Raw genomic sequence first — 72089 nt, 5'->3', positions numbered from 1 at the left:
CTCTCTCTCTGAACATTTCACCAGTTTGAATTATTTACTCACTTCCATGTCATCAATAACCACTCTAAAAGTGGTATCAGGTATACAGCCAAACTCTGTGGTATCAGGTATACAGCCAAACTCTGTATAGCCAAACTCAAAGGGCCTCCTTCATGCACACTCAAATTACAAAACTGAAATAATTAATAATAATTCTTTACACTTCACTTTTCCATTGGAGCTAGTTGACTAACAGCTTATGATATGTAGGAGCAAGAATTTTTCCTTATTTTCTGGGACCAAAACCATAATCAGACTTTATCTAATAACCTGAATGTGGCTGTATGCATTTCTCCTTCCTGAATTCTTTATCTCCTACACCATACAGCAAACTAGTTTGTTATCTCTCTAAAGAGCAGGACAATAACTTACCTCTTTGCCATGTTTGGGCACACAGACTGAAACATGCCATGTAAATTGTAATTCTATTGTTAGGAGAGTTAAAAGGGAAAAAAGCATCTTTTATGACTAGAGGACAATCCTAAGAGCAGTATAGCAACTATGCTTTATTTTTATATATTTAATACAACACGAGCTATACATTCTCACCTACAAAGGCATCTCTCCTCTCTCTAGAAGATTTTAGGAGAGTAGTGGTTGGCTGGTCAGCAGGTTACCAAATCACTGGTTAAAAATCACTGCTGACAGTAATGGCTATTACATGAACATTCATATACAGATGTCTAAACGTGGAGGAGCTGCCACAAATCCTTACATCCTATTTGAATATGTTTAGTGCATCATTGTGAGACTTCTTGCAAAAGACACAATCTTGGGCTGTGAAAATTTTATAAGATAAGCCACTTTTTTAAAAAAAAAAAGTCCACTTATTGAACAATAAATTGGATTTTCTGTCACTTCTATCCCTTTACTACAGCATATTATTCTACAGAATTCAATGATCCATGTTTTGGGATTAGCTTTAATTATCATAGATACAAACTCTTTTTGGGACCTCTCTTTGAGAACATGTATCCCTTTTTGGATGCCTTCTTCAGTTAGTTACAGATAGACTCTTGTGAACTGAACAGTTGAAAAGCAGAATGCTGGCAATAAAAGTATTTGAAAATCATCATACACCAAAGAGAACATTTTTCTTGTCTTTGTAATTTCTTAATATACTTGTGCAGAGAATATCTGTGTTAGTGGAGATGCAGAAATTTTGAAAAACATGTTCACAATGGAAGCTCTCATTATCTCCTGCAGGAGAATCAGGATTATTACAATTTACTATGTTTCATGAAGATAAAGTTGTGCTTCACTAGGTTTGAAAAAAGGAGATACAGAGATCATATCCTGGTACACCACATAAAGGATGATGCAGAGATGTCTAAAATGGCATCTTATTGCTGAAGTCAGCCAAAGATTTTACACCAGTATTGTTATTATCACTGAGTATCTAGTAAGGACTCGGTCTGAAGTAGAGTTATTCATTCAACAACTAAACTGAGCTCAAAATATACTCTACCTTATCTATATTCACAGAATGACGTGAAATATATGCTGTGATATAATGAATGTCTCTTTCCTTCAATTATAGTCAGAAGAACCACACTAAAACTCATTACTTAATCCCTGAGTAGGGACCACTTCTTTTGATTTGTATTTAAAAATAAACAACAACAACAACAACAACGTAAGCAGGCAAAGTTTTAAGTGTCAAAAAGTCAAAAATAAACAAGTAAGGAAATATTGTAAAAACTGCAAGGGTCAAATCACACTTCAGAAACCAATAGTTCTCTAAATTTAACTCATAATAGCCACAAGAATCAAATTACTCTATATTCTGCAACATATATCAGGAAATTGCAAGTGTTAATCAAGGACTGCCTACAATCAACAACAAAATAGTAAGTAATTAGTCTATATAGGATAAAGAAAAACAGCTCTTCAGAAAGGACCCTTTCCAACACAACAGATCACAGGAGATTAAAGGTGGTCTCAAAATGGGGAAGCAAGGTCCTAGTTACAACATGTACTCCAGGATTTTTTCTTTCACATTCACGAAGCAGGGGAAAATAAACCAAGTACAGAGCAGCACACAGGAGATCATTAGCAACATGATGAAGACAGACTTAAGTTTCTACAGTAGATCTTTTTTTGCACAAAATTAATTTGGTTGACTCTGTTGCCAAGATATGTTTGGGAGAGAGCCAGGAGACTTATGGCAATAGATCAACAGGAAATAAAATAAACGCAAATTACAGATATTGTTAGAAAGTTAGTGTCTTGGTATCTTGCTTTTCATAATACAAGTTAATTTCTCATAAATGATCAGATATTTTTACAGAGGAGTATTTCTAATCAAATAAAATAAATATATATATTTTTTAAATGTCATTGACCTTAAGGATGGCTGAGAGGACTTCAGTCACAATAAGCAGAAAGAGGCAAATAAATCTTCCCTCTGCTCAATACAGTGTTGATAACAACAGAAAACTCAAGTGAATGGTGCTGGGAAGTCGACTGCAATGTATAGTTCCTTCTATGGCCAACTGATTCTTAAATTACGCTCAGTAATTTACACAGAAAGTAAGGTGGGCTGACACTGGTCAGTTATCAGAAGACAGAAGTTCAGCAAAGTTCCAAGTACTAAAAAGCTTGATGACTAATGTTATCAGTACAATTGATAATGTTTTTGCAAAATCATGATATTAGGAGGCACAGAGACCATCAAAGCAGCTTACCAGATAAAATTTGGAAAAGGAATAGGGGACGTATTCAACAAAAAGTTAGGACATTTCTCTGTGCAATGGGTATGTATTCAGGAATGCAGGTAATTACATTCTTTCTGTCTATAATATTTCTAAATATTCTATAAATATAAATTTCTAAATATTATATAAATTTCTAAGTATTTCTATCTATAATATTTCTAAAATATTGAGAATCCATTCTCTTGTAGTATCCACTCTGTGATGTAGAAGTGCATATAATTTATATTGTATTAAATCACTGGAAAATGGGGTATTTTTAAAGGAAAGGAGTGATCCCTGTATATACCCAGCTTTTGAAAGGTATTAGTATATTATGGGATAAAATTACCATATAAACACAAGCTAAAATTAGTAATAATTTAATCAGCAACAAATATTTCCTCATTTGAGAGGATTTTCCTTCCCTAAGGTAAACAGATAGATCCAAGAATCAAACAGCCCATCCTAGCCCATCCTTCCATGTTAAGGCATGCACATAGTAGCAAATGAAATGGATAATTTAAAGTAAAAGTAATACAGAAATCTCACTTTCCCCTTCCCCTCCCTCTTCTACTCATGCATACACCACGCAAGAGAGGTGAGGTGCTTAACAGCATGATAAAATGATACTCCAATAGCAGCCACTTTAGGGAACTGACTTTCAGCTTCCAGTCAGTCTTTAGGTTGGCCTTATTGCTTAGGTTGTACAGTCAGAAAGTTATTTAGCTGTACGCATTATGTTCTGAGTGGGCTGAGTGCATGTAATTTATGACTGTTGCACTTTAATGCATATTTAATAAAGCTGCAGACATTTATACACCAAATCAACTGTGTCAATTTTGTTTGCTTTGGGAGGATGGAGATGTCCCATGGCAATGCTGACACTCCTAGTGAGAGATTTAAATTGTAAGACATTTCATTTGAGAGGAGAGCACTTTTAATATACTGCAGCTTGATACAGCAAAAAATAATCAGCAAGGGCTGACTAACAGATACCAGGAATAAGAGAAATAGGATGTCTTGTAAAGAGTCTCACCTTTTGCTTTCAGACAAAAAGAAGGAAATTAGATATCGGCTGGCTCAGAAAACCCCCAACCAACAACCAAAGCTGATGATTAAAATTCATTTTACCTCAGAGGTTTTAAGGGGAGGGGATTTAAACAGGAAAAGGAGGATAATCTTTCTAAATAAGCACTGTCTACTGGAGTTCTGAGCATCATTTCTTTTTTTTCCATGCAAGGACCACTACATAAATAAAAGTGACTTTTCTTCTATGCCACTGAGGTCCACTGCAGAAGCAGACTCTATCTTCTGATTGCTGTTCCTGTATTTAGATGCAGAGGTAAAACGTTCCATTTTTTAATGATATGAGAGGCATACCTTGCAATATTAATTGCGGTTTTAATCTGAGATATTTGTACCCATTACAAGCAAGATGCATTTGCATTTCATTGCTTCTTATGGTTTGTCTTAATCAAATCAATCCAAGTCTTAGGACAACAGTATCAGCTGACATGGTAGTATATAAGGGCTTGCCTTTTAACTAGCTATACATGGAAGATGTCCTTCATCTAGTAAAGTTGCCTGGACTGAAGCTAGCTTTTATTTGAAGGCTAGATCTGGACTGCAGTCCTTGTTCTGACAGTCACTCACATGGATCTACTTTACCTAGCCAAGCCTCAATACTGCTAATAGCCTGGAGGTCTGCAAGGCAGATTTTAAGAGACCATGCCAAGATGCATACAGCTAGCAGTAGCCAAAGCAGATAATCTGAAGATATGTGGATAAGTAAGAGCACTAATTTCAGGATAGGCATGTCCTTAAATGTCTAAGATTTGCCCACCTTTGACAGTAGGAATATTGCTGCTGTACTGTGCTGTGTATCTGAACCCTCAAGAAAGATCTGTTTAAAGAATCTTTTTTTCTTTTTTTTTTTCTTTTTTTCATTTTTTTTTTTAATTGTAGATGTGACCTGCTCTTCTAGGTAACGAGCCAAGTAGTGACATATGCACACATGCATTGCATTTGATCGAGGAGCCTAAAATGTGAACTAACCAACATAGCTGAGAGGTGTTAAAACCACAAAATCTTTTTAGACAAGAATGCATTGAGACATATGCAATATATATTCTGAAAGGATTGATGACAAAAAAGTGCTATTCTAATTGAAATGATGAGCAATAGCATTCAACAAAAATGTCAGGATATGTGCATTTTTTGGTTAAAAAAATATAAGACATCCATTTAAACTGGAATATTTTATTCTTTAACAATGCTAAGAAGAGTAGCATGGGGGACAAAAATCCAACTGCAGGAATATCAGTGGGTGCTTTGTCACTGATAACAACAGACCAGGATTTCATATGGGAAGGGTTCTTTGCCCCTACATATCTGATCGTTGTTATTCCCTGGAAGTCTAAGTAAACTCGCAATGTATACTAATGGTGAAATTTTGCAACTTTCATTTATACACAGCATGTATCATATTTATCTATCTCAAAATGTAAAGCTGAGGCTAAAAATTATTATTATTCCCCATGCTCAACATACAGTACAATTATTAAACCATCAGAGAGAGGATCTAACATCTTGCGATCAGGCAACAGGGCACCTCTGGAGTCCCATGCTTCCTAACGGGACACAGAGCTTGAAAGCAGATATCTGAGCCAACTAATCTGGGTGTACAGAGAGAAGAGTGAAATATCCTGATTTTTTGGAACTTCATTTTATATCTTCATTCTTTTTTCAACAGATTTTCCAGACTTCTTTCTTGCCCCCAATATAGGTATTTAAAATTAAAAAAAGAAAAAAAAAAATCAGTAATTTTGTTTTCTTTTTGTTGTTCTTTTCTTTAATAAATAAATAAAAATAGCTCTTTTAATCTGTTATCTACCTTCTTTCCCCTGCCAAATGCTAAGGCATCACTATACAGAAAGAAAATATTGATACTGATAGATGCAAATCTAAATAACTGCAAAAAAAATTGCCCTGCATGTATGCAGTGCTTTCCAGTCTAAGAAGCAAGAAAACATGACAAAAAAGCCACACATGGTAAGTTTTTTTGGAGATGGGATATTTTTGTTATAGCATCACAGTACAACACACTACGCTATGGGCTGCCTATTCTGATAGCATGATTTATTCCTGCTCATCTGGTGTCACTGACTCTATCCTCTGTGTGGCTGATTACAGTACAAAATCAGTTAAGGCTACAAAATCTTGCTAACTCAATGCTATTCAGTCCAGCAGCTCAAGGGTGTGAAAAATACACGGTATCAACTGTTTTCTATTCTACTGTATATATTTAAATTGGACCTTGGGATGACCATTTATTACACTGCATGTTATGGGTTCCCAAAAATAAATGACTTTTTGACACAAAATTTCAGGCTTTCTAAATCCAGCTTCCACACTGCTCGAGGCTAGAAATTTCATCTAAATATTATTGAATTCCAGCACAACATTAGCATGCAGAGATATTTACAATAACACAGCCATTACAACTCAATCAAAAGCTGATTTCAGCCAGAATTATGCAGAATTAAATCTTGCAGGATTCAAATTATTAAAAATCAGAGACTCAATAAAGTGTGGTCTAGGAGTCCCATTTATCAAGGGAGCAGAAGTGCCTCTACAGTTATAGTGACTTTTTCATATATATTCTGCAAGAATTTGCATGCATTTTAAAAGATCCAAGTTTAATTCTTATGGAATTCAAGTAACTGTACTATATTTATATGGCAATAGGAGCCAACTCAGAATCATTTCTTTATGTTTTTCTTTCTACATCTCACATTTTAAATACATTAGTTTTTATTTCAGGTTCCCACTGGGTAGAAAGATACTAAGCCAAAATACAAGAAATGTATGTATGCATGCTTGGTTCCAATAAAAACTGAATCAATGTACCATTAAAAGTAACTAGAATGAATTCAATGCAACAATTAAAAACAACATTGCTATGCAAATAATGCACTGAAAGTAATCTCTCACTTATTATCATTGACCAGAGTGATTGTTTTCAAAATTCAGTATATTCATTTTGGCTCTTTTCCAACTTGGCAAATACAAGCAAGGGGAGAGCGTCCAGTTCTCATAAGAAAAGCATCTCTCACTCCATATACTCTTCTAAACCTTCTTCTCTTACCCCTCTTCACCCAAATCCTTCAGAAAAAGCATCCTATAATTCATTTGAGGATTTCTTTTTTACCTAATCAATGTGTGACAGAAGGAGTCCTGCTACCTGTCTCACTGTTCTGCAAATCTGTGAATCCTTCTCATCACTCGTTTCTCTCAAAGCCACAGCATTAAGATTCTAATCCACACTTCCAATATTCAGGGGTGAACCCAAAGTCTGGCTTGGCCCTTTATAGTTACAAGGGTAAGAAGTAAAGGAACAGCCTTCAGCCGGGGTCTTCAACACTTGTTTTGCGTGAACAGAGCATTTACTTACAGAACAGTAATACTGAACTAAAAAGAGAAGTTATCAATTCCCTGCTTTTACACCCCTCCCCCTTCTAGAAATGTCAACTACATTTCTAAGTAGGTTCCAATTGCTTTTATATTAAACAGATGAATGAAATAATGTCGTATAGAGAGGCAAAATGCTCAGTCTCAATGCTTTTTTGATTTGAGAGACTATTAAGAATCCCCATTGTCAGTGATGAAATACCACAGTTGTATTCCCATGTCATGGTCCATTTTCACGATAGCCAAAAACTACATTATATACCAACGCCAAAACAAAATACCTATGCCTAACAGTAATTAGCCTTGATCACAGAGGTTTTTTCTAGGGAATTCAAGAACTGAATTGCCTTCTTCCTAACCCAAGCTACAAAATATGAGGCCAACAGGTAGTAAAAGCAAGGCTGAAGTAGCACAGGTAAGCAGCATCCATAGCACTCTAGGCAGAAGATCTGATCCCAAGTATTCTGTTCTCATGACTAGAGAAGGAGGATTTGGCTCCAATTTGCCATATTCTAATTTTAATTTCATCCTTATTTAAGATTAATTTTTAAATGACCAATAATTCTTTAAGTAAACAGCTCAAAATTAAAGGGAAATAAGCTTAGAATAGCTCAGTCAGCAATAAGGACAATCCATCAGATAAACCACCACTAAGAAAAGGTGTTAAAACACCATCTGTAGATATATTTAAAAAGGGATTATAGGACACAGTGAAGATTAGATGATCTAACATCCCTTCTAGATGTAATCTCTGTGATTCTATCGTTCAATTGGCTTAACAAAGCACAAACGTATGAAAAGCAGCCATATAAAGTCCAACACTGAAGGTTTCTCAAACAAAATAGCCATGACTGAACAAGGAATGGTTATAGTCACCAACTATTTGATTTATGAGTGATGACTCACTAGCCTGAAACTGTGTGTTCTTCACTCTGTTGTATTGGTACCTCCCTCTTCTTCTCCCCCGTCCTTTTTTTTTTTTTTAATTGACATTGAATTTTGGTGAACATGTAAGAGGAAAAAATTATATAATGTTGGTCAAGATTTGATTTTGATTCAGGATAGAGAACACCATTCAAGTTAATGGAAGCTACAGGGGCATATCTAAAGGCAGAATTTGCCCCTACATGATAATATAAAATTATATAGCAGAAGAAGGTGAAAAACTAAAATAAGGAATTAAGTAATTTAAAAGTAGAGATTGCGATTTCTATCAGAATTTGAATGTCTACAATTACAAATATATTATGCTTTTTGACACGTCCAAAGAAAAGTGATTATTTTCCACTTGGGGAACATATTTTAGTGTCACTTAAACTTTTATGCTATAACAAACTTCAGAAATGAGGCTTTCCTCAAAGAAATACTCAAATTACATTTTTTGTTGTTTCCCAGGAGATCTCTGAAACAAAATGTTAAAATTAATACGTGGAAAGTATGTGTGCGTGTAGGTGCATGTGTGTGTGTCAAGGAGAGGGAATTATTTTCTCAAGCAAATAAAAATGTACTTTAAAATCTTTAAATCACATTTATGAACGCTAATACTTTTAATAGCCTTTACTATGGATTGGAAGAAATTTTCATTCACAAATGGATACATGAATTAAGACATATACTCAGACATAATTAAATTTAATTGCAAGTATACAAAGAGATCTAATTCAGACATCCCTTATGCAAGTACCAAGTTAACAATTCATCATGAAATCACCTTTAATATTTTTTGGCCCATTATATTTCTTTACCACAGTGGAAATTATCAAATGAAATCCTGAGATAGATTTGAGAGATGTACGTTTTTTCCCCCCAATATCTTCAACAACCAGTGTTCTCCAAAGTGTTTTATAAACCAATATCATAGGCATATGTGGACACTGGAAATGCAAATCACCAGAATGTAGCTTTGAAAGTTATACCTTGTTTTAGCAGTAAAGGGAAAGCACTGACAAAAGGAAAGAAAATTCAACTTTCACTCTCAACACTAGCGAACAACAAGGAATAGTACTTCATTTAAATCAGCCACCACAAATGGGTTTAATGTCTGAGAGGCTGGAACCTTTCTAATAGGCACATTCCTTTAGTACAGCTTGCAACACCAAAACTGACAGGAACCTCTCTGTGCACTTCAAAAGGAAGGATGAAAATTGTATTAAATTACAGATGAGTCCAGTCTCTTTTGATGATACAGGTGACAACCCTTCCATCCAGACGTTAACCTGCTGGACCCCATACAAACTGAACTTATTTTTCAACTCATTCAGACGTTACTGAAACAACAGCACTACAAAGTACACTCTTCCCTAGGTTTTGTTTCCTCTGCTCTCAAACCGTATAAGAAATGAGTAAAACAGGGAGGGACCATGATTTTTTGTGTTTGCACAGCACCTACCACAGAAGTTTCTGAAGCGTTCTAATGCAAACTACAGGTCCGATTCTCATTTAAATTAATGGGAACAGGTATCCAGGATCAGCTATAAAAATATTATCATAGTTTATGCAGATCCATCTCGACTGAATTGCTTTCTGACAGTAAAACAATAAAAATTTGTGCTACACAATTTACCGTGAATAATTCACAACAAAAAAGATGAATGAAAAGTCTGTTAAAACAAAATGAATGAAAGATTAATGAAAATTCTGTTATAAGTACCAGTAAGATAAATAAATTTATTCTCTGGTAAAGATAGAATTTTTAGAATAACAAAATTATTTCTTAATTTTCAAATATCAAGTATGTTATTTTTTATCTTGCAGAAGCTGAAATAATCGTCTTTTCTCTCTCTCAGGATAGAAAGCCTTAGAATCAATTATCAATACTCATCCTGACTATCACTACTTTGAAAGACTGTCAATCCAGCAAGTCTGGCTTCCTTCTAGTTTATTTTCGTGGGATTTAACCCAGACCATTTCTAAATGTTACAAAAATTACTTTGTATGATATGTTACTTATTTTAATCAAATACATTTTTTTTTTCTAATTGTCACTGCTATGGAAAACTCACAGGGGATGGTCTGACTTGTGTACATTTCTGACAGTGAAATCGGTAACAACAGCTGCTTTGTGCCAGCTAGCGCATGTACCGTACCTCTCAAGCCTTGTCATTCACATCTCCCCTAATTACCAAACATCTGCTTTCCATTTCCATTAACACTGCACTACCAGCTTGTCTAGTTTAATACCAATGACTCTTGACCTCCCCCAAGGAAGACACTTTCTGTCAAAATTCCCCCAAAAGAAGTCAGCTCTGCACAATAAATTTGTATTAAAAAAAAAAAAGAAAGAAAAACAAAAGCCTTCCCAAAGGAAAAGCCTTTTGCAATCAGATAAGTAAGATTAAAAGTAATTTTGAACAAAAGCACACATCCTTTGCAAATTGTGCTTCATGTCTCCAAGAAGCTTAAGAAATATCTTTAAGCCCAGAAACACGAATATTAAGTGTAACATACGAAGCAACGGGATACATGACAGGTTACTGCAACAGCCTATAGGTTAGGGTGACTGCATATCTGGCAAATATAGAACTATTATCTGTAATGATATCTGTCTACTTAAATAGAGACCATAATGGAAGGTCCCAACTGCCTTTATTATTTTTTTAATTATAGGTTATTATAATAGTGTTAATGTTCACTGGTTAATCCAGGATTCTAAAATTCAAAAGAATTATGACTCTATAACTTACAGCAATTCTTTTTCTTTATTCCAGGTTGTGATCTCATAAAAATTTATTCCTATTTGGAAATCAGATGGTACTTAAAATATTTAATAGCTTCATTTTGTTTTCAAGTTACAGTACACTATAAAAGTACAAGAATAAAAAAAGGTTAAAAATGTGGAAATGTCTTCTTTTAAAGTGATGGTAGAATATAACCATTGCCCTCAAAATCACAGGAAAGTCTACATTTCCTTGGCCTTGATGACAGTCTTACCCTGGGCAATGAGATACAGCTTAAGACAATGTGTTCTTTAAAACGAGGTCTATGGAAAAAAAGGCAGTCATATTGTAGGAATTCTAATAATAAATGTAAAGAAAATCAAGCTGAGCCTCTCCCATTTTCACAACAATAATTTCATATTTGTTTTTCCACCCCAAAGATTTCCATGCAGTTACTTCATTAACCATGAGGCAAATAACCACAATACTAAGACATGTGTTTGCCTCTGTGACCCTGTAATGGTGAAATGCTGGCAGAAGGCTCATTGCCTTTTACATTTTCCACATGGGGAATGGACGCTCAAGAAAGCTGTGTACCACTGGAAATACAATTCTAGAACATAGTCCTCAAACTTGTCAGATATTAAATGCTCAAGTTCAGCTTTATTAATAAATGGGAAGGATAAATTGCTATGGCAAGGGAAGGAAAATCAAAATCATTAGCAGGCACTAATACAACATATCTTGCTGTTTTATACCAGTAAGTATAAGAGCATTCATAGTACTTGCTGCAGGGAATCTGCATTGGTATCAGCTTAGTGTCAGTGGATGCCGCCATGGACAATGAAACAAGAGACAATTAAAGACAGAGGTTTGTTTTGGGGGTGGGAGCTGGATGGTTTTAGTTGTTTTTAATAAGAAAAGAAGGTGACAAGATAAAATGTTGGAAAAACGATGATAAAAACTGTGGGGTTTCAATGTATAGTACCTTCCTAATTGTCAACCTCCCTGAAGAACCTATCACAGAAAAACAGTTTAACGGAAGGAGAAAAAAAATCATCTTTTAATCTCAACAATAAAAGCATTCCAGCCTTTGTATCTGCTGACTTACAAAAAAGTGCTTTCTAACAACAAAAGATGGAGCAGTAATTACATAAATCTCTTCATTCTTGATGAAGACACAATGGAGTATAAGGAAATCAATAGTGTTTCTGCTGTAATTCTTGTTTTTATTATGAGCTGAAAGCAAACTTGTTAAAATTGGATTCTGCTTCTTGTGTATGTGTTCTTGTGTATGAAAAAAAATAAATTAAGATCCAACAACACCAAAGCAAGAACATGCAGCCTTTAAAAGCTTAGAAATTATTTTCCTCCTATAATACTTACAAGACTTATGATGCTGTGAAATCTTACATTAGGAAATGGGTATTATAAGAGCAATTTAGTATTTTACATATATCTTGAAAAATTGATAGCAACATAAAAAATACAGTTTTAGTGGTTGTTCTGCAGACAGCCAAAATGCCTAAAGGTTACCAACAAAATTGAAATCCATGTATTAAGTAAACTAAATGCACCCTGAAGTCAAATGTTTCCACCTTATTTTCAATAAATTGGCTGTAATGATTTTATCCCACAACATACATTTATAATATATGCCGCTCAAGAATGAGTAATACTGTTGATTTTGCAAAGAAAAGGTGGAAATTATTGCATTTAAAAATAATTAATAGATGGGTCTGCATACCTTTGAATTAAATTAAAAGAAAAATATTTCTTTTTTGTGGAGATGATTGCATTCATATCCTGTTTGGTGTGAAAAGTAGATTCCAAAAAGCTTTTAACTAATTTGTTCAATTTGTTTCAAAGCCAACATGAATAGGCTTGGTGCAAATTCAGATTCATTAAAACTTAATTAATATGCATCATTATGCAAATGAGGTTGCAGTTAATGAGTTCTTAAAAGAAGCTTTCTTTAATTAGTTCAGTTTTAATGGCATCATCATTTATCTGACTTGTTTTTAAAGCCACATGACATACAAAAAGTGACCATCCTCTACAATGTTGCAGTTTTCTGTTTTCTAATTGTGTTTCATCTTAATTCTTTAATGCTGAAAACTTTGAAAAAGTTAAATGTTTTGATGTTCAGTTCTACTGACTGTTATTTCAATTAAAAATACACTGTTTTGTTTAGACTGGAGATATGTCTCTCCTTTTATTTTTGCCTCCTATTATCTAGTCACTGGTGTTTTTCAGTACACATACAGAAAAGGTGAGATGTAATTGTAGTAATTTTTTAACTCTGGGATGATTTAGTCTACATGTTATTAGTGGACTTTATAAGGTCTGCTACTGCCAACACGTTACTAAATATGAGTGTTCACTGAGAAGTAATACTTCAAGGAGAATCGGAGGATAAATGTTGGTGTGAAACTAAACAGGTTAAACAAGTACCTTGGGAACAGAAAAGACAAAAGCAATGCAGTTACACATTTCTATAGTTTCAAATCTGGAAGCTTCAGAAATATAATAAGTTTTAAAACATCTTTAAATCTACAAAATATTGTGCTACATAATTACAATTATGTTTTGACAAGCTTTCTTCAGAATGTAAGTTCTGTGAGGGGAAAAATTATAACTCTTTTACAAAGGTGTCACTTGCAATACAACAGAGGGAGTGATTCTTAAGAGTGTGGGATAAGCAGCATCTCTGCAACAATCTAGTCTGACCACCTGTGTATGCTGCCCATAAACAATCACAAGATTTCTGTGCTTCCTTGTTGGAACCTCAAAACCTTTACAACAGGTTTTAGGTTAAAAAAAATAATAATAGTAAGGTTCTCAGTGACAGTAAACTCTTGAACAGGTTCTTGAAACATACCTAATCCAGTGGCATGCTGGCCTACAACTAAGGATATGAGTTAGCTGTAACTGGAACATTTGAAGCTGATTCTAAAAATATACACCTACAGTTTGCATGTGTTTACAACTCAGGTCCTGACAGACAGTCAGATTGGTTGTATCAATAACAATTACCAAGTAAGAGTTTTGAATGCTGTTATGTTTTATTTATTCATGTCTAAAACAGAATGGACTTGTGTCAACACAAAGACTCAACATTTCCAGTGAGCACTGGATACAGCTGTTGGCATACTACATATTAAAGGAAAATAGTGTTCTACACGTCTGCACTTCTCTGTTCAAATCTATAGAGATATCTGCATGAGCAAAGACAGTTTACCTCACTTCATACTTGAGGGATCAGGCATTTAATGGAAAATTCTTCTTTCCATCATCATTAGTTACTGACTGCTGACTTACAGCAGTACCCGTAAGAGGACAGTTACTTTCCTAACACCCTGTCAGTGGTGGTCCTTTTTCCAGGCTGCTCTTCATCCAAAAGGAGATCACTATAGAAGTTGAAGAGATGGAACAATAGGCAATTGATACCTAGGTCATTTGGCTTCACTATATGCAGCACAGGAAAAACATAACTTTAAGAGAAGTTTTAATATGGAAGGATGAGCCTAGTGAGATCACATCATGCAGAGGAGGCCACCTGGGAAAAGACATGGAGGTGACTATGAAATGTTAGTAGAAGATGGAGTAAAAGAAAGGGGAGAATATGAGATCTGGGCAGTGAGGAAGAAAATGACTTTTCACATACTGAGTCAGATAAAACATTAACAGTATGGGGCACCTGAATATCATTAGCAAGCACTTTCAAAGTGTTTGGAATTCAAGTAACTTCAGCAACTGAAGGGAACTGAGAAAGTGTTACAGCACAGGGCAAAAATTTCAGTCCTTTGACATTTTAACGGGTTTTCCAAATACAGCCAAAGGAAATCAATATAACAGTTCCAGCTTTCTATCACGTCTGGACTTCTCTTGGAGAGCAGCAGCTATGTTTTGGCTGCAATTCTCAGACATCTGAACGGGCCCATCAGAAAAGTCCAAGAGAGATCTACTCTATCATCTATAAGAAGACTGCTACAACCTTTTCTCTGCCATCCATGCTCCAACTATATCTACCTTCACATTGTTCAAATTCTCTCTAGAAACCTCTCCACCAGTTATCGTCAGCCATTTTAAAGCCACAGAAATCTTACCTAAACATTTTGTGATCTAAACTGACACAGAACATGATTTATACATGTTCAGTATTCCTCATCTGCTTGGATGGGAAGTTTCAGCTATTCAGACCATAGCTGAGAGTGATTCACTCCACCTCCATGAGTGCTTTGCATGGAAGTAGATGAAATCCCTAGTGCAGGCATGAGAGAAGTCAACGAATTTTGTCTTGCCTACCATAATCTCTTCCATCTGATAAGAAAGTATGGGGTAAAAGCTGGGAACTTTGGCACCAGGAAAATAGAGGATTCCTAGTCTAGTGAGAGGTGTCCCTGCCAATGGCAGTGGGGATTGGAATTAGATGATCTTTAAGGTCCCTTACAACCCAAAGCATTCTGTGATTCTATAATTCAATGAAAAAAAAATGGTGGACAAAATCCAAGAATTTCCAGGTAACAACTGCTACACAAAGCACCTATACATTCCCACAACTGCAAACTTTTCTGTGTCTTTTTAATAATCAATTGCCAAACACTGATATTAAATAGCAAACATTTTGACAGGGCAAATTCCCCTTCTCTCTTTTGTTCCTTTTCTGATATAAATATTACAACTAATTAACATTATTTCTATAAGAGGAACAGAGTTCCTCCACCCACGAGTTGTTCTATCGTTTTACGCCAGGGTCAAATATCTAAAATGTCACACTATCATCATTAAATTGATGTTTTAATCCTCCTTAATACATGACAGAAATGAGCTGTCAATTACAAGAGGAATATTGACATTTTATTCCTGACATCAGTTTCAATGGAAGGAATAAAACACCAATTAAACAACAATTATACACCAAGGTATGACATGTTATATATTTGACATACAGTATAACAATAATTTAAAAAAAATCATTTCTCACTAATAGTAAGGAGAATGGGAGTTTATTAAGAACATCAGTTACCTTTTACCTCAATACTTTGTACATCTTAATACTCTAGTGGGAGTCATGGTCCAAAGACACACCAGCTTCTTAAGTTAGGAACGGAGGAAAAACAAATGGGAAATGTTAGGGGAAGCAGTGACCAATTTCTGAACTTGGTTCCAGACAGTTTCAAGAAGCGTTGAAGTCTTCCTGCATGAACAGAGACAGAAGAAAAAAAATACAAGTAGAGACTAAAATAGGAAGACTAATTTTAGGAAATTTACTTCCATTTGCCAGTGCTTCCTCTTTGATCATGACTTCTTTTAAATTTCAGGACCTCTCTATCTACATTCACACATTCAGGAAACATTTCCTCAGATGCAAGGAAAAAGCTGTACCAGCAAATCACATAATTCCAGGGGATTCATCTACAGTGGGTTCCCAGCAGAGCACTGAGAAAGGAATCTGCCATTAGTACCAGCTGTGTGTATACCACACAATCACTCTCTGGTGATTGCAGGGAAAAGACAAGTATTGGTTGAACTTAGTTGTATCTTCCATTTTAGAGACACCAAATAGCTATAATGTGTCAGGTCCTTCACAACTTCCAATGCCAGCTCTTTGTGAGAAAACTTCCTCGCATTAGTCTTGAATGACTTCTTCTTGTGGGATTGACCACAGAATGAGAAAATCTATTCTATAGGTAGCATTGCCACATCCTCTCCAGTTCTCCCAAACCAATATTAGAAGGTCGGGTTTGTTTTTGTTTTGTTTTTCTGATATTCAGATAAGAGGGATTTCAAAGGATGGCCTTCTATTTTAATAGGGCAAAAAGCTTTAGGATTCATTTTCATTTGCATTCACAATTTTACCATTAACTTTCACTAAGACCGGGACTAGGCCTGATGTTTAAGCATCATATAAAGGCATCTCCAAAAACTTGAGATTCTTTAATAACATTTTTTTCCTTTAACTACGGACAATAATAAGAAAAATTCCAGCATCAGACCCCACAGACTGAATAGAAGGTGTCAGCAGGACATTGTTATGAAATCTAAGAACACCTTGTAAACTGAATTCAGTAGCACACAGCCAATAGATTAAGTTCTGTACTCAGATAACCACACTCCACACTGGCTGAGTTATATTTATATTTAGGTGAAAGCTTCATTATCATCCTGAAGGTGGGAGAAAACTTCAATCTGAACTAGAATCAGTCACTAGACTGATTCTATTTGTAGTTTTTATCTAATTTGTAGCTATTATTTCTCTCACACCTGACTTGGCAGGCTAGTGAACAACAGCAAAAATACATTCTTATTTATGAATACACAAGAAAACTTTGTTTTTCTAGTTGTAAAACACTGTAAGGGGTAAGCAGTAAATAGGAAAGAGAACATAAAACTGATGAGCACTTACCCTCTATTCCCTACTGATGCTTCTACTTAGCCCTGCTTAGCATTTCAATCTATATAAAGTCAATGGGCCATATAACCTTCTTCTATATACACTAACCAATTAACATTATTCTTTAATAGGAAGAAGTTTAGGGGATTCTTTTTACCAGTTTGATTCAAAGTAACATTGTTACTAAACAACAATGCTGTTGGGTGCAAGATGCATGTGCTCTGTGAAGACAATTGATTACAGTATATCTAAACTACTGAAAATATCCATTTATTTTGAATAATAGAACCATTTAAGCAATGATTTCTTAATACTAAGCAAGTGGTCAAGATTACAGTTACAGTGTAATATTACACTTACAGAGCTTCTTAGGTAACCATTAATTTAAGCATTTTTAAAAAGATATAAAGAGATAAAGTAAAAGGGGGTTAGGTTAAGATTTTAAAAATTACCTTGCTTGTTTGTTTTTGTGTGTCTTTTTTAATGGGTAATGAAAATAAATTTATCAACTCCACTTTTGTTCAAGTCTTGTTTATAACTCATTTCACTTGCAGTTCAAGCACTAAAAGTAGTGCCTGTTGCTTGCAAACTCTTCAAAGGAAATTGATTAGGCAGTTCTGATCGTGAGGTTGTGATTAGGGATTGTTGTTGTTCTGGTTTTTTTGTTTGTTTGTTTGTTTTCTTCCAAGTGTCCAAGACAGTCTATGAAGGATTACTTTGGGGGAGTTTCTCTTCTTGGTAGTCCAGATTTGGTGATTTTCGTTGATACAACTTTTTCAATATTCTTTTCATCCTGCTGCTGCAATATGATAGTAAGATTATTTGAAAATGTCATCACTATCACCCAAAACCAAGTTTGATTCAAAGTAACTATCACCCAAACCAAAGTTACATCATCCTTGCTCATTCCACTATCATTTCTTCAATCGTTCTTTTTAAGATATTATCGTGGAGGCTGTTGGGTACACCATCCCAAAGAAAAAGGCCTCAACAGCATGAGAATAGTCCAGTGTCTTGCAGATCTCAAGACATGCCACATGTTTGTAAAGTGTTTCTAGAACCTCATTTCATAGCAGAGGGATGCTGACCTGAACCTGAGATTCAGAAGCAAACAGACATGCTTCTCAAGATTCTTCCCATCTGTTTTTACTTTTAAAACACTGAATAGTATATGTATCAATATAAAATACGTGAGATTTCTTCTTATATGAAGAGGATGGTGTGTGAAAAGTGCTCTGGTCATCTCACTAGTGTCTCATGTACAACATGAGCAGCAGCACTGATCATCACTCACAGGCTTAAGAAGCATCACATGTACTATGTGCTACTATGGAGTGGGAGACTACAATTATAATTTAGGCTTGATGAAAGTTGTTACACTGAAAAAGGTGGGAAAATGACAAATAAATTTTAGTAAGATATCAGTGTAGCCCAGTATATTTAATTTTGACCACTAAATCAAGAACAGAGAAACGAGACAACTTTTGAACAGTTAGTAAAGAGGAGAGCCCTGAAGGTCAACAAGGACATAATTTACCTGATTAGTAATGTTGCAGGATGTAGGCTGTCCAACATTTCCTTCGAAAGCAGCAGCAGCAAAGAATCTGGATTTAGATAGAGAAGGTAACTAAGAAGAAAGCTATTTCAGATTTAATTCTGATCAACTATGATTAAAAAATTTGAACGTGAAAAGTAATTCGAAAGTTACTGTGAGAAGACTGTAATTTGAAAAATGTGAAAAACAGTAAATACTAATATGGTAACAAAACTCACAAAGAAAAAAATCCAGCAAACTTGGAAAATTAGTGGCTAAAATTCAATGGAAATATGATCTAAATAAATTACTACAGAAAAGCAAACAAATAACTGAAAGACTACTAATTCAATACTTGGGATACTGTCCCTAAGGAGCTTTTTCCAAATCCCACAATATTCAAAAATTTCGTTAATAGCTTAGGTGATACAATAAAGCATAAATTTTTAAGGTCTGTGAAGGATGGTAAGAAGGAGCTTAAAAGTTAAAAAACCTAAATAAATTAGAAGAACAGTCTGAAAACAGAAAGAGGAAGGAACATGATGAAAATCTTCCCATATAAAAAGACTATTATAAAGACAGGAAGCAAGACCACTTCTTACCCACTGAGGACAAAAACAATCAGTAAATTTGCAGAAAATAAGGTTTTTTAGATATTAAAACTTCTCTGTGTGTAAGAGTTTAAAAGTGAAACAAGCTATCTATGCAAAGAATTGTCTTGAAGGTCAGATAAACACTTATCAAGTATGATTTTAACAGGAGTGGATCATGTTAACTAATAAGGTAACTCTCAGTTGCCCAAATTGCAACTTTCCCCGTACATTTCCTATAAACATTTTTCTTAGAAATTAGACTTCCTTCATTTTTCTTCCCATATACACACACACTTTTTTTTTCCCCCATTTGAAGGCTGTTCTAGAATCTAATTATTTTAATGGTTCAGAAACTTGTTCTCCCTTCCACTTTACATTTCCCCATTTGCTATTAAGCAAAAACTAGCTTCCCTCCTAGGCAGTTCTTTTCCTTCCACATTTCTTACTGGTAATTCACTCTAAATGCAAAAATATACAGGAAACATAACTGCATCAGAATCTTTTGCAATCAGTCCAAAAAGAAGTATAAATCTGAAACAGACCTCACTGAAAAATATCAAGACCCTAAAAGAGATAAACGTTTTGTAATTTTGACCACCAAACTATTGAGGATCAGTTTTGAAACTCCAGATGGTTTCTCAGCTTTCTCTTCATTTATGATTTATGTCAGAGCTACCTCAATCACTATTTTTCACTAATGAACTGTCGTTCAGATTTTTCTTTATAGTTTTGTGTTTGTTTTCATATAGGCAAGAGACTGTTTCCAGCTAATTATTTAATTTTTCTGGTAGCTGAAGTTACACCTCAGTAGTCTATTGAAATAAGAGAAGTCTGTTTCACTTTTCTTCACATGTTCTTAATGGACCATATCAGCAGACTTAATCATAAGAAAACTCCACAGTCATATTCAAAATAAAATCTTCCTTTGTGACTAAAACCTTGCCTGTGCTGCAGCATAAAATTATCATGACAGCATGCACCATTTTTCTGCCATAAATTCCTCTCTTTTTTTACTGATGTCCTAATATGTGATCTTGGGAACATCCCTTAACCTTTCTGAGCTATTTCCATTTCAGATTGTTGGCCTGGTCAATTAACATACTCTCAAAGCATAGAAGGACTTCACCCTATATATATATATATATATATACACACATACATATATAATCAACATCTAGCATAATAAGCCTTCAGTTTTTGTTAACACCTTTACCTTAAATTGCATCGTAAATAATAAAGTTTACTGACACTCATTACAAACTTGCCATCATCTGGTCTGATTAATAAGAGGCAACCTGACAATGTGAAAGGACCAAACTGTTTTTGTATTAAAGATTTATGATTCATTTTCAGGCCTAATAAAAGTATGTTATCATACACTTTTAATATTAAGTGTCCACTATTTACACACTGTAAAGATTTTAAACCAGTCAAACTCAAATATAATTTCTCTGAACACGGACCACTACATCTGGCAATGAATATATATATATATATATATATATATATATATGAATACAGATAATTTGGACTTGGAAGTAGGGGACCACTACTACATAGCCTTGCAGATGTGAGAATAGGAAGTCTCTTCCTTCCATTATAACCTCACAATTTCAGATCTCTGTCATAACACAAACGTAAAAGAAGATCAATGGAATTAAAAAACAACAAATTTTGAACTGGTAACTGCAACTCTATGCCAGAAAATAATAACCCTCTTTCCCCTGAAAACAGGAGTTTGGCAGGATTAAAATAAGTTAATTATAAATGTACACGGATAGAAATATACTTAATATCAGATAAAATATTCACTATCCAATTAAAACAATCAGTATACTCCATCAGACTTCTGGATATGAATCAATTGGAAGGCCTTGTTTAAAGTGTAACGCTACTATGCCTCAGTAAACGTGAGCCAATTAGCAGATTATACACGTTGGCGGAGACAAAGACATGACTAGTTTAGCATGTCCTGAAGGCAAAGTTCAACTTAGGTTTCCTGTTCTCTAAACACACAATTTGTGTTGCTGTCTACACAAGGCCTAACAAATTTCGGATTCCACTACTGTACTGGATTTCCTTACAACCTCCACTGATGCAGCAGCTGTCAGTTAGAGAGAGGATATTGAACCAGCAAGATTTAGAAATACCCAGCCTGGCATGCAGGGTAGCAAATCTACAAGAGAGCTGCTTAGATGAAGTCCAGGATTCGAGCCAGTCCCATCCAGCATGACCAATTTTTTCCAAGAGAACTAACAGTGAGTGCTCAGTCACGAACAGCAAATCACTCTCTTCTTGTTACCAGCCAAATTTGGGATGTTCTTCTGAACCTTCATGGTTCTTCTGCAAAAACATTTCTATTTCCTAAGGTGCATCAGTCTTGGGGGGCCATCACTTAATGGATCAATTTTCTCCCTGAATCATATGGAAATATGTAGTGTCAAAATCACTTTTACTCAACAGTAACCATGGTTTAAGCCACACAGTAAAAGAAATTGTATATATTTTCACTTGCAAGCTTTTTCTGTGAATAAGATTTATTTTTAAAAGAAAGAGAGCGTGTATGAGTCAAAAGGTTCATTTACAAGGCTGTCATGGAGACAGCATTTTTAAATAACCACAGCTACATCAAATGATTATCATCAGACCAAATAAACTAAATGCCAAAATACTCTGAAACCTAAAAATAAGAGCCAGGTCTAAATTACTCTAATTTCTATGGCTTTACAACATTTCAAAAGGTAAGTCACGTTCTGAGTGTATACTCTTTGTTTTTCATTCTTGAAGAGCAGTGAAGTGGTTTGTGAATCAGGCTTTTAAGACATTTGGCTGTAGCAAAATTGTAATAAAAAATGCATAATATGTACTTAAGAAGGAAAGTAACACCTCTGCCATAAATTGGCTCTTTGAAATATTTAAATTAAAAAGACTAAAGCATACTATGCTTGAATAAAACAGAATTAAACAGCATGTAACTTAGATACATGGGTTTCCTCACAGGGATAAATTTAAAATTGGGATTGCTCAAGGAAAGGAAACTTTTTTCAAGACAATATCAACATTGTTAGCAGGATTTTCTCCAATTCAGATTTGCTTTTGTCATTGTCTGGGCAATCTTCCTTTCCATTGTAATTCATGGGAATTATCATTAACAATGAAAAAATTACTCATTTACTTACATTCTCTTTTGAATAGTGGAGGAATTTCACTGAAAAAAAAATAAAACAGCCTCCTTTAACGAACAGCAAAGTATATCTCCATAGCTTAATGCCTTGTTCTACTCTTCAAACACAAAACCTTGAAGTCCTTATACTTGGTTCCCACTCAGGCATAATTCCCACTCAAGTAAACTGGCATTTTGCCTGAATAAGATGAGTAACATGATAGGAATTCAGCCATGAGACTGTATCAGTTTATTGCAATATTTCCCCACAGACCACAAGCAAAACTGTACTCTAGATGACAGAAGAAGGCTGCCCAGCACATATGCAGCTACTGGAATTCTGCCAGTCGGGCAATATCCATTGTATTTCTTTAGCATGGAGAGAGAAACATACTGAGATAGGCAACCAAAGCAGAAGCCTAGGACAGAGTCATTTCTGCAAACAAGGGCATGTTTCTTTCTAAATTCCATTTTAATGTATTTGGGGGAGGCTGCAGAGAAGAGACATACCCCAAGTTCACGCTACTGCATCTAACTTCCAGTTACCAATTAATTCCAACATTGAAATATGTTTCTGCTCTCCAAAGAGACAATATGTTCTTTTACATTTTTTTCTGCCTCATCTGGAGTTCAAATGGACTGTGGTTATGGATCAGGTTATAGTATAAATTATACATAAATGAATGCAAATTCAGAATGCCCAGAATGCACTATTCAGAAGCAGAAGGGATAATGCAAAAAATAGCTGAAAGTAAGTATAATCCCTCCCTTCTGCATGCATGTGCCTCTCTTCTCTCTTAAGGAGTTTGTCTGTTCCATTCAGTGACTTTTATGTAGAACCCCTGCATGTTTTGTTTTGAATTCTTCTGTATTTGTCTCAGTTTAGCCTCTTGGAACCTGTGGTTATTAGTACATTACCAAGGAAAGTCCGGATCTAAAATGAGAACCACCTCGATGGGCTATAAATACAAACCAATTAACTTCAACAGTGGATTTATTACAAAATGCACCAACCCTCTTGTTACTTATTGACTAATACTTCAGAGGAAAAATGTGTATCAGTAAATATATATTTATTATTGCATTCATTCTGCTTAAGTGTATATATCACATATACAAACAGAATTATTAATAGCCTTCTCTTTTCATTCTCTGTATTTTCAGTGGATAATAAAAAAACACACTATTCATCCCATACATCTTTTTGTTGTTGTTGTTGTTCAGAGTCACTTCAGCATGTGTACGACTCTGAGAATCTCTTGAAAAAAAGGGCAATATTTATTAACTATCCAATTAAATGCATGTATTATATAGTTTCTGTTCATGACATGGTAGTAAAGAGTCTGTCAGCATTTCCCTTACAAATCCTGCTTTCAGAGGTTTATAATTACAATGTAAAATTGGCCTCTTCCACAATAAAGTTTCAACTTGAGGAAATAGGTATAAAGATCTACTTTCAGCAAGAACTGGGTTTGGCTGTCCAGTACACGGTAGTTAAACAATTTTCATTAGCGGAGAATGGAATTCAGAACATATCACACTTTCTTTCCTTTACTTTTTTAAAGTGAGATGGCCAGATACTTATGCAGCTTGAATCTTCAAACCTCTGAACTCAGCACTTCTAACACCAGCTTGTACATGGATTTCATGGGAGCTGCATGACACAAGCAAAAATTATGTAGTCAAAAAACAAAATAACACCGTTCAAGCTATACAAGCTTGTTTCTCTTCCTAAACGCATCTTTAAAGAGGCTGCTAAGCAAAGGTTTTATGTTTTAAAATTGCAACTTATATAGTCACTACAAGCTCAATGATGACTAGGTAACTCTTCACAGAGCAGCAGGTACTCTCTTGGCTGAGCTGTTTGTTTTCACCTGTCTGCACTGCAAATGTATGTAGTCATTATTCCTCCACCTCAGTTTGGTCTCTTGCTACACCAAATCCTCCAGCTGAAATAGCAAGAGAAGTAAGCTGCTTGTGTAATAAGTGAAAATAAAGTCTGAATTGTCATGCTGGTCATTGGTTTCATGAGCATCCATAGCTGGGAATATCTCTAGTGTGTTTGTAGTGCCAGTTATTCAAATTATCCAGGCACAAATGTAGATCTAACTCTTGAGTCTTACTTTTTTCTTGTTGTTCAAGCAGACAATAGTCCAAGGAAAGAATTTAAACCTAGTTGTTATAAACTGCACTGTATAAGAATAAAAGAACACAGCTATACTGAGGGACCTGCACCTTGCAATAGATTTTTACATTGCAGATAAAAACTATGCAAAAGCCAGAATATATACTGACCTGCACAGGCACATATTCTTTCCAAATATTGGAAACTTATATTGACTCCTATTCCTCAAACAGCATGGTCCCAGAAAAACTTGTCTGAGCTTTCAGCTGTTAAACAATTACCTGTTAGGAAGGCTAGGAAGACTCTGGATTTTACTGGCAGCCTCAACTAAAAGTGGCCTTAGTGCATCAGAGCAGGGCAGTTTAAAAACAAAGCAAAATGTATTTGTGTGAGATGCAGTTTGGCTGCAGGACGTGACCTGAGAATGGGTTTCAGTGGACCTCTGAGAAGAATCACAATTCTACCATAAAATGTTTCTCTATCACCTTTTACTACCCCTTCCCTGCCTCTGTCCATAGTTTCTTCTTAGGAAATTTCTCAAGAAGAAAAAAAGTATCTTACTCAGGGAGGCCTGTGTCATACATCTCTCTCAGAATGTGAGCATAGCTACATATGCACATGGAAAGAGATGTTGGCCTTTAAAAACTAGAGCTGAGCAACCTCAGAACTTAGAGTATTTCAGCACAGCTGCCTTTCAGTCTCACCTCCTCTGTGTTTTTTTTTCCATTCTGCTAAAGTAGTACACACAAAAAAACCTGCTGAGCCAGCAGAGAGACTGATGAAATAAGAGCCTAGAAGTAAATCACTTCTGTACCATAGTCTAACCTAGATCACCTTAGAGGCACCACTTTAGCAACTTGAGGCTGTACTATAATCTGCTAAACTGTCATCGCACCACATACTCCAACATTTCCCTCACTGGGCTCTTTCTGTCTTTGGTACCATCTGGCTCGCAAAGACATCCTCAGAAGTCCTCATTCTATAAAGACTACTGTGGAGATACATTCCTCCCAAAGAAATGGAGATTTTAGGAGTTTATAGAGTCATTCCAGATGCTGTAACAGGACAGCGTAACCTCAGAATTTCGCCCTGAATGCCTTATCCTCTGTCTTGCACACCTGCGTGATTTAATATCAGCTCTCTAACTCTGGAGCTGCCTTTGTTTGACCCATGGCTGCTGGAATCAAATCACTAACTATTGCATCTCAGCTTATGTTAAAACAGCGCTAATTCCTAGCCTTCAGAATCCATACAAAAAGTTTAGAAATGGGAATTTCACCTTTTCCAAAAAGCAGAAGACAAATGAAAAGAGTTTCAAGAGTATAGTTTAGTCTAAGACTCTGAATTTTGAGTCAGAGTCTTGATTTTTGCCAATGCCTGGACTTGGCAACTCTATCTAGCCAGCTCTACAGGTATGGCTACACCACAACACAGCTGGAATAAACAGATGACCACTCCCTCAAATTTGCCAGCATAACCACATGTGTGGCTGTAGCTGCCCTCTAATTCATCTGATGTCAAAATGATGGGGAATAGGGCCTTTCAGGTGCAGCTGATTTTGACTAACAGGTTAGTCAGTGGACTAGAGAAGTATTAAGTTCTGTTCTTGGAGCTACAGCAAACAGATGGAGGCGAGGCAGAGGCGCTGCTCTATTCAGCCAGCTCAGCTCTGTTCAGAACGAGATGCTAAAGACCACTAACTTCTTTTAAGACAAGCCCCACTAGGAGAAGAAAAAGTGATTTCAATAATCAAACCAGGTAGCTTTGACATAGAAAACATTTTACATGACAAATTTTGTCATAACTTGAGACAAAGTTTTTAATTTTAGTAGTTATTTTTATTTTTAATTATTTATGTTATATTATAGCATCAGGAACTGCTGTTTCAATTACAAACCAACATCTTGAGAAGTATTTTTATGCTTTCAGCTATCATAAACAAAAAAGATCGTTCTAGAAGATCTAAATATCGCTCACAATTTTTTTTCCAGGCACTTATTACAGTTAATATTACTTCAACATTAAAGATAGATTCCACCATGGGATTCTATGTTGTGACTTTAAAAAGAAATTTGAATGGATGTATGTGAGCTAACCTGATCTTATAAATGTAAATATAAAGAAAAAAAATTTCATCCAAAGTTTCAAATTATTGCCCTTCAGCACAGATCCACGCAGCAAGAATGAGCATACCTAAGAGTCACTTATAAATCTGAATTTTTCAGTGTACCTGGCTCCTTCAACATTCTTATTATTGTGTGACTAACATGTCCAGCTCAGATTTCAAGCACTTGACCAATGGTCCAGAACAGCTTTTCTGTCATTTATGGAATTTCGCACCAGCATTATTATGGTCAGAATCTCAGTTTTGTACTACAAAAATAAACATCATCACTTTGGAACTTGAAGAATAGGAAGGAGAGGGGGTGGAAAAAAAAAACAGTAAACAGTAACTGCAAATTAAAAATGCATTAAAAATATTGCTTTGAAAAAGTATAACTGTGTAAGTAGAGTAAATTGATTGACTGTATTAACTTCTTTACTACTAAAAGATGTTTTCACTGTGGAGCTTTATATAGAGTAGAAGCAGGCTGGCCCACAGCTGCTCATCCAGCAGTCTGGAAAACATGTTTTCCATGGAGTTTGCCACCTTGAACCACTTTATTCCTAAAAATCCAAAAGATTTGTTATATCGGGGCTTTCAAAACATTTTTTGCCAGAAGTGTTAATGTGTGTCATTAAAGCTGCCAAGCTGCACATAGCATACAGAGACTCTCAATGGAGTTTATAGAATCTGACACAAGAATGTTAAAGAAAACAGAGCACATATACGGAGAGTGACAGCTGATTATTTATTTTTACATATTTTTGAAGTATCAATAAATCCATCTGAAACTTCATGGGCTTGAGATGTTATAAGAGCAGCAAACCACAAATTATAATTTAGTTGTATTTGCCTTCTACATACAAAGAGTTTCCTCCCAGCCCCCAAATAAATGTAAACAGAATATATGTCCGAAACGAACATTTAATAATCAAACAAATTTTACCTTCCTGGAAGGCCTAGAATGGTGTTATCAAAAGAAAATTACGAAGTAATACCCACCTCACCAAACATTCAGAACTATTTAAGCCCCATGTCTAGCTTAACAGTTCATCGGGATAATTAAAAGAATAATGTGTTTGATCCACCACAGAGTTTATGCACCTGCAATTTGTTGCTGAGCATGCAAATCCTGCCTCAGTCCTGCCTTTATGCCTGTGAAACACAAAATGTCAAGTTCAGAGAGTACCTATAGCCACAATTAGATGTGAGGCTAGTTGTAAAATCTTTCAAAATTTTAATCATTTCATTTGAACTATTCCTTATTTGTCATCTACTTCACATAGAGAAATATTCAGGGCAGGGACTTTCTTTGGTCACTGCTGCATCTTACGGTACCACTGTGGAAACTCACCTGCATTTGGTCAAGTGCTAAGCCTTTAACAGAACTGCATTTTGTACTTGCTCAGCAAGGAACTATGTAGAGTTCTGCAGCTCCCCGAACGGAATGCCTTGACCACAGAACCTCTACAGACTATTTCAGCCCTGGGGTCAAGCTAGTCTTCACAAGTGATTGCAAGCACCAGCTACAAGCCCAAAGTATACTAATGGGGATCTATGTCTGCCTATTTTGCCTTAACCAAGATCCTTGGAATCCAGGCCAATTACCTCTGAGGATGGGGTGAAAACATGCCCAAGGTCACAACCACTAGTGCAGGGGAAGAGAAAAGGCTGCTGCTGAGAGCAGCCCTTCCTCACCATTCTCTCTCCTCTAGCAGTAACAAGTGTGACTGTCCTGAGTTCTCCTCCCAGCTCTGCCTCTTACTCCACCTGACACAAGGAAAAAAAAAAAAAAAAAAAAAACAGAAAAAAACAGCTGGGTTTTATCTTTATTACTTTAAATTTTGCCTACAAAATTAAGAAGCCTTGAAGCAGCTCCAAACACAAAGCTGGCTCCAGTCTGTCCCTCCCTGCCATGTTCTCAATAGACAATGGTATGCCTTGCAGCCTGCAGAACAACTCAAAGACAGTTGAGTCAAATACAGTTTGAGCAAAAGCTGAACCTATTGCAACAGCAAGAAGAAGAATCTATGAAATAACCCAGCATTAGATAAAAACTAAGACTGGAGGCTGCAAAGGGGGGAGAAGACAATAAGGAATAGGTTCAAATAAGATGTAGGGTCTTTTCTTGAGATATTTTGAAGCCATTCCTCACCTCCATAATAACTCGTGCTTGGAATGCCAAGGGAAACAGGGAATTGATTTCTGCTAACAGGACATTATGGCATCTCAGCCCAAAACTGAAATGAAAAATCTCTCTGCTCATCTGCTGCTTAAAGTCACCAGAGACCTTTCCAATCACCTTAGCATCCCTCAGTGCAGAGAGTTCTCAGTTTTCAAATCCCAAAATTTCTCCAATCTGCGTGGCTCAATGCCCATCTTAAACTGAGATCCAGAAGTAGATGCACCCTGCAGAAATCTTCTAGTAAGCTAGAACTAGCATGTTAGCTGGGCAATGTAGGGATATATTTTGTGATAATCTTTTACCCACTGTCTAAGCAGATAATACAGGTCTCCAGGCTCCCCAACATAGTGTCATCTCAGAGCACAAAATTCCATACAAAAATAAATATATTGAAAAGAAAATCTGTATTAATTAGTGACAAGCTAGAATGAAAAGATTTCCTCTTCATTAAAAAAGTTGCTATATATTACATCTCCTTAGAGCTTGGCATTTAAATATAGTTTTCTTTGTTTCCAATAACATCTCAGCCACAATTACTTAATAAATTATAAAACACGATGTAGTTTTTATGTAAATGCATTTTTGTGTTCAAGCACAGGATTAATGTTTGTGTATGCAAATGAACAAAGGATATGTTCAAAGAGGTCGTGGTTCAAATCACTGCAAACTTTAAAATGCTTTACTGTGTTAATGGCCGAATATGACACTGTTCTCTTTCTCTTTTCCCCCCATAACAATTAATAACTTGTTTTAAATGTACCTGTTGCTAATACCTAATTTCTGTTTAGCACAGCTTCATGGAAAATATGGTCATGTGTCAGTGTATAGTTCCTGCTTGATGTTGCATATAATTCTTATAATATTCTGAATGGCATGTGCTAATTATTTAGCACAATAGCTCATCTTATGGAGCTGTAAGGCTGTAAAAGAAGGGTGGTAATTACTTAGGATGGAATGTCTTTTTTTTTTTTTGTAAAAAACAAAGTGTGGGAGGCAAAAATTAAATTAAAAAATAATAATAAAATAAAATCTAGATAAAAAGATTGACTAACAGCCTAGGAGCACCAGAAGGGTTAACATTTTGAAGTTTTTATTATCTGTAAGTCAAGATCTGAAGCTTCTAATGCAGATAGTACAGCACATAGAAATGTGCAGCGGTTACTATGTGGCCAGATTCTGTTCTTCCGTGACTTCCCACATGGCTGACAGTAAGTTCTTAACCTACCTCTCTCTTAAAACTTAATTATAAGAGCTCACCTATACACTTTATGCAGAGGAGACATGTCTCTGACATGCTTACAGCAGTTTCAAAAATCCACACAAAGAGAAAGCAGCTCAAACTGACACAGAAGTGAAGAAATCACACAAATGAAAGCAACCAAGCAGTCAGGTTCATGGTGTATATATACACTTCTATTGCATTAGACCTAGATTTAAAAACATATATATATATATATATACACTGTATATGAAGTAAATTGAAACAATCTAAAACAAAAATATATATATATCAATTCTTATGTTTTAGAATACGTCGTCTCAGGTTCCTGAGTGTCATAACTGCTGTAGGCTAAAACAAAAGAAGGAAATACTCAAAACCTCATTTAGACAAAGATGAGATCATGACTAAACTGGAGATTGAGACAAATTGGATGGAATATGTACAATTTATGGGTTCAGTTCTGCCCGTGACTATTGGTCCTACTGCTTTAGTCACAAGATCTTGTCAGAAAGGTCACAGAAAGAGGTTGGACATGCGAGCAGAATCAAGCAGATCAATGAAATATATATGGGATACAAAAATAGACACTAAACAGAACAGCACAAGGAGACTTTCTCAACCCACTGAGAGGAAAGACTCAGGTTATATTTTGAAAACTCATTAATTGTGTGGAGAAAATAATGAATAAAATCACATGAATACTCATTTAAATCTAGATGTAAACACTCTGCAGACTCTTCTCATAGTACTCCTAGAATCAAGATTTATTAGCTTGAATGTTCAGGGACAGTGAATCTTCAGTTTTTATATATTCACCTAGATACAATTTAAAAGCTTCACTTTCCAAAATCCTTGCACTGGGAAGCTGATTGAAAGGCTTCTACTTATCCTGCTAAAGTACAAACAAGGCCACGAAAATTGCGTCACCAGTCAAAACTAAGCTATATATTTTACATTTTTTTGTGTATTAGGGATTAGTTGCAAGCTTAAGGTTAAAAGAAAAGAGGTGTGGACTGCTCAGAAAAAGTTGCTTTCATGAATTTCTAAGAGCGGAATAAATGCTGAGAAAATTGCAGTTTGCTTGTGAATATTTGTGTTAAGAAACCGGTGAAACCTACTGAATAGATTATTCTCCAGGTTGTCATCTAAGCGCTGTAATTACATTTTAAATATCAATACAGTCCACAGAGAGGTCAGAAAGTCAATATTTAAATTGAAAAGGATAAACGAATATTACCTTAAACTGCTCTGTATCATCTTTGAGGTAGGATTCAAGACAGAATGTTTCAACTTAAGCTGAAATTTTACAGAACATTTGTGAATAGCTGATACAGAGTTCACGACTAACTCTGTGCTGAACATACATCTGCAGTGGGCTTCCTGCTCCCACTGATGATGTGAACAGTAAAATTGCCACTGACTTCTAACAGAACCAAATCAAATACTATAATTACATACTTTGTGCTATCTGTACTGTACTGTATTATTATCTATAATTGATTATTCAACTCAGTAACCATTGTTCTTTACAATGCTTTTGACACATTGCAGAAGAAGTGCTGTATAAAACAAAGTTGATGAGCACAGACGTTTCGGACATTGCACCACACATAAGGATGAAGGTGGTGCAAACCAGCCTAATTCCTCTTACACAAAGCACATCCAGCAGAAGTGCAGAGCAGCAAGTTACCCGACCAGGAGGCGCAGCTCGGGGTTCTGAGATCCCCCCTCCGGCTGCAGTTACAGTCATTTCTTCTGTCAGGCACAAGCCCACGGAGACCAGGACTGCCTGGCTGCAGCTGTGTGCCTCCTCCTGCCTCCCCTCTTGGTGCAACGCCCCCTGCTCACATAGCGGACTGGACCAGCTAACAGATCTGTGTCAAAAGCAAGGCTTTTCTTTTCCCGGGCTAGTTTTCAGTTTGGGCCCTCAGCTCTTAAAACATACAAGCAGGAGATTTTCAGGCTCTCCTCTAAAAAGGCATCTTTAAATAACCGCTTGGAAAACACTCGGATTGTATTCTCAAGAGAAGAAACCACTGTGGCCTATCCCCTCAGATTCCTATATATCAACCTGTTTTGTTAAGTACAGAAAATTGTTTTTGTATTTCCCTTTTTTATATGCCAGTAAGATAAATAAGGGTTGGGTTTTTAAGCCATCTAAAGTAGTAGGCTTAGTTGCAAGTAGCCTTAGTATTTCCAAGAATGCCAAAGTAATGTCTACATTATTTTCAGATTAAGAAAAGAACACTGAGAAAAAAATTATTGTTGGAGTGTAACAAGTTTCCTAATCACAAAAATATTTATTTTTGTGTCTTCAGAACACATACTACTGCTTCCCATAATTAACAAATGAGATTAAATGTTAACCAGTTTAAATCTGTCAAAATATTTTAATAAGGGGGGCAGATGTTCTGTTTTGTTAAGTATCACTATTTACTTTATGAGGTAATAATAACCTTACCTTTCCTCTGCAATAGTTAATAGTAAATGGTTAGAGCTTGCCAAAGAGCAAATAAATCATTACACTAAATACAGGTTGTCAGGCTAGTTTGGTACCTTGTACACTCCATTTTGCTTAGATAAATGGCTTAGAATGGGACTTACTGTCTGTGCTATTTTCTGGAAAGATTCTGGCTTTCCTATTGTGTGTAGTTTCCTATGAGATGTTTAAAAAGGTACTATATCAACATGTAGATTTTACACTGACAGGCTTACTTGTTTGGGTTGACTTCATAAATATAAAAATGTGAAACAAGCTGCAGACCTCCCAGGAATGTCATTTCAGAGAGTACTATTTGTAGAAAGACCATGACTTTTGTAAATAAATAAATACACCAGTGCAAAACTTGAGCAAGTTGAGTAGTATAAAATCAAGGCTCTGAAACATTCCGTAGAGCTCTCTTTGATTTAACCATATTAATACCCCTCACATTCACTCTTCATCAAATTTGCAAGTGTTCAATTCCAATAAAATAAGTAGCCAGATTTTAAAGCTATTGCTGAGCACAGTAAATGCACATTAAATGTCAAGCTTTTCTGAAGAGCTGAGATGTTTTCAGTGCTAAGCACAAGTGGATCCAGCCAAAATGAGACCCTCACTCCTGAGAAGGCTCCTCTCAGGCTATTACACAACTCAAGCCCAGTAAAATCCACCTTGCAAACCTGTCAACTAACAGCGTATTTGTTCTTATGATGACATAGATAATGGCCGCTTTTTGCACAGATATACTTGAAATTTTGTACAAAAATGTATTTGCACAGAAGTCTATTTATTTATTCATGGTTCACTATTTCATCTTTCCCTGCTTTCAAAGTCCTGCCATCAAATCACAGAAAGTGAATAATTTGTAAAGTTATTAACAGCTAATAATGGTTGAAGGAAAGAGAACACAAGTTCCATAGGCTGGTATTTGTATAACACTTGAGAACAGCAACTCTGGTCATGGAAAGAAGGATGAGGTTGTGAGTGATCTGTGAACAAGGAAAAGGTCCAATAAATTGGCTCACTTATTCACACTGAATAATTCAAGCAGCTTGACTCAACACTCGACATACTCCTTACTCCCTTTAAAGGATTAAAATATTCATGGTTTCTTCTGTCAAATGCCATTATCTCGCTGTAACATCAGGAGCAATGGTTATCTTCTGAAGGGCTGTAGGAGACTTGGATGTGGGTCATCAGCTCCAGCTGAGGAAGCCGCCTAGCAAACCTGCTTCTACCAGCAATCGCAGACTCGTATCTGCGTATCCCACATCGTACTAGTCCTAGGGAAGGCAAGTTGAAATGCTATTGCCATCTTTATTGCTCCTGTTCGAGTGCCATGTAAGCACTTTTGTGCTGCCTGAGAGTACTGTGTAGTAAAAGCTCAGAAAGAAGGATGTCTCCTCTCTGTCAGAGTTGTAACAAGGTCACCTTAGACATTATCTTCACCTCGATAAAACAAGAAATTCCTTTCACCAGAACAGAGAGAATGAAACTCCCTTTGCCCTTTCCGCAGCCAGACACACAAAGCCAAATGGGAGCAAATGAAAACAAGGAAGGTGGATGCTGGGACTTAAGTATTTTATGTCAGAGAAAAGCACTACAATGTGTTATACAGAAGCCACCAACTTCCTTAAAGCAGTCATTAGCATCTCTCCTCAAAATAAAAATGCAGGGGACAAAAAGCTACTATTCAGCACATTCCCGGGCATCAGCCCCCAAAGATACTTTTATTTAACTATTTCAACATTCCAGTCTGTTTCAATTCACTGTTTGCAAGATACATTGACTTTACAAATTCTTAAAGAATTCTCTGTGTATTTGGTAAATTCCTCTTTAAGACAATCCAACCTGTTCAGTTTTTCAGATTTTTTTTCCGCTTTCTTTTAAAGACATCTTAATTAGTCTAATCCTGACTGGTCTCTTTCCAATGTTCCTGTTGGCACAGTAGGATTTCAATTAACATTCTGCTTTAGCACTGCAAATGCCCTTGCTCAGATTTTTTTTTAAAATGTGCTATTTTGGATGCCATCTCTCTTCTCTTTTCTTCCTCAAAAATTGTTCAGCTTCTAAAAGGTTTTGGAAGCAGAGGTTCTGCCAATTTGTGCTTTCTGAGCTTATCAAGAGATAGCGCATCATTATTTTTTTTTTCCATTTGTGGGTTACATTCCTTGCCTGCTCTGACCACATCACTCATCCCCCTTTCAATCCCTTATGGTTTCACAACAGCAAGTTCATGCTTCTTGTCCTCAGCTTCAAGGCTCTTCAAAACTCCACCCTTCCTTATTTGTCTGTTCTTGTCTCTAATTGCATTTCTCCTTTTCACACACATACATACACATGCATACGCACTTTCTTCTAATCCACCAACAATAACAATCTTCTCTGCTGTTTGTCAGCAGCTCCACCCTGCCCCTCACACATGGAGTGCTCTCCCTGAACTGAGCTGTCAGGCGATTGTCCTTGTACTTTGAAATCTATCCGTAAAAATCCACCTCTGCGGCAACATCTAAAAGAAATCAGCTAATTAATGACGGTTATGTTGAGGGGCAGATGGAATAGCTGACATTTACTTCACAACAATAAAAAAACTTTTGTGTATCTTAATCTACACTAGACTGCGCTTCCAAAAGGACAGCAATATGGATGGAGCAGTGACTAGATCCTGCAGGCTGTGCACATCATCCCCTACTCTTCACCTGGTTTGCATGTTTAAACTATGAACTCCACAGGATAGCATCTGTGAATATGTCTACCCTTCATACCATGTAGTAACTGATAACCTTTAAGTGAAATAGGAGAGAATAGTCAGAGCAGCATGGAGCTCCTAGCATGCAGCTAATTTATTCAGAACGTATCCTGTATCATGCACTACATGCCCACAGTAATTAACACGCTGACAAAATTATCTTACTTAAATTATCTTGGAAGTGCGTAGCATAAACATAAATAACAATACTGAGTTGAGTATCTTGCTACTACGACAATATCAAATACTGAAAACACAACATAACCGGACTTACACTTAACCTGCAAAAAGCCAACTGTTCAAACACATGTGGGCTTGACTTCAGAGACACTGCCACCCAAAAGCATCCACTTGTGTCTACTCTATTTGTAGTTGCTCACAGGAAAAAAAATCTTACTGTGAATTGAAATCTCTAAGTTTAGGATCCAGTTCTGACATCTGTAAAATTCTGCTACTTTGATAGCCCACCTATTAGGCTAGAAAGCAGAGCCACATCTGTTGCTAACCTCTCCTTTGCATTGCTCTTGGCTACAGAAATTGGCACACCTTAACCACATGAACCCAATAAACAAATCAAACCTTTCTGTGCTTACTCATCCTCTGTGGAAAACTAGTTTTAAGTTCTTGGTACATCAGTTTTCAATAGCTAATAAGTGTAAAATATCTACTAGTCGACAAATTTGTTGCAAAGCTTAAATGATTAGAGAAAGGCAAATGAAGAACAGTGGTAGAACAGGACTGCTGCCACAATAAACTGCTTCAAACTGGAACAGTTAATCCAGATAGTAATCTGCAGCAGGTGAATGAAAGTTTTCATCTATTCCAAAAGATGTGGCTAAATAGAAAGTGACTCCGAAGAAAAGATTTGTTTTCACTCCTTTTATAGTGACAGAAAAACACTTATGTTATATTACACTTATATTTATAAAACATTGCTCACTTTATAGACATTCTCCTGCTTCCAAAACCCACAGGGAAACTTAAAAACACACACACAAAAAAAGAAGAAAAAAAAAGTTCTACTCCTTACAACATTCTTATCTGAAAACAACCCAGATCATCCCCACCCCACCAGCACTGACCCACTACTATGAACTTTTGAATTTCTGAGATATCAGGAGAGACCAGGTGCAACTATGCAAAGACATAATAACATCACCTTAGGAGCCCAAATGATCTTTCTAATTCATTTCCACACAATGTGACCCTATCATAACCATTCATAGGTGAACAGTTCATGGCTGTACCTGGAGTTTCCATTCCCAAGTAGGCTCAGTGAGAACCAACACACAGCCCAGCAGTCACCTACTGTGTAACACCTTCTCACAGGTCCTAATACTAAGGAGCCTCACCCAATGGGTTCTGGGACGAAAGGGAGCACTGCAAAGAAGACACCCAAGCAAGCCTGCTGGGGTGGAGGAGGAAGCTAATTGAAAAAGAGCATGTTCAGATCAAGTGAATGTAATTCGGACTAAAAAGCTTAGATTATGCAATATGTCAAAGTCACTATCAATTTAGTACCAGGATCCTGTAATATTGTCTTATTAGTTCTACCTATCAGGGAAATGTAAATGTCTTATTATTTCAGCTTCAGAAAACAACATATGAAATGAGGTGTTTACCCACTTTATATAATAAGCAGGCAAACCTATACATGCTTTTTTCTTCATTTCTTTTTTTTTTTTTTTTCTTAATTAAAGTGATGGTTCTAGCACGTAGTGGAGGAACATGTAGCTGGTAACGGTAAGGAAAAGAAGTGTGTGGGATCTTCTTTTGAGTACAATTCTTCAGTACATTAAATGAGATGAACAAAAGAGAAATTAAACATAATACTGTGCCATGGTACTGTGACATAAGTGTCAACTTAGAATTTCAAATACAATTATAAGAGTCTTCTAATAATTATATAGGTGGCAAACGAGGCTTTAGGGCAAACATATGTGGCAAAAAATGACTAATGGCATTCTACAGAAAATCAGCTAAGCCTGACCCCTCCTATGCATCATATTGTGGTAAGGTCAACCTGGTGGAAAGGTTAAGAGCAGTTAATGTTAAACACTGACCCATCCCTCCCCAGTCTTTTCCATATTCATAAGAAATTATCATCCATATTCATGCAACAAGATAAGTACCTTCAACATACAGAGATTTAAAAAAAAAAAAAATTTTACTTCTTTACAATCTTATTCAGTGCCATGACACTAATTCCCAGAGCATGGATCAGACATAAATTAGGGCATCTGTAAACCTGGGCAGGATGGGTGAGCAGAAACCACTGAGCAGCCTCTGGATGATCTTAAATATTGAAAATATGTGTTCTGTAATCCTGAAATTGCAACAACTCACAGAAAACAATTTTGGTACATGGGTAGAGCACTTATATATGATGCATGATGCATATATATAAATATGATGCATGCAAGTGTCTGCCTTACAGATCCAGCTGCATGCCTGTAAATACATGGGTACCTAGAACCTGAACTTCTAGGCCTCACAGGTAAGCTGCATGAGAGGCCCAAGGCTGATATATGAAATCTTAGGCCAGTACCCTCCAAACACAATATAAACAAAAGGTACATACACCCCCTTGCCAATATAAGACTGGAACTACTGATTCTTTTTTAGGAGAAAACTATCTAATAAATTCATAGTGTAGTATGTTCCTCCTCCTTTTGTGTTTTCAGTACTTTTGGGGCACAGCACTGAATGCACTTGGAAAGGAACCCAACTCAGACCAGGGAAACACCTGGCCCTTTTGCAGAATTGTATTGGGTTTACATGGCAAGGTTTTGGTATCAGGGGGACTGCAGGGGTGGCCTCTGTGAGAAAAGCCCAGAAGCTGCCCCATGTCAGATGACAGCCAGCTCCAGCAGGCTCCAAAAGGGACCTGCTGCTGGCCAGAGCTGAGCCAATAAGCAGCACTGGTTGGACCTCTGTTAGAGCAGATGTAAGAAAGGAAAAAAACCCTGCTGCGCAACAGCAGCTGTGAGAGTGAAGAGTGAGAAGCAGCTCTGCAGACCCCAAGGTCAGTGCAGAAGGAGGGCAGGAGGTGCTCCAGACACAGAGCACAAGTTCCCCTGCGGCCTGCTGGTGGAGCAGGCTGTCCCCCTGCAGCCCATGGGTCCCACATGGAGCAGATCTCCATGCTGCAGCCCGTGGAGGAGCCCCTGGGGGAGCAGGTGGATGTGGCCTGGAGGAGGCTGCGGGCCATGGAGAGCCCCCGCAGGAGCTGCAGCCTGTGGAGAGGAGCCCACGCAGCAGCAGGGGGCCTGGGGGGAGCTGCCGCCCGTGGGGGACCCGTGCTGGAGCAGTTTGCTCCTGGGGGATGGACCCCGTGGTACGGAGCCATGTGGGAGCAGTCCTTGAAGAGTTGCTTCCTGTGGGCAGCCCCCGCAGGATCAGTTCGGGAAGGACGGCATCCCATGGGAGGGACCCCACGTGGAGCAGGGGCAGAGAGTGACCATGATGGAGTGGTGGAGATGAAGCGTTAGGGACTGACTGCAGCCCTCATTCCCTGTTCCCCTGTGCCACTCAAGGGGAGGAGATGGGGTGGGGGGTTAGTTTGTTTTGAGTTTCTCACTGCTCTAGCTTGTTAGTAATAGGTAATAAATTACATTAATCTCCATATGCTGAGTCTGTTTTGCCTGTGACTATAATTGTTGAGTGATCTTCCTGTCCTTATCTCAACCCTTGAGCCCTTTCCATCATATTTTCTCCTCCTTTCCCTTTGGAGAGAGGGAGTAAGAGAGTTGTTGTGGTGGAACTCAGCTGCCCACTATACGAATTTACTTTGTTTTGCCTTTCCTATCAAATAAATTTCCAAATATGAGCTCCCCCTCAGTTTCTCCTTTCTGCCTACATTTCTCTCTTAAAAATAAAATAATAAATAAAATAAAATAATTAAAATAATAAAATAAATAAAATTAAATATAAAATTAAATAAAATAAATTTTAAAAATTAAATTAAATTAAATTAAATTAAATAAATAAAAATGCATTTCAGTAAGAAAAATGTCTCCAGTTTTCTTGCCACCCCAACTCATCATTACTAGCATAATGGTGCCCACCATTATGGGCACAAATATCCAAATATGGGAGGCTAGGTGGCTAAACTAACAGCTTTCTCCTGACATTTTTGGGTATAGACTATTACAGCACTTTGCAAGGATCAATATACTCTATGGCATTTTAAAATGCAAATTGTGTCTTCCAGAGTTTACTCAGAGATAGGTGACTGCGGTGGGACTTTGCTGAGGTGAAGCTCGCACATAGCACACGGGGGACTACCTCAACTTCAAGTGATAAAAAAATAAAAAGCTACCAATAAAGCAAAGCAAGGCAGCCATGCCACAAATCCCTTCTGCAAACAGACCACCAGAAAATGATCTGTCAAAAAACATAGCGTCAGGCCTCATGTCTACCACTGTGAAGAGGGAATAGGTGACAGAAGGCAGGATCCTGGCAGGAAAAGGTCATGGAGGCCTGACAGGCTGCCCACACCATGACATGGTGGCCAGGAACACCCAGGCCATGAGGGAGAAACCACAGGCAGTGGCAGAGGCCCACTCCACAACATGTGGCTGGCACCAGCCAGCCCGTTCCCACCAGATTGCCATCACCCTGAGGAGGGGCCCAGCCTCTTGCCCAGGCAACTTCTCTGGACAGCAACAAGATACTGCCAAAAAAAAAGTTTACTCTTACTCTTTTTTTTTTTCTTTTTTTTTTTTTTTTTGAGTGCGGGGGAAGGAGGCTGGTTTGGTTTAGTTTGTTTGTTTGTTTGTTTTGTAGAGTGGGAGGAATTTTTCCCCTCAAACCCTTGACGAGCCCTGTGGGGTTTCCAAGCAGTTTGTGGGCGTTGGGGCCATGCCACCCACCTCACACCGTAATGCAGCAGACACCGAGCCAGGGTGCACGTTCTGACTTCCCTCCTGCACAGGAGCCAGCCCCAGGCTCGCAGGCAGCAGGAAGGTGCAGGCTGATGGCAATGCTGATAGGGGCAGAGGGCCCGCTGCCTTCGCAGCGCAGCCCTGGCACTGCCGCCCACACCCGGTACCTTGTGGCTTTGAGGAGGCAGCCGTGGCCATGGCGAGGTCTCATGGGAGATTATGGGGAGAGGATGGCTGGGTGCTCTGTACCTGGCAGTGAGAAGCCTGTAAATTGTCTCTGGAGATTAAAAGGTTTCTTTGAAATCTCCTCTCTTGTTTGTAATATACGACTAGGCTGTAGGGTGTCCTCTAATTCCCACACTGGTGTTACAATAATACTGTGCTAGCCTTCACCACAGTCATAGCCTTTCCTTTTCTTACCTTACACTCCTTTCTCTTTTGAAGGATAGGGCATTTTTTCCCCTTTTACATTTACTTCAAAGAAAGTGAAACTGTGTCTGTATTAATCGACTTCTCTTCCTAAGGTGCTTAAACGATCCCATGGTCTCCCTCCAAAACTGTAATGTGTGAGCATCTTGCTGTCTTTAATGCATTTCGTCCTTACAACAGCCCTCTGAAGCAAGGAAGTTGTCTCATTTCTCTGGACACGAACAGAGAGTGAGGGAGGAAGAGGAGGAGGTCTCTGAGGCCAAGGGGCAGCAGAGCCCAGGTCTCCCAGGCCCAAGGCACACACTCATACTGGGCAGCCCCTCATCCTGGCTGTACATGCTCTGTGAAGGTAACACAGGTCATCAGCCCCTCACAGCAAAAGAATTTCTTCCCAGATTCACACTAGGGTGCTTTGCTGAAGTGAACATAACTCCCAGTACACTGCAGAGACCAGGCTGCATGTGAATAAGGCAATGGCAGCCAAAACTCAACAAACAAACAAGGTCCAAAAGAGTTCTGAAGCTCCTAAATTCACATTATGACTTTTACGCTTTTCTGATCTAAATTCCTTAAAAGGTGAAACAGAGAAAGATCTATTATAGTACAGTGCATCTTCTAAACCAGCACTTTATTTTGCATGAGCTCCTGAGGAGTTTCAGAAAAAGCATTAAGAAAGTTTACAAATATGTAAGTAAACTTTATTTCCTTCCCTTGAGAAACTTTTTTGTCACTAACTGCTGCAAAGGGAGTATATTACTGATGAAATCAACTGTCCCGGTTGTTCTGATTTAGCAGCCATGAAAAAAAATCCTATTTCAAAATTGCTATATGAAGGAAATTATCGGTCTTTTAAAACTTCATAGATTTTTTTGGATGGGGAAGAAGGCAGAAGTTAAATGTTGGTAAAAAATGATTTCTAAATAATTTGATTTCACCGTTGATTCTATACCAAGATTTTTCAGCATGTTTATTAGCACTAAAGCTGAACTGTAACTGCAGAACTGGAACACTGCAGAATTAGCTGATGATACTGCAACTAATAAAAACTCTAGAAGAAAATAACTTGAAAATAAATGTAGCTTTTGAAGTTTAGTGACCATTCTTAATCAAATACTTATTTGATAAAATACTACCCAGAGTTTAGACAGCAAAAATAAAGTAAGAACAGTTTTGAAGGCACACCATAATGAAAACAGATTGCCCAGAATGATAATTTATAGCATTTTCTATATGGCAGTGTGGTGATATCTAAGACAGTTTGGGCAATGGTATATAATGTTATACCATAGAACCCTATGGAGACTACCTATGGAGATTAATTTACACCACCAACACCTCCTTTTGTTTTAGCAGGACTTAATCAGCCTAGGCAAAGCACCATGCTGTCCCAGTTTGCTCCTGCTTAGCTCCAATGTGGATGTATCCTCAATATCAGATTTGTGATTGCTTCTAAAGGTCACTACATATTGATAAAACAGAAATATACTTTACATGCACAGTTTTTATCCCTTTCTCATCTGAATAGAGTGTTTGACCCTTACTTTCCTGATTCTATGCACCTTGTGGCCTCCTCTTTAGAGTGATTTCATATAACATAGACGTCATTGAACAGTCGGTTTGCTTGTGTAGTTGTGGTGGTTTTACCTGGCAGGGCAGCTGAGCTCCACCAGAACTGCTCCCTCTCACTCCCCCTCCTCAAAGGGAAAAAGAGAGAAAATAGGATGGAAAGGGCTCGAGGGTCGACATACGGGCAGGAGATCACTCAACAATTATCATCACAGGCAAAACAGACTCAACATAGGGAGATTAATATAATTTATTACCTATCTAGTGGACTAGAATAGTGAGAAACTAAAAGCAAACTAGAAGCACCTTGCCCTCCTCCCCCATCCACCCTCTTATACATCCTCCCCAAGTGGCACAGGGGAACAGGGAATAGGGGCTGCGGTCAGTCCCTAACACTTCATCTCTGCCACTCCTTCACGGTCGCTCTCTGCCCCTGCTCCACGTGGGGTCCCTCCCACGGGATGCCGTCCTTCCCGAACTGAGCCTGCGGGGGCTTCCCACAGGAAGCAGCTCTTCAAGAACTGCTCCCACACGGCTCGTACCACGGGGTCTATCCCCCAGGAGCAAACTGCTCCAGCACGGGTCCCCCATGGGCGGCAGCTCCCCCCAGACCCCTGCTCCTGCGTGGGCTCCTCTCCACAGGCTGCAGCTCCGGCCCGGGGCCTGCTCCTGCGGGGGCTCTCCATGGGCCGCAGCCTCCTCCAGGCCACATCCACCTGCTCCACCGGGGGCTCCTCCACGGGCTGCAGCGTGGAGATCTGCTCCGTGTGGGACCCATGGGCTGCAGGGGGACAGCCTGCTCCACCAGGGGCCTCTCCACAGGCCGCAGGGGAACTGCTGCTGCGTGCCTGGAGCACCTCCTGCCCTCCTTCTGCTCTGACCTTGGGGTCTGCAGAGCTGCTTCTCACTCTTCACTCTCGCAGCTGCTGTTGCGCAGCAGGGTTTTTTTCCTTTCTTACATCTGCTCTAACAGAGGTCCAACCAGTGCTGCTTATTGGCTCAGCTCTGGCCAGCAGCAGGTCCCTTTTGGAGCCTGCTGGAGCTGGCTGTCATCTGACATGGGGCAGCTTCTGGGCTTTTCTCACAGAGGCCACCCCTGCAGTCCCCCCGCTACCAAAACCTTGCCACATAAATCCAACAGTAGGGAGGAAAATATACCTGTGTAGAAACGTCACTAACAATAATGGGAGTTTTACATGCAGACAAGGAGATCAGCAGGTCCCCTGACAGGGTCGTGGAACATCTGCCCATTTTAGAAATCTGAATTTGTTCATCAGAAATTTTTCAGCAAATACCATATAGTTTAAATGCCTTTGAGGGTATCTCTCTGCAGAATTCCACAGTTCTTTAAGAAAGTTATGCAAAGAAACAATCTAGCACATTTTGTGCTTTCTTGGCAAATAAATGGGGAAAGTCCTGTCAGCAGTCTGGGCTATGCAGTGTGGAAAAGCTCAGTAGACATGCTGAGAGTACAGCAGTGGTTTGGGTTAAAATATATATTACTGCCTTGGATTACACACTTTTCTGTGTTTATGTTTCCATTTGTCAACGTATCTACACTGAATTCTTTGTGGCTTTAGCACATTCCAAGGGAGCAGTTCTTCATCCCACTAATCTACAGAATTACTTTAGTTCTTCGACAATGAGAATTACAGAGCCTTTTACGCAAGTAAATCAGGCACATCAGGATTCATGTAGATGTAGTGCTTCTTAAAGAAGCTGGACTACATAGGCTCAACTTCTTGCCATGGGATTCTGATGGCCATTAGTAGAGCCTCTCTTGGCTAATATCATGTAAAACAGTCTTTCATTCTGTTTGTCCCTAAAATCCCCAGTTTTCCACTTCACTCCCAAAATTTCGTTCAATGTGCAAGGTTACAAACTTGGTACTTTTTCTCCTCACTTGTCAGTGAGCAGGAGGGCTCTTTTTGTTCTTGCTTTACCATTCAGTATGGCTGAAGAGAAAAGAAGCTTCAGCAACACGCCCCTTTGCTCACAATAAGCAATTTACCAGCAAATGTAGATCCTGCCCTTGCTGGATATCCCAGCTTCCACTGATAGTGCAGTCTACAGACACAGCAGTCCTGCCAGGAACGGAGAGGGCTTTTGTCTGCTTAGTCTCTGAGGCCTGATATCAGCTCTGGACTCCATGCATGCCCAGATCTCCTTCTACTTCGCCTTTTATCCAGCAACTCTTTAGTCCTTTAAATAACAAAGCTCACCTAATTTCACCTAATTCTGCTTTGTGCCTTTTTTAGACTTACATTTTAAAAAGTCTCTCCACCCCCATCTCTTGTAATCAATAGAATGGAATCAATATTTAAGGGTCAAGCCCTTTTCTTTTTCCTGTGGTTAAGCTTTTTCTAGCCTTGCATCTTAAATAAAACCTGTTTTCCCAACCATCTGTAAAAAGGATAGGAGGAAAAAAGCCAGCTGATTAGTGTCTCTCTTTTAGGTCTTAGGGTAATGGCTGCTTTTACCTTTCTAGTTTAATTCAGCACATTTACAAAGCATTAAATCTGTCAGTACGGCATTAACTTCTATCATGTGCATATTAATAGGAATAATAATCAAAACATCAAGTGAGTTTGGGTGTTAAAACTGGTAATATTTTCTTTAAGTGCTAGTACACATTTGGCTTGGAAGGTGCTCAATAGTGCAAAGAATTTTAAAACTAAGATTTATCTGCTATCTATATAGAAGTGCTTTGTGGTAAACCTGATCATTTGTACCCCAGAGGGCATGATTTTGTCATCATGCTGATGTTTTCATGGAACACATTTTTAAAACACAATTTCTAACTTTTGTCACTTCCATTAAGAAGAATGTTGATTAAGTGGAATCAGCATGTAAGAAAATATTTAGCAGCTGTTCTCTTATTGCAAAATCATAAATATATGGAAAAATAATCACACAGATATTTTATGCCAATTAGCAAATACTTTTAATTAAAGCATGTTAAACATTACAGCCTCATCTTAACATTACTGAAATTCAAATAAAATGTAAGGATGGTGGAATTAGAGGGGAAAATCTTCACTGATATATTAGAAAGGTTTTGTTAACAAACCAGCTGAATTGGTTCAGAAAGATTCCCATTTTGTATGATTTTTAACATCTTCCATCTATACATTTTATATCATTACAGTGCTTTCATATATATATATATATGTATATATATATATAAAGCTGCTTTCCCTTTAAACAGCGCAGGCGATAGGAAAACTACTGCATTACTAGAAATTATTTGCAGCTTTGGTGTTGCCAACATAGAACAGTTGTAAATCAAGAATATATTTTGAAATATCCTAAATCAGTTTTTACAAATTGGCTCTCGTAGTAACAGCTTTCAAAGAATAAAAGAATGCAGCCATGGGAATTCGTATTTATGGCTGAGGGTAAGTAGGAATTAAATGTATCTATTTCACTTATGTTGCAAAGTACTATTATTCAATGGTCCAAAATATTATCAATTTATTTGTATTCACTTTTTATTAGGAAAGAGGTGCATAACCATGCAGGTTTCAATGATGTAGATAATAATAATCAGGAAAAGAAATACTCCCTGGTGAGGATGAAAGGAATGCATGCTACCTTCTCAGAGACTCAATACTATATCTTCAGGAAAAGCAGTGTACATACAAGAACACTGTCCTGGAACATACTAAAGGAGTTGACTGGCTTTGTCGACTTCAAAGTAAAAGCCTTTGCTATACCCTCTGCTCATATCTAATCATTTTTGCCTTGCACACACCACCTACACACCTAACACTTCACTGACAATGCTTGCCTTTCCCCACTACCCCCCAAACACAATGGAAAGTTAATTGAATGTTTTATGCTTTAGCAATATCAAAGAAATGAAAAGAACGTAGGTTTCAACTGTATTTCAATAATAAGTGCATTAATTTTTACCTTTTAACTGACACTTGTACTAATTTCCTTAAATGCTCTTTTTTACTCTTTTTTGATCTGTCTGGCTTTGTCGGGTCTGATGATGAGGGCTTGCTTCAAATGCAAAAAGATTAGCTCTCTTTCCTTTAATAGCACAATTATAGCTTGTGTGATGTCTAAATCATGAAAGATATCAGGGACAGACTTCTAAAGTCGCATCAGTTTATTGCAAAAGTGGTAGTAATCATTTTAATATCAAAATTACTCTAATTTCCTAGTGGCATTTAGGAACCGTTGGGCATGCATACGCATACACACAAAGATTAGTAGCCATTTACTTCTAATTTGACTTAGATAATTGTTATAAATAACACAATGAAATTAAAAGGCTCTGTGTTATATTTTCACCTCTACCCAAGATGTTGTTCAGGCACTAGAAGAATATTGCCACATCAAAGCAAGAACCAAGAGATCCAGCTCAACGTTTTTAGATATGCCAGAATCTACATTTCATTTTTGGATTTAGTTCAACATGGGACTTAATACTAAACTTTAAAGAATGAATGTGCCTTCCTTAAAGATATGTAGTATGTTTAATCCCATCAATGCTTAGTCTACTTTTTTAATCCTGGATTTAATATACTTTACCACAAGAGGGCAAGGTGAAGATACCCCTCCTCATACTGGATCACACCTAACTCCTCAAGTATTACTATTAGTTATATTATGACATCAAGAAGAGTCCCTGTTCAAGATGAGGGCCTGCAAACGATGAAGTGGAATACAAATCTAAGGGAGAAGGAAGAATTAGTTTATACTCCAAACTTACTTTGATTCACAGCATTCATGGAATGGTCATGGCTGACCAAGATAAAGAGGAATGTCAGAGCTCAGACAAGAAAGCAGCTACCTTTTTCAAGAATATCCAGTGAAAAAACTACACCACTTCTACATTAGAGATAAAGTTTTACAAACAATAATAACACCGCAAAACATCTACATAACATGTTGTATGCAAGAGGTGAAAATGGAAGACTCGCAGTCATCTTTTTCAGATATTTTAGGATATTATGTCTGCTACACAGTAGTTTCAAAGGAAAATTTGATAGTTAAATCCAGGAGCAAAAATACAAATTGCTCTGGGAAGAGTGAGTACTAGCTTTGATAAATTTTAAGTTCATAACAGATAAAGTGGAACAGTTTGACCCATTGTCAGTCTATTTTAAGATGAACATTTGTTAAATTCTAATGAAAAAATGTAGTACTTAAACTTTGGCAGAAGGACAATTAGTGTTTTTTTTTTTTTTCCCTGAATTGAATAAAATCGCATGGCACTGATTTTTACTTTAACTACAAGCAATAAATATGAGCTGCAACAGAAACTAACAGCTATTGGCCATATCTACATGGATATGTCATACAAGCAAAGTTCACTTCAATTTCAAGCACACAAAATTTATGTCTACACCATATAGCTTATCATGCATTAAGCCTGCTCACACAAGAGCTGATTTTCTAGTGTTAAGAACAACTTGCACCTTTTTGACGTGTAGGGCTATAATCAGCCCAGCCAATCAATGCTGTCTGCACCAAGAAGCAAGAAAAAAACGACTGAGCAGCTATTATACACCATCAGCTAACTCCTAACCACTTCAGGCAATTCAGCCTGAGAACTTTTAAGTCAATTTACATTAAAACATATCCTTCCTGCCTGTAACGTGCTATGCACATTAGGATTATTTGTTTGTTTTGCATTCTCAGAAATTGCTGGTGAAGCACAGTGATTGGGGAAACACACTGTGCCTCCAGCAGGCACTTGAGAAAGTTTATAGGGCAAACAAGCTCCCAGTTTCCCTAGTCACAGTCAGTAGATTTACATGTTACTATAATGAGAAAGAACAATAAGCTGTCATTCATCGGCAGATACTATACGAGTCTGTCCATGAAGAGAAGATACTGGAAGTGGATAATCTTCGCATTCTTAGGCTCTGCTTTGAGTATGTCGACTTAGAGAAAAATAGCAGACAAAGACAGGCAGACCAAAAAGAAACAGCAGAGGTCTGGAAAACCTCTGGAAGCAAAGCTGATAGTTAGTGTCATTTATGAGATTGAGCAAAGCAAGTGAGGAAGGGGTTGTCTGCACAAGTTTCACTTCTGGGACTGACTTTTGCACGAACCCAGAATAATTAGAGGATGCACCAGCTCAGGACTTTTTGCTCTGACACATCACATTGTGGAATGCATAATGTGGATTCATGTCTTGAACACTAGCCCATTATCCTATAAACACAAGCAATGAGATCCTGTATTCAAGTTTTAAGCAAGCTGGACATCCAAAACAAAATGTGGCATTTTGTTTCAAACTCTTCCTGTGGTTAGCATCAATATTCCCATCCCAGCACAACAGGACAAAGGTAGGCAAAGGATGGTCACAAAAATATTAATAAAAATGTTCTCTTTTAAACAACTGAGATGTGCATGCTTGAGAATAACATATGAGATGAATGTTGTGTGCTGTTGTTTATTTGAATTTCATTTTATCTTCTAAATACATTAAGTTCTGTGTTTCTTACCATTTAAATATGATGAATGGGGGGAAAGTTTTGCTTTTATCATCTTAGTATAAAATAATAAAATTTAACAAAATATTTTCCTTTCATTTCACAAATTCATTATTATAGATGGAAAATAAAATTTTATTTTATCCAGCTATAAGATCATCAAACTTATTGTCTTATTTAATGAAGTTAAGAGGAAATGAAGATAAACTTTGTTACAGAATTTCCAGAAAAGAAATTTTAAGGAAGAGACCAGAGCATAAATAAGACCCGAGATGAGAACTTTTTACTACAGCACACTCAGCTCTTTCTAGAGTCTCCTGCACTGATTTATGGTAATTACAATGAAGTATATGGCAAGAAGTCTCTTTTACCTTTAGCATGTCTATGTTTCGTCCTATATACCTCTGCCATTATGATCCAGTCTTCCTCTCCCTCTCTTGCCAAGCTTATTGAATTTCTATCTGTCTACATCATCTACAAATTCCTGCTGAATTAATTTCTTGTAGCCTACTCCTTGAACCTATTCAGTCAGATCTTTAGTCTTTACTGCACTGAAACTTCACTTAAAGGGTTTTCTATTTTTCTCCTAGTCAAATTTCAGGGTCTGAATCTTCTTACATCTCCCTGGGACATCTCAACAACTTTTCATATAACTAGCCATCTTTTCTCTATCAAATCTTGTCCTCAACACTTTGTGTTAGTCTAACTTCTTGTGTTCTTCTTGCTCTCTAAATAACACCTTTTGATGTCTCACTGAGTGAGACATTCCTAATCTCTATTCACTACTGTCTGGGGTGACCTCCCAACCCCATCTAAAGCTGCCTTTTCTTACTAACATGTCTTTTCCACAATGTGGTATGTGTGAATAAGTATGTATTTATTGTATAGTAGCTATGAAGATAAGAAGAAATCAAAGCTATTGTAGATAAAGATGTTACAACTGCCTTAAAAAAAAAAAAAAATGACCAAGTGAAAAAAAGGTATGCATAAGGCTAAATTAGCCTCCTTCTAAGCTTCATAAATTCACATGTGCTCCAGGGAGGAAGATAATGCAACCCTAATAAAGTCTTGTTGAACTTGGCCATTTAGATGGCTAACCCTTTTCTAACATGGTCTTTTTCTATATTAATAACTGTTCCAACTGATGTCTTTTCCTATTAGAGTGATATTCTGTCAGCAGTTTGGGCCTGATGAAAAAGACCATGAGGCAGTGAGGCAAAGCAGTCTTGGCAAAATGGAGAGCATGATATTTGGCAGGATCTAATGTTAATTCCTTACAAACATCTTCAAAGAGTGTTTTTAATTTAAGTCAAAGGCTAGAAGTAAACTGTTTCTTTCAGGCCTTATTTGGTAAAGGGGCAAAAGAGTTGTCTACTGTAAAATGACATTGTTTTTCCAAAAAAGAGGCATCAGACCATTTGGTCAGTATGATCTGGCTTTCTAGATAGTTCTCATAGCTTTTCAAAAGTATTGCTTGTATTTTGTATGACCTGTACTCTCTTCCTATGCAGAGTTCTCTAAAGCTTGCCATGAATGAGGGGCCATTTTTTTTCTTTTTTTTTTTTTTTTTTTAAGCAAGCATAGAGTGTGTGGAATTAATGTAGTTCACACAACGGGTCAAGTCTTGGTCTTATCATCTATACACATGACTTACCTTTTCTTTTTTTTCTCATGTTTCTAAGGTGGTTTTGCCCACTTTGGATCAAACAGCTCCTGCAGCAGATAAAAATAGATGAGATCCAATCACGCAGCGATGGCACTGACTTTAGTCAGATTAAATGCAAGAAGAGGAGGTCAATTTTTTTTTTAATTGCAAGTGGCTAATTCACTGATTGCTAAAAACTATTCATGAATAATTTATATCTCAAATATTAAACTACATATGGGATGAGTTACTGGGGAGAGTAAGGAACCATAAACCTGCAACTCTTCTCTATAAAGTCTATGCTGAGCTTTAACCTGTGTATTATCTACTTCTAAGTTTTTTCAATGATTGATCTTAATGTGTGTAAGTAGCTAAGTGATTTATAAAAAGTTATTAAATTATTTATCAATTGTAAGAAGAAATGGTGATGTACAGAATAAATACAAAGAAAATAAAAAACTTGTAGGCCAAAATTGGAGCCTGTCATTTGTCACTGCTTCACTTATGGATGCACTATATATGTGTGTGTGTACGTGTATATGTATATATACACACACACAAAGTGTCCAGGAGGTAGTCTTCATAATGAGCTTCTTCATCATAAAAAGAAGTATAAACACAATGCTCAATTCAATTTTTATTTTTTTTTTAATCAAGACCATCACAACCATTTACATATTGTGGCTTACAGGCATATAGTAAGACGTGAAAACCTTTGCCATTCCATTTTACAGACAAAACATTAAGGCACAGAGAAATGAAGACTAGCACTTCATAAACAAAGGTGCCCAGCTTGAGACATTTGGAACCTGTCTGCTGAAGCTCTGTGAACTACAAAAGTACTTTAAATGGAACTGCAAATTGTCACCTTCTGAAGGCCTAGCAAACAAGCTCCTCTCAAATTTACCAAGGAAGATCAGTAAGCTTTCTTTTGAAAGCATCAGCTTAAAAAACATGCTGGACATCAGAGTTGTGTCTTACTGACCTTTCGGCTTTGTTTCCATACCCCTATATCTTTATTTTCTGTCTTTGAGTAGAACTGTAGCCTGAAGGTCAGTGTTGCCCAGATGAAGAGGACAGTCCACACTTCCAACCGCTGCATGAGGCAGGTATGCAGTATCCTGCTATGGCAGCCAAGGATGCTACACAAACCACACAAACTGCATCCAGTGGAGGACACAATCCAATCTGGGCAATGGCAAATGTTAATCCCTGACACCCCAGCAGTGTGAGTTGTGGGTCTGTAGTCTAGCTTCCTGCAGGCCTACTGCTTCATGTACCGTGTAACACCTGGGACACCGGCTTGGACTGATCTAAGGGGAAGAGTGCCACCTACTGAACCACCAACATGAGCTATCAGTGCCTGCAATTCAGGAGAACGCTATTCCATTGAGAGCCTGGACACAGTCTGAAGCAAATTGTTTGCCACAAATTTGAGCAGGAAAACAAACATACACAATCAGATTGGAATGAAGTGAAAAAAATGTGCTGGATCATAGAGCAGATGTTGCTATGTGTTACTAGGCAGTGCCAGTACACGCCTGTGACTGTCATGCGTATGTCAGCGTGCAAGAAAATAAAGTGTGTACTAAAGATACTGAATGATCATATTCACTCAACTAGAGAAAGACTGGACTAAGCTTTTCTCTCAACCATTTACCAGTAGGGTTGCTGAAGCCCACCAGAGAAGAGGATGCAGTGCTGGATCATGTAAAAGCAAAACATAGAGCTTAAACAACTCCTGCTTTAAAAATATTTTACTTCCAGTATCCTTATGGATGCTTTTATTTTAATCTTGAGATCCATCAGTCTGTCTACACAATTTCATAACTATTATGCACCTGCTTAGCTTGCACTGCTGAAATACTTCCACAGCTCATTCAGTAAGTCCTGTTTTATTTACAGCTACCATCAAAATCACCTGAAACTGACATTTTTCATGTAGAATCCATTATGTGGCAAAGTTCCATATTTATATCAACATCTAAAAATACATGACTTACTTGGAAAACACAGCTAGCTTACTTTTCAGTCATGCTCATCTTCTGAAGTAATGTGGAATTTAGATCTTCAGCAATATTCCAAACTCAAACATCAAAAAAAAAAAAAAAAAACCACAGAAGTGAAATAGTTAAACATTTTATTATTCATGTTGCATTCATAGTAAATTGTGTAATAGTTTTCATGTCTTAATTACTTAAATTTTATATTGAGCTATAGTGATATTATCTCTCTTTTTGTCTCCACACAATTGTATTTTATAATAGCTTTTATTAGGGCCTACATGAATGGAATTTAAAATGAACACATCATTTCTGTTACTTCTACAGTTGAGAAAAGAGAGCACTTTTCTGATATTTGGCGTGAAAAGTGCTTTCCTTTGTGTTTTATGACATATAGCAAATTGTATTAGTTAGGGACATATTTTGAGCAGGAAGGTAACCAAGAGGAGTACAGAACAGATCTTCCACTTTTAGTAACTTCATCTCAGTCTGTGAGGGGGTGCAATACCCAGCGTATAGTGGAGGAATATTTCCCTACCCACCACCACCACCACCACCACCACCACCACCCCCGAAGGTTTGCTCTTGTTCTTATCGAAATAAAAGGCAAAACTTCCACGAGAGAAACACTGGAGTAGCAGATACACAGGCTAGTGCATGTTTATACAATCTGTCTACCTACCTCTGAAACTGAGGTCAGCTCCTCTGCCTCACAAACTCCACCTGCTCTGCCAGCAGCGCCTACCTCGATACCATCGCAAATGCCTCCGCAGTCTCATGTTGCTCCTTGCATTTGGGGAGTCTCCTTGAAACCTGGCTGCTAAGCCATTTCCTTCACCTTTATGAAATCCTTCCTAAAGTCTCACTTCTGCCAGCACACCTACACTCAATCTGTGTGTGGGATGTGTAAATAAATTTAAATAAACATTTGTTTTCAATTGTTAACAGAACTAGCAAGGCATGCACATCCGTGGCTTAGACACACAAACAAGATACCACAAGATATCAAGTTTCTGCTGAGCTGCAGGAACTGCCTGCATGCTCAATATCCCCCCACAGCAAACACAAGGTGAGGCAATCTCGCCTCAATCACCTGTGCTGGGGGCTGAGCCCACTCTGATTGCCGCCTGCTTGTTGGATGCCAAGAGGACGCACACGGGCAGCCACCACGCATCAGCTGCTATTTGGTAACCTTTTTCTGCACAAATTGCTCAATCAAACTTATTGATACCCTGCCATTTCTCACAGGTACTTTTGGAACTGTAGAATAATAAATTGAAATGTGTCAATAAATACATATTATAATATCAAGGAATTTTTTATTTTATTTATTTTCTTGGAAGCGGGTAGGGTAGGGCTAACTTGAATATTAGTTCTATTAAAAAGCAAATAGGCACACAGACTTTCATTCATTCTTTTGTTATAATTCAATAAATGATACTTAAAAGCCTTTTGGCAAAAAATCTGGCAACGCCAAAGTACAATAACAACCTATGTACGGTTCTTAGGCCAATAGATGTCAGTGAGAAAGGAAAGCAGACAAAGAGCATCATTCCAAAACGCTGATGATTTTTTTTTTTTAAATCTGAATTTCACTCAGTCCTCTGCAAATCTCTGCTAGTGAGCATCAGTCTCCTTGTTCAAACTATGGGACAGATTCTGCCTCCAGCTATCATGACAGTAACAAAAGGAACAATTTAGCTTTTAATTTCTTCCCCTCCCTCCCCCCAAAAGTTGTGAAATGTCACCCTATTCTTTCCATATTACACACCTCAGCTCTTTGTACAAATGCCAGAATTTTCCTAACAGTCCCATTCGGTGTTTCTGTTTGCTGCCTTCTTTGCAGATATCTAAGAACAGTTCCTTATTCTGAGCATTTTTTTATTCTCAAGATTGGTTCCTTTGCTTTTTTTTTTTTCCTCTCTCTCTTTTTTTTTTTTATTAACATGTCCACACTGTTACTAAACATAAAGGGTTTCTCAAGGAACCAATTTTACCACATTTGTTTGGGTGTTATATGGATGTTCGGAATAGAAATCAAGAGTACAAAAATAGATTTTCTTGATTTATGAGACATTCCTGTTTTCAATTCACCATCAGTATGTGCAGACACGATGCAGTCAAGAAATGAAGCATCTGGTTCTCCCACGTTTCATTTATGAACTTTAGCACCAGATGTAAATCATTCATAAAATCCCAAAGTGTTGGAAGAATCTCTTCCTTCATTTCAACAAACATATACTCCAAGTACTGTACCTAACACTTCACATCATTTGTTACAAATGATGGGATCTGAATTTTAATGACTTCCAGAAATAAATTTCAAGAAGGAAGAAAAGACGAAGGAAAACAGGTGAGCGTGGCATTCCTTGTTTCTGACCATGAATTCTCTTTGAAACCAAAAGATGTCACTTTAAGTTATTACAAACAAAGTCTATACATGTTATTACCTGCATGCAGAATGTTTTGAAGAGAACAAATCTATTAGCTTATAACTGTTCTTCTCTCAAATCCTTTCCATTAGTGTCACATTCATGTCAGCAAATGCTGATTCAACATCAGATCTGAATTGCCTTCCTATTCTTATCCGCCAATCGCCCTTCCTCTCCTCCTTCAATCCCTCTTTCAGTCCCATTTGTTCAGCAAGCTCCTCTTGCCTTTCTCTCAACATCTGTAATCCCTTCCTCCTCCCTTCCCACTCCTTTGTCTCACTGTGTGCATTGAATTTCATAGGATAACTCACACTTTGGGAATTAAGCACCTGCCAAAATAATTATGGGATCGAGGCCTATTCTTTATGTCAAGGAAACCTGTCTTCTTCTCTGTGTAGAAGAGTCTTTTCAATGATTATGCATTAAACAACACTTTCAACAACAAATCAGTCTTTTCTGGCCCTTTTTTAATACTACGTTTCTTACATATTAATTTAAGTGCAGGATTGTCAGGCATGCATTGCCTTACACCACAGAGAGCTAAGGAACTGCAAAGTGCAAGGAAAAATATAGCAAGAAGGCTCCGCTAAGGGCCTCTTGCTGGAAAAACCTGTCCACGAGGGACCAGAGAGGTTAAAAGTATTCACAGAGTCACAGACCCTCCTCAGCTCTGTGCTCCTCCCTATATATACGCCACCCGGCTGCTTTGCAGGCTGCCTTTAAGGGCAGCTCTCCTTGCTGTCCTTTCTCCCAGCCCATAAAGGAATAGGCGTAATTGGCCCCAGAGTACAGATACCAGCAGTAGAAATCTTACGGTACCATTCATATGTATCCAGTAATAAGTCCCTATATAAAATTTCTGACACCCCGAAATTTTCCTTATACTTCAGTGGTAATATCTGGCATTTATTTAGCTCTTTATTGGCAACTTTTTCACTGAGCTCTAGTCACTGCAGTAGCTGAGCACCTAGAGCCACATACAACACAACATTTACCTCCAGAAATGGACCTGAGACAAGGAAGTTTCTCTCCACCAGCAGCCAGGCCGTGGACAGTCCACACAAATGGATAGAGCCACGGAGCAGCCCCCAGATAGCCTCCAGCCTGACTGATGTGCAATGCTTTTTACAGGGACATGCTGGGAACATAGTGGGTTGCTTTACGCAGGCTGGGAACACAGCAGGGGCAGATCCATTGGCTGCAAATCTCCTGCAGAAATCACAGCTGCAACTACAGCCCACAGTTTATAGTACAAGCTGTGGATCCGTTCCTTGGGTGCCCAAAGCCCTTGGGCAGAGAAGGATTCTTCCCAGTCTCTTGCAGCCTTGTTCTCCAGCACAAGCACCAATTGTTCTGCACCTGCCCAGGGAGACTTACAGCTCCACTTGAGTCCTTACCACTGGGAAAAAAATAGAAATAAAAATAAAATATCTCTTGTCTCACAAGCCAAACTCAGTGATTTTTGAGGTGAAGCGGAGCAGGTGTTCAGCAGTGCAGGCAGCAGCATTGCACAGTACAGTTTAAGGCACCAAATGAACAGCACTGTATCAAATCAAAACTTCAGGGGAGATTTATGTAGGCACAGGATAAATGCTGAAACTGAAACCTGGCCTGAATATGGGGAGTTAACATCTCCATTCCTGAGAAATGTGATACAGGCACTTTAATGATGGCATGTGCTCAGCATCCCAGCCTCCCACATCACCCCAAAGACCATCGGCAGGGACACAGCCAACACCCTGCAGAGACATGGGTTATGGAAGGCAGAGCATCTACAAAACACCAGCATCACCCCTCTGTGGTCACAGGTTCCCCGACTGGTGTTAAAAGGTGAGCTTGTCACGAGGAATGGTTTCCTCTTTCCATAAGCAGTTCCCACTGATTTCAGTGGACAAGTTATGATACAAGATTCTGCTCAATGTCAATGAGACGATCAGACTTTGACTTCTCAAAGTCACTAGTGGCAAACAGTGAAAAAAATACATAATATATTATTTATATATATATATATTTTTTTTGGAATTGCATCTAAATATCAATGTGTTTCCCAAATGGCATCACTATTACAACTTTGTATTTTATTTTCTTTTCTTTTTGTCTTTTTATCTACACTGGCAACCTTGTCAAAGCCAAAAAAAAAAAAAAAAAAGTATTAGCAACAAAGCCAGTTCAGATAATTGACTAGTCATGCCTGCTATTTGAGAAATATTAGTTTTCTTTTATTTTATTCCCCACCCTCCCACCATGTCAAAGGCTGCAGCCTGAGCCTTTCAGAACTCTACAGGCACAACTTACAGTCTCATCGTAGTCCCACAGTGCTTGGGTGGTCTCCCTCAAACTAACCAAGGCAGAAATACCACCTCCTTGATCCATAATGCGCTCATCCATTTCCCTTGTCTGTTCAGACATCCTAGGACAATGATTTATTTGCAGAGGTGAAGCTAGGAAAACCTCCCCCCTCCCAAACACATGCACACATACTTTTATAAACTGGCTGAAATATTCAGTAACTTCCCAGAGGGGAGCGGGTTTCCCCCCTCCCTCTCCTATATGTTTTATACGGTTTCCACTATTATTTGATAAATGTGTTATGACACACTATTTACCTCGGTCAGCAGCTCTGGGGAGCTTTGTACAGCTTTGCTCCCCACCTCTGCCACCCACGAGATATTTCACATATAAATCACATTTCCAGATTAAGACAATGCAGTTTGGTACTGAGAAGGGAGAAGAGAGTTAGGATGAGATATGCTGGAGGAGGCTTTGGTTTCATGTCTCTCTTTCACTTCTGAGCCGTGAAGAACTGATTCTCAGCCTGTAACAGTGGCTCTGTCAACTCATTTTTTTCTTTTAAGTACAGGAAGACATTCTCTGTTCACTGCTATAACTCTCTGAGTTTGAGGTTCCCAGAGAAGTACTCAGACCACAGTCTTCAGCCCAAGCAGGAGCAAGTGTAAGGAGGTTTATCACATTGCACATATCCACAGTTACTGAAGTAATCTTTTCCAACCGGGGGCAGTAACTGTGCTAGGATGTACAGTAAGAAAGACATGGTGCAGACTTGTTCTGCTGAAAATAAGAGTTATATTTAAAGTGGATGGACAGAGTTTTGTGTGGAATTGCTCAATACTAGAAGACAGTCAAAAATTTGTTGGGAGGAGGAGTTTTCCTCCAAAGCACTTACTAAATGACATTACTGCAGCACATCAGAGGACGAGTTGTAACAGAGAAGTATTTGGAGTAACTATCATTTATTTTTATAGAAATTGGATACAAAAATTCACAGGGAGCACCATTTCTAGGGTTTGCAGACACAGCAAGCAGTTTGGGAAGCATTCTGAAGTCAGTGCTGCAGATGTGTACTCACATATGTATGTGTCAGAATGGGGCAATACCAAACCTGATTAAGCCTGCTCTCTTGAAAATTACTGAAAATCAGAGTCTTCCTGGAATCACAGGCTGACTTTCCAAAACCAGAGACAACCAAAACCTCAAACGAAATTAGACCCAGGAGAAAAAACAGCCAGCTGTACCAACTGAAAGTGTTTCAGAGAACATCACTGTTCCAAAGACTGCATTGCTAATCCCACTGACATACATCAGTATCTAAAGAAAAGGCAAGAGAACCCAGTCACAGTACCGACAACTCTGGATATTTAAAAAGCATGAGTTAATAGTCCCTTCTTCTTCCCCATAAATGGATAAATAAATAAAAAATGAGAGGCTGAGAGTCACAGAGATCTTGTATATTTTCTTCTGTGTGTTTTTAGGTTAATTTAAAAAAAAAATAGATGAATTATGGCAGAAGCATACTAGCATAAGATAAAGGATGTTTCCTCTCCCATGAATTCGGGGTACCTGACACCCCCAGTTAGGCTACTGGAAAAGCACCTTTGGACTATGTCATGGATACCAGCACTCTCTTCTTACCACTTTCACACTCAGATAACCAGGGTCCTCCCAACCTGTGAGCTCACTCACAAAACAAACATGGGTACAACCTTTCTTCAGGGAGCGTATGAGTGCTCATTACTTTTTCCCCTCCTCACATGCTTCTACAGAATCTTTAAGCCATTTGTACTCAAAATTATTCCTTATAGCCATCAGAGGAGTTGTGAGCTATCCTTTCTCCTCGAGGCTCCCACATTTCAGGTAAGACGAATCAGCCTGTAAAGAAAAATAGAGCATAAGAGAACAGCACTGTGATAACGTTTGTCATAGTTTTTATCCTTCACAAATTTTAAAATATTCATGAAAAAATATTGTTAAAGATTTTTAAAAAGGTTGTTTCATCAGAAGAACCCCCAATGTCTTATAAGCGTTTATCCTATTTCCTTTATTTCCCGTCGCAATAACCCCAGTTCACCTATCAGCCCTATTCTCCCCCCACCCTGCGTAACCCCCAACAAGCAGTTATTGCTGTAGCGAGTCTGGAACTGTAAGCAAGCTGTTTGGCTAGCCGGTACATGTCTGCTAATTGGTTACTGAGGGATAATTAGCATACACTGTTTTTTCATGCTCATTTTCAGTAAATTTACAGGAATTTAAATAGGGACTTTGACTCTTCAGTCAAGTTTTTTGTCAAGATTGGGCCTTGTTTTCAATTGACTTTGGGGACGACAGACAGATAGTACGGTTGCATCAACCTTCATTCCTAAGGGAACTGAAGTAAAAATTGAAGTATCTCTAGTACTGCAAATTCAGTACTACATATTGGGCTACAGCTTGGTACATCCTCATTAGATAAAGAGGAGGGAAGCATGACCTGAGCATGCAGAAATTAGGTTGTAAGTTAAACTACAGTAATTTATTGAAACCAGGGGGAACTGAAAGAGTTTTACTAGGAATAAAGCTGGCAAAAAAATAACTAGCACAGAGTCCTGTCATACGTACAAGTTACTCTGTGCACAGCAGCAAAAGCGAATCCTGTTTTATAGTGATATAAATGTATATATTACAATTCCCTATATTGTAATATATATATATATATGTAGTAATCCTCTATATCCACAACCCTTTCTGCCAGCATGTGTCATCACAGGGTCTTTTACGTCACACTGCAGAAGGTCTTTATTGCCACCTCATTCTTCCACAACCCCTCCCACATCCTTTAGGATCACCCAGCCTTGTGGCAGCCCCAGCTCCATCTGGAACAGGGGAGCAAGCAGGGTGCCCTGTGCTGGGCTGGGCCACACAGCCACTGCTGGGGCAGCCAGTGAGGGAGCAGAAGACAGAGGCCTGCCTGATAAAAGAAACAACCCCTACAAAATGCATAAGAACTTCATATTTTTAAGACCCCCTAGCACTTTGACAAATTTGATGGAGAGCGGCCAGCGGCTTACAAAGTTAGTGGGGAACAGAAGCTGACAGGTAAACATCATGATAGCACGTGTCTCACTTCCTTGAAAAACAGGCTGAAAAGATGAGAAGGCTCACATTCACCTGATTGTAAACGATTTCCTGTCACTGGGCTGTGTTTCTGTGACCCTGGTCATTTAATATGCTTGCTTTTCCCTATGTTGTCTGATAGTGGCTTGGCAGCCACTCTCCCTATGACAATGACTCAATGTGCTGCTTTTCCTGTCTTATTCTATGAAACACATCATTTGATGTGACTAACACAACTCATTTTGATGAGTCACAGAGCCAGGAAGTGTAAAGAAGATGTGGTTTTCTGAAGTGTGCAGTTCAAGCAAATGTTAGAAAAACAAAGTTTAGAAATTAATTCTTCATCTTAAAACTGTGCATATGGTATAGCTCCTGTCTTCCTACCTACATGGTACAAAGTCCCATTTGTACTGCTTGAAGTTATTAGTGTTAACATTCCTGGTAGCATGTCTGGTTAAGCTGGGAGATGGATGGAGAGAATACATGAAGGGACATTGTCTTTTTCCACGTTACAAATTTGACACAGTTTCCATCACTCTTAAGGAATCCTCAAAAAATTGAGCCTTGCTTTCTAATTTCTAATGTACAGTCTGTAACTGTTGCCTCTATTTCAGTCCACAGTTTAAGAAACTGATTTTCTAATATGATGGGTCCAGTGAAAGAAAAAAAAATAGTAACAATAATCTTTTTTTGCCTGTGCTCACCAGAAAAAAAAAAAAAGATAAAAAAAGTAAAAAAGAGACACTGAGTCTCTGAATCCAGTTCTTCCCATTTGCAGTCTAGACTATAGTCTAATCTATAACTACAAAACTATCCTTCCCTACAAGTAGTTATAAATGTTTTGCCTACCTACATAGGAAGGAAAACCAGTATGGATTTTCACATTTTTTCTTTAAGTATTCTTTATAATTGGGAAAGAAAATGGCCAAGAAAAGGAGATTGCCACAACCTTCCTTCCCTCTCTGACCTCAGGCTACTGGAAACTCCTCCAAGAAGGAAAGGGAGGGGAAGGGAGAGGAGGAGAACCAGAACAATAATGTTGCTCTTATACACAGTTTTTAAGTATTGTTTTACCGGAGTAAAGAAACACCCCTCTGCTACAGCTATTGCTTCAATGAGGATGTGAGAGATGCTTTCTTTCCCTTTAGGATACAGGAACGTTTGTCATCTCCCTTGACAGAGCCACCAGCTCGAAGGGCAGGAATGAAAGATGAGCTTTTCCCTTACCTCCCATTCTGTCTCCCGAGAAGTTTGCTGTTCTCATCGCCACAGGAGATACCTAGCATTAATGATTCTGAGGTTTCTCCTCATTCCTCCTTGCAGCAGCTAATGGCAAAGTAGACAACACTGGTCAGGCAGCCCCTCGCCACTGACTGCAGAAAGGGAATAGGAGCTCTGTCTAGCCAAGCAGAGAACATTTGGTCTGGACCTTGGCAAGAGGCAGGCTGACTTGGCTGGCAATTCTTTCCAGACTACAGGATGTCACAGTTGCAAACAGCCAGACCACAGCCCAGCAATGGAGAAATACAGAGCACTGTCATTTCAGCCTTTTTCTTTCTAAAGGCAGAGACACAGCTGAACCAAGAAGCCATCACCTCCTCTCAAATTATGACCAAATGAATGCATTATAGAATATTTTTCTGAATAAAAATAATGTACTTATTTGAAAATAAAGCATGATTTTTTTTAAGGAAATGGCAGAGAACAAAGTGCACAAGGCCAAACTTTCTAATAAATGAGATTTATTATGGGAAAAAAGTCCAATAATTGCATTTTCAGGGGAAAGGTCATTATTACTTAGAAGGAGGTTAATAGAACAATATTAATAGCTTTTTACAGGGCAAGAGAGATAGATGCAGTATTAATATGAATGAAAACAAGAATGAGGATGCTCCCTGTTACCAAAGTTTAGACTAAAAATTCAGAAGGTCAAATTCATCTTTCGTATTCCCCAAAATAAAGAACTAGACATTATAAAATGTTATCAAGCCTTTTCATTCAGTGAGTTTGACAGAAAGTAGCAGAAATAAAGTGATCAAAAGTTTTAGCCTGAAGCCAACAATTAGAAGCAGAGCTCAAGTTCTGTGTCTCTGGGAGACTCTAAGGGAAGATTGTTGAAGATAAAAGTCAACATGACTCCATCACTGAACTTTTACTAAAGGAATTGCAGCAATTCTGTCTATTTGGCCAATATTTTAGATTAGACTAATTTTCTAAAGTAATGGAAAATTGCCAGAGATAAAAATAATCTGCAATATACATTAATAATAATGCCATATTACACATCCATAATGCTTTTCATGCAAAAGTCCTAAAGTACTTTATAAACACTTAATTAAGCCTCCGAACACCCTGGGAGTAGATGATTTTTCTGAATCACTTACCAACTGGGGAAACTAAGGCACAGGCAATTTAAAGCAAACAATTTGCCTCAAGTTATGCAACAACTAAAATCAGTTACAAAGCAAGCATCTAGGAATGAAGAGGGCATGTGCAAAAAATACTACCAAAACTAAATGTTTTTTCAAACAAAAAATGTCTGCCATACTTTTCCAGTTTCGAGCACTCAGCAATCTCTTACAGACTTCTAAGAATCTTTTCCTTCACAAATATTTCTAGAGACATCAAGCAAAATATATTTTCTACCAATAAATAAATAGGCAAACAAACAAATAAACAAAGAGTATTTATTTAAGCAATTCTTGAATATGGTGCAAAAATATCTGTGCATCCTCATTGGCAAAACTAGCTAGAGATAAAAATAAAAATCAGGAATGTTGATTTTTAATTCCCAGCCTTGACCACTAACATCATTTTTCTGTTTTAGATAATGTTGAGCGAGAAAGAAAAGAGAAATCCAACGGTGATTATAAAGACAGTTATTAACAACTGTCATGCACACATGTAAACTACTAGCATGTTTTAACTAGAAGGCTAAGCAGGATCTGTCTAACTAGTAATTCCAGCCTGAATGCACTCAGCAGTACCACACCAGGACTCACAGTTATGTAAGTCTGCTATTAAAATGCAAGTTGGAATCAACTGTTAAGTCTCCATAGTGACGAATACACTGAAAAGCTGTCCTACTTTGGAAGATTAAATTGACTTTATTTTTGGTTATTGTATCTAAACACTGTAACTTGCTGTATTGTACTCTCACTAATTTAGTTTTCCTTTACCAAGCACCCAGACAAGAGAATTTGCTTGAAGTCTCAGTCAAGCTGGGAATCATATATATTTAGGACATCTTTTCAGAATACTGTAATTATGTGAGTATAAGTATTTGAAGTCAAAACTCATAATTGTGTGTGATGAGAGAAAACTGAGGAATCTTTTTGTTGAATGTTTTGGCTGTAACGAGAGCCGCCAACCCCACCAGTTTGAGGAAGTTTCAGAGCAGATGTCTTTATAGTGTTTGGGATGCAATTTTGTGATGGAGTTAAATGAAGAAAATTATTTAAGGGTTACAATACTTAAAAAATCCCAATGTGAAATTTAATTTTACTAGTAGTGCTGCATTGTATAGTCATTTGAGGAAGAGATTATTTAATATAATGTAATGGGGGAGATTAATGTAAGAGATTAACTCTTCAGCCCTTACTCTTGTACTATGTTCTTTATATACTAATCAGGTGAAGAGATGGATAGTAGCATTTTAAAGGCTTCCTTTTCTGTGATCTATTTCTCTGAGTGAAAAGATGATGTCTAGCCTTCCTCACGCTGAATTCATTGCTGTGGTCTATAGGAAAGGGCTTTTGGAAGAAAACCTTAATATAAGTCAAGGCAAATTAAATTGAGATAGTGGAAAAGGCATAATGTGAACAGAAGAAAATATCATGTGAGAACACATAAGGGCTTAATTTTCCCATTACTAAGGCAAGAGTAGGTGAAAGCTAATAAATCACAGCAGCACTGTACCACATGGAAATCAGCATCTCACCTGGGTGGAAGTCACAGCTGATGACTGCTGCAAAACGAAACACAGGATCCCCGATTACTAACAAGAACCCACTCACCACGTCTTTCACAAAGCATAGCAAGACACTGTAAAGTAAGAACATTCATAAGTTTTGGCTATTGCAGTGCACACAGTCTGCAGAAAATCATACGGGCAATTCAGCTTCCTTAGCTGGTGCCAACAGAAGCAGCCAAGTGAGAAGGACACAGAGATCTGGGTTCCCTACCCTGCTCCGCCACCTTGTCAGGAAATGACTGCCCTCTAATTCCTCTAGATTCTGCCTAGAAAATGGCTTTTTTTTTTTTTTTTTTTTTCTGGGGGTAGGGAGGATTGATGATAGGCAAGAGCTTTAGAAAAAGATTTCAGAAACACCCCAGTGCAATTCAGTGCTTGGTGAAGAAAGTATTTTGTTTTCTGGGGCACATTCACAGGTAGGGAAATCAGTCTTTTTTTTCTTTTTTGTTGTTGTTGTTTTTTTCAAATAGAGATATTTCTCAAACATTTCACTACTCCTTCTCCCTAAAAGTGACTCTTGCACAGACAATATTGAAATCTACTTATGTTTCAGACTCTGGTATTGTACGATTTTGTTGAACAGAGAGATAGATAAAAAGGAACAATAGATTTTGCAATTTTTATTTTTTTCCTTAAATTAAGCTATTTTAAGTCTTCTAATCTTAAAAAGCACTTACTCAATTTAATCACAATTTTCACAAAATACTCTGGTTGTCAGTAAGTCTTAACCCTAGAAATGTGAAAGCACAGAGATTTTTATAGGTTTGTCAGTGTTTTGTTTTTTTTTTCAGTTTTAACATTCTAATTTTTATTTATTATAGAGCTGCTGGAGGGAAGGAAAAAAGTCTTTTAATGGGACTGTAGCTGAATGCTTAATTAGGAACAGTTTATCACCTCTTCAAATAAGATGAAGAGTTACATAACTAGGCCTTGCAATTCCTACAGATAAAGACAGTTTAACTTGGCTTTCTATGGAAATAAGCTTTATGCAACTGTTTTGTCTGTCTCTCCATCTTTTTTTTTCTCTCCCCTTTCCTTTCACTCCAACAAAAGACTGAACCATTAGCCAATTTGAACTTGAGGGCTAAAAATCTCAGAAATGATATTCCTACTGGTTTCATGAAGACAGCTGATGAGATAAGAGAGAAAGACCTAAATCAGTGCCCTAGTTTCCTCTAAAGGAAAACAGAGAAAGTTACAGAAGTGAAAACTTGGTGTGAGATTATACTAGTTGTAAAGCCTGAGCTGCAGAACAGGTTGACTCCTTTAGATTTCATGGACCCTATTTCCTTTCATGGTCAAATCAACAGACAATTTGCCAGCCTGAGGCCAACATCAGATCATCACCATCTCCTGGGTCAGTCCAGATAAACTCTGCCCGTGCTACAGGCTCAAAAAAAACAGCCATTAGGAAACACATGGCCACGACTACAATGAAGATGAATGATTTCTGTGGTTTTCTGTTTATCTGATTACTAATACAGTCGACACTGTTTTGACTTTTCTTTTGGCTGAATGCAGTGATAATAGCCGGTGGAAAATGAACTATCCAGAAGTGCTCGTGATAGTCTACTTCAGCATAGGCTGAAGCAGAAACAGGTCAATGTTGAGAGCAATTTTGAAAATCAGAGCCCGGAATATTAATCCTTTGTTTATTCCCTAGACTAATGTCATTACAGGAAAACCTTCCTCATGCTGTAAAGCCAATTTACTCTGATGCTAAGAAATTCTGTGGTTCAGTCATAGTGCCATTGTCTACCTTTGATTTGGAAATTTCAAGGAGAGAAAATTGCTTGAGACAACGAATCATAGTTATCTGTGATGAATTCTTCTCTATTTTATGTTTATTATATGTGTTTGAGATATACTTTAAGTATAAACTCAGACCAGAATTCCTAAATTTTCATAAATATTTGAAAATTGCTGGATTTTAAGAAAGCTTGAACACAACCCAAATTGCTCTTATCTTCACAGATCTAAAGCAAAAGCAAAAATAAAAGCAAAAAGCAAAAATATTTTGGAAAATCCCACGTGAAGATTTTCATATGGTAGTCCATGCTCACACACAAAGTATCAAGAAAAATCTAGTCAGCGCTATACTATAGTCTCAGTATTCTATTAAATGTCTCATTTTAGTATCATTATATCCCACTGTACTTGAGGGTGAATTTTCTCCCATATTTTTCACCTGGTTGGTCTGCACAGCCAGGGATGAAACTGATCTAACGTGTGAAACATTCCTGGACTCATTCCTAAACCATCATGGACATGCTGCCAAAGTGAGCCAGGGAAGCAAAATATTTGTTGTCCATAGGAGTGCTATAATATTATTTTTTCCTCTCTGTGCTTTTCTCAGTTCTGGTTCATTAATTCAGTACATTGTTACATTCTACTGGTCTACAGCTGTAATTTTTCTATGCCTCCTTTCTGTGTCACAATGTTCACAACAGGCCGCCTATCTTAATATTATTTCACACAGGACTGCACAGAGAGTTTGTGAACATTTCATGGTGCTCAAAAACTGAACCCAGAGACCTCCACAACTGCTTCCTTTGAGACAGATGTGAGGGGAAAGATGGTGAAGCTTGGGAGATGGCTGAAGACATATTTATTTCACAAATAGAAGGCACTAAAATTATCTTGATATGAGAAAACAAAAAACACCACACTTTGTGCCAAATGTAAATTCATTAGAAGAGAAATAAAGATATGTTTATCTTAGCATAATGGTAAGATTGTACCAGTAATAATCAGGTATGAACTCAGAGCATAATGTTCAAGAATCAGGATAAAAGATAAATATAGTAAAAACAACATAAATGAGCACTCATTTAAATAGTCTCAAATAATGAAATACTTAGATAAATTATGAAGATGAATATAGTGCCTCATATCTGTGTGTCAAAAAGAGTAGTAATATTTCTTGCATTAGTACAAAAATGAATAGTTTTGTCAAGTTTTTATCCTGATAAAGACTTTTTCTTATGGCTATAGAAATGTATTGAAGTATTTAAATCACCTGTCAAATGTAAGCCTACTCGAGCACTGACACTTTAAAAATATAATGTGAAATCAGACATCATTTATACTTGCTAGGATTTTTCATGTTGTTTTATACAAATGGTGAGGCTAGATGCAGAAATAGTAGTTTTTCAATTTTAACCTTTTTTCTCCCTAATTTCCAGAATGTAATTCTGCCCCCAGCTGGTTAAGACATAGCTGACATAGGAGACTGAAAGGGAGAGAATATTGAACCTATGAACTCTGCTTCTTCTCAGATGATGACTACAATTTGCATGCAAAGTATCAGCAGCTTTACTGTTCAGCACAGGTGCTAATAGATTCTAAGTTCTTTATGTAAGTATATACTGCACCCTCTTCATTATAGTACTAATAGCAGAAAGGTGAAACTGTTTTCAGGAAACAGAGTTCATTGATTACTCCTACAGAACATTACAATTAATGACATCGGTCTGTGGTAATTGCTACACCTGTATCAGATCAACTGAAAAGAAGAAATTTAATACACACTCCCGTCACCATTACATTCTAGAAAGCTGCATATATCTACTGCCTGGGATGGATTTTCACATGCCTATTTGTCTTCCTATTGCTCTTTTTCATCAGGTTCTAAGTCTGTCTTTTTGCAAACAGAACATATGTACAGAAAAATTTATATGACTTTCACTCCTTTTTCAGGTATAATTGCAGCCCATCCTTATCTCCCAGGGAAGAAGAAAAACAAAGGAAAAAGAAAAGTAAGGCAATAGAAAAGCAGGGAGATAAGTTATTATTATTACCTTTTGAAACAAAAGCTTTCATTCACCCTTCAACCTCTTGCCACTATCTTCTATCATATTTCAGGACATCTCTTCTGATGCAGCAGAAGAATAGATTACAAATACCTTCAAATTCATCTAACTTACTTTCTATTCCATATATCACCTTTTCATATGCAGCTGTTTCTGTCACATCAGCAATCCACTACCTCAGTAACAGTCCTGGTGCATCCTCTCAGGTTCTTGTTTTCAACACTGTGAGACTAAAGGGGTCAACGTCATGAAGCTTAGCCCCCGTATTTAGGCTCTGTATATTCAAATAGATAAGACTGGCAAGAAAATATGGTGTAAGTGGAAACAAGACAAAAAGAAAGAAAATGGAAAAAGTTATGGTGAAAAAAAAAAAAAAGTCTAGATTTTAGCATCTAAGCTTCAGTGCAAAGTACAAACAAAATGAAATGGTCCCTCTAGTAGAGCCCCACTGAGTGATACAGAGTCTGGTAACTGCTGCTTTGCAGTTTCCTGCTGTCTCCATTTCCTGGCATCCTAAGCGAGCTCAGAGGAGAGGACAGCCTCAAGAACATATGGTCTGCCTGAGACCTGCAGAAACTGAGAAGACCGAACTGGACATTGTGAAATTTTGCAGAGGGTTATAGCAATATAAGTATTAAATGAATCTAGGAAGTGTACACCTCAAGAAGGTGGAATTATAAAGCAGAACAGCTACTGAGGGTGCACATTACTGAAGCAAGGGGATATGACAATTCAACCCATATCCCTTGACAAAAAATCTCTGGCATAGGTTTGGGAAGAGGACAGAAAGAGGAGGAACATTGTTTGGAGGTGGGTCAGGCACAGGTCCAGTAGGTGCAAATGACTTAACAAAGAATGCTGCAAACTCACCAGATTACTCCTTGATGAAGTACTGACCACAAGCTGAGGATATCAAAATAGAAGCATAAACACATGCCTGAAGTAAGAAGCAGCAGACCTAGCCAGCCACACTGTGAAATGACTGGGTATCACATATTTATCAGAGGCAGGGTGGTACAACATGGCTGGGTTTCCTACCTACTGGATGAGGTGTGGAACCCTGGTCAATATTTGCTAACTCCGAGGACACAATTACCCTGCGCCCAACATACAAAACTTTTGAAATCCTCCTGTAGTTGCTTTTAAAGGTTTAATTTCTTTTTCACATTTTCCTAACAGCAACAGTACTGATTTGCAATTTTCTCCAGAAAATAAATAAATAAAACATGTTGCAGGTGAGCTTTTTCCTTGCATTCCATAGCAGCTGGAATTTCTTTGTTTTCCTCCACCATTTGCTTGTCACATAGCAGCACTTATGAAAAGTGTCCAATGACATAAGCACTGGAAAAAATATCCTCTCCATTGTCCTTTTTTAAAAGTTATCTTCATTGCACCTTTGATTAGAAAGGATCAGGAGACAAAGCTAGGGGAGGGTCTGAGCACACCCTAAAGATATTCAGAACAAAACTCATGACAAACAGCCAGGCTATGAACTACTGTGTCTGCAGAGGAAAAATGTTAATAATAATTAAAAAAAAAAAGATAACTTTCAGTCTGTCAGCAAAGATCCAATAAGAATAAAAGTATTCTCCATTAAACATTAGCTCTTGTGATTATTTTCTATGGGGCCAACTTCTCTGCTGATTCATCTGAATACACTGCACTGATCTACACTAACATAAAATTTGGGCCATAGCATGACCTGAAATTATAGTCCTCCATACTTGCAAAGAACATAAACCACAAAGGCCAGTAAAAGGAATGAGAGTAGCCAAGATAATCTGGCACACTTCCAGTCTGATTTTTCTTTCCCTTTTAACCTTCTAATTTAAAGTATACGTCCATATTATAATCCTAGTATCTCTGGGTCCATAGCTCTCTTTTTCAAGGTTTGCTTGACCCCCCACCCCACCTCCACCAGAATTCTTTTAAAATCCTGGCATGATTTGTGGTCAAAACTAAACCCCAATTAGGTCCATCTGGGGAAAGTGGAAAAACCTGAACTCCATCTTGTTGTCTTGAACATCCTATGGTTGCATAATAACAAAATGCCTTTGTTCTCACAACTAAAGTATGCATCAAGAATCAAAGAAGCAAGAAAAAAAGGGAATGTTCCAAGCTATTACTGTAACAATCCAATTACAATGCCTATCAAACTTAACTTCACAGGTTATAGCTCCTAATTGCCTGACAAAAATTGACACTTCAGTCGCAACAGCATAATATAATCAGAGTCCAAATTAAATTTGATCGTGGGCAGAAAACGATGCTATCATTCGGCGGCATGGAAACAGGAGATCAACTAGCATGATATCAAGGATCAGAAATGAAAATTATTCATTAATGGCAATGGTTTTCTGATAATGGAAATGACACAGTTCAGACGGCTTCGTAAAAACACTATTAATTAAAAAGATGATAGACCTAACAAGGCATAGAAACCAGTGGAACCTTTCTCTGTGCTTGTTAAGGTGAAGGATGACAATGTTTAAGAACAGAAGTTTATGCACTTTTGTGAAAAGTATTCCGCTGATTCTGTAGCAAGTTTACTGGTTCTTGCTTAGTGAAGCATCTTTCTCTAGGGTGCTATGTTATAGGGACATAAAAAGTGTCTAAGGCCATAATATGGCATTGTAATAAGCATGAATACTACCAGCTATAAAACAGAAGGGTCCAATTCATAAAAAAATGCACATGGGATTTTTGCATACTCCCAAGGAAAAAGTGCAGAGAAAACTATTTTATTTCCCTCTGCAAGCAGCTCTGTCTCCATTTTACTTTGGAGATATACAGAGGTGCTTTATGCCGAAGGGAGAACACACAGAAATTCACCCTCAAAAGAAGTTTTCCTGAGCAAGAAAAGGAAAGGCCAGTGTCTCAGATTGCTGAAGTTCAGACAACACCTCTGTGTTCTTTACAATGTCACAAAATGTCACGATGTTTGAAATAACCATCTCAAAGGGTTGATGGCCCCACTACTGAAACCACTAGGTGCCTTTGCCACAGCTGGAACAAATCAAACTGCAGTTGCCCAGTTTGGGGAAGAAAAGGTCTATTGGCTTGCTAACATTCCCCACGATCTCCTCCCATGCCTTATGTCTGCGCACCACACCCTGCCGGATGGCTCATTGTCCAGCACTCAGAATGAATACTCTCGAGAACCCTCACCTCTTTCCTCCTCAGTAGCTGAGAGAAGCAAACAGGCATCCCCTGCTGCAATTCCTTGTTCAACAGGCGTCTGCTTTGGAAACGCACCAGCAAAGACCTCTGAGACTTCTTGCTGTGGGAAACCTAGGTTTCAAAAGCCTGAAAAATAAAGGACTTTTGTAAAGAACAGAAGGGAAGAGCAGGCAAAGTTAGATGCTTTCCTTGGGAAAGGATGACTTAGAGCAGATCCTCTTGACCCTAGAAAGCAAATAGTCAGTTTTAGCAAATCAGAGACCCGGGAAAAATTCTTATGTTCCTTAGACTATATAACTGAGCCTCAATCAAATCTGAAATGCATCATCCAAAGCTGCCTCTAACCTTTCTTCACCTGATAAGTAACATCCTTGAAGATCACCTCACTTCCAAATAAAATACAATACAATACAATAAAATAAAATATTTAATGCAAGTCTGCTTGGAGCAGCTCTAAGAACAGAAAAACATGCAAATAATGAATGTACTTTTCACTGTCCTTGATTATTTGGTAGTCCTTGTACAAACACAATGCACAAAGCCTGACTGAATTGTCAACATTCTTTAAAAGAATAAAAATTCAGAAGAGTGATGATATTACCTAAAATGTATATCAGCATTGCATTGCACCGCACCGATAAGAGCTCTAGGGCAGCTCCTCCAGTTTCAGTGCATCTTTCTGGAATACTTTTTAGCCCTTTAAACACAATCATTTAAGACAGATGCAAGGAGTGTTGGAATTCAACATGCAGACAGCTCAGGAGGAGACAGTAATATATTAATGGAGAAAACAGCTACCCTATAACATCAGCCAACATGTTATTAAACCATGTTGCAGCTACCACATGATTATCTCTTGGATTTTGGTAACTTGACCTCATGAAAGGGTGTTTATAGATAGTTCC

At 37.7% G+C, this 72089-nt stretch overlaps 3 long non-coding RNA genes across 3 annotated transcripts; 1 reads left to right on the top strand and 2 right to left on the bottom strand.

The window, feature by feature from the left end:
* Nucleotides 1-17836: 17836 nt before the first annotated feature.
* On the bottom strand, nucleotides 17837-57832 carry LOC106036153 (uncharacterized). Its single transcript, XR_010831987.1, has 5 exons — nucleotides 53082-57832; nucleotides 52400-52482; nucleotides 50406-50464; nucleotides 18796-18862; nucleotides 17837-18057 (listed from the first exon to the last, which is right to left on the bottom strand). It is a non-coding gene; the product is annotated as an uncharacterized lncRNA (long non-coding RNA).
* On the bottom strand, nucleotides 21250-36732 carry LOC136790981 (uncharacterized). The gene is made up of 3 exons (XR_010831988.1): nucleotides 36663-36732; nucleotides 22565-22593; nucleotides 21250-21800 (listed from the first exon to the last, which is right to left on the bottom strand). It is a non-coding gene; the product is annotated as an uncharacterized lncRNA (long non-coding RNA).
* A 2113-nt stretch (nucleotides 57833-59945) lies between the features above and the next one.
* Nucleotides 59946-68020, top strand: LOC106036164 (uncharacterized). Its single transcript, XR_001207138.3, has 4 exons — nucleotides 59946-60201; nucleotides 63047-63227; nucleotides 67378-67549; nucleotides 67892-68020. It is a non-coding gene; the product is annotated as an uncharacterized lncRNA (long non-coding RNA).
* The last annotated feature ends 4069 nt before the right edge of the window (nucleotides 68021-72089 follow it).

The sequence above is a fragment of the Anser cygnoides genome, chromosome 5 (genome assembly GCF_040182565.1).
Source record: "Anser cygnoides isolate HZ-2024a breed goose chromosome 5, Taihu_goose_T2T_genome, whole genome shotgun sequence".
NCBI classification, from domain to species: domain Eukaryota; kingdom Metazoa; phylum Chordata; class Aves; order Anseriformes; family Anatidae; genus Anser; species Anser cygnoides.
This window is presented reverse-complemented; position numbering and strand designations above follow the sequence as displayed.